General features: G+C 41.9%; 1 protein-coding gene across 1 annotated transcript; it reads left to right on the top strand.

The window, feature by feature from the left end:
• Positions 1-31763: 31763 nt before the first annotated feature.
• Positions 31764-69151, top strand: LOC124142630. Its single transcript, XM_046511201.2, has 5 exons — positions 31764-32892; positions 58995-59483; positions 62448-62623; positions 66595-66849; positions 67870-69151. The coding sequence occupies exons 1-5, from the start codon at positions 32433-32435 to the stop codon at positions 68134-68136; spliced, it is 1647 nt and encodes a 548-aa protein (XP_046367157.2). The 5' UTR covers positions 31764-32432; the 3' UTR covers positions 68137-69151.
• Positions 69152-70683: the final 1532 nt, after the last annotated feature.

Raw genomic sequence — 70683 nt, 5'->3', positions numbered from 1 at the left:
TTCTCTATAGAATGAAAACATCGTGATTACCAATAACCTGAATACCCCAAATTCTTTATAACACCATGAAGGCTAAAAATGAACAAATGATTTGCAAAACCCCCTCTTTATAGAAAATCAAAACGCCACAATGGCATAAACGCCACAGCCAAACACCCACTCGGTCCAGCACAACCAGACCGTTGAGAATTAGAGAGAGCCAACGCAACGACGCCGTGATGAGAATCAGGTTTCCGATGGGCCCTCAATACATTATAGGGAGATCATTCCATACCACTAGCTATTATTACACTACAGTGCGATTAGACATCAGTTTCAGCCATTACTAGTTTAAGGTATTCAATAATTGGCTATAGCTGATGAAGCATGGCTTAAAAAGCCATTGACGGCATCTTTCATCTTGAAGTCTTTTAAGCCACATTAAATATGTTTGTTGTTATAAAGAGGGTCAAACATGAGAACACTTTTCCATTATAACATATTTGAAGTATATCATGAGCATCGATCCACGCAATTGGGACCGATGACCTGCATCAACCAAGTCAGCGAGCCTGACCACCCGATCCCGTTAGTCTCTTTTTACGACAAGCATAGTCGCCTTTTACGGCAAGCATGGGTTGCTGAAAACCTATTCTACCCCGGATATTCACGGGTCAGTTTGAACAGAAAGCGCAAATGGACATACAGCCTTACAAATACCATATAAACTGAAAGCCCAACAATTATGAAACGCATGATTCTCTCAGCACCGTTTTCTTTCCTGGAATAAGTTATTGGGTAACTCTCGCCACCATATGGCTGAAATATTGCCGATGTGACGTAACGCATCAACTCGCTCACTATTGGGCTGCACAGGCTTGAGCTACACAGAATTCACACAATACATCAACAACATTTACACAATACATCAACAACATTTACACAATACATCAACAACATTTACACAATACATCAACAACATTTACAAAATACATCAACAACATTTACACAATACATCAACAACAATTACACAATACATCAACAACATTTACACAATACATCAACAACATTTACAAAATACATCAACAACATTTACACAATACCGAAAACTTCACACAATACATCACACAACCTTCACACAATACATAAACATTAACACAATACATCAACATATACACAATACATCACCGAGCCTTCACACAATACATCACCCAACCTTCACACAACACATCAACATTTACACAATACATCAACATATACACAATACAACACACAACCTTCACACAATACATCAACATTTACACAATACATCACACAACCTTCACACAATACATCACCCAACCTTCACGCAACACATCAACATTTACACAATACATCCACATTTACACAATACATCACCCAACCTTCACACAACACATCAACATTTACACAATACATCTCACAACCTTCACACAATACATCAACATTTACACAATACATCACACAATCTTCACACAATACATCACACAATCTTCACACAATACATCATTCTCGAACTTGGGTTGGGATGCAGCGTTAAAATTGGTTCCCAGCAGCCTATGAGACTTATACAAAGGATGGCCCGGCTCGGTGACGACGTAGGTGATGGACAGGCTTGGTGACGACGTAGTTGATGGCGTGGCATCGCGCCCTGACGACGTGGATCGTCGCTCACGTTATCAATCACTGGATTGTCTGGTCCAGACTCGGATATTTACAGGCTGTCGCCATATAGCCAGAAGATTGCAGAGTGCGACATTAAACAACAAACAAACAAACAAAACACCAACATTCACGAAGTCCATCACAAACATTTACAACATACATCACAAATACTTACCCAAAACACCAACATTCACATAATACACATTCAAACAATCCGCTAACATTCGCCCAATTCATAACACATAGTTAAACAATACACCAAAATTCAAAAAATACCTCAAAGTTAACGAAATACAACAAACATATTGAAACAACACACTAGTATTCACACAATACATCACATATAGCCACTCCCACAAATTTCACACCGAACATCATTCATGCTGTCTTCCAACCACTATTCCTTTCATCATCAATCAGGTAAGCGTCTGCAGATGAACATTTAGCTTGATTTGCTGTACACTCAAAATAACATACGTTTTACGCCACCTGTTAACAAGAATCATCCAACAATAATTGGGTTGTCTCGCTAACCCCCCGCAAGTGCATCAAACCCCGGCGGACACGTGTTAGTCAAGTCAAAGCTTTCAGATGATAACTGAAAATTTAATTATGGTTTGAAAGGTTGTTACACCAATGTGAGGGGTACCTTGCATCAGGTACAAAGTATGGAACATGTTGGTACCTCAAGCAAAGGGAACTTAGTCGAAGCCGTTTGAAGTCCGTCTACTCAATTGAAGATAATAGGTTTTCTGGTGAATAGTGTCGTTGTAAAGCCTTTAGCGCACTGCTGAAAAAAGACGTGTTTCAAGACGTTAGATATTAACCCAGTGCATAACGTGTTTGTATGTGCACGTTCAGAGAAAGTTGGCGCGAATCTCTCTGGTAATACTTCAAATATGTTATAATGGAAAAGTGTTCTCATGTTTGACCCTCTTTATAACAACAAACATATTTAATGTGGCTTAAAAGACTTTAAGATGAAAGATGCCGTCAATGGCTTTTTAAGCCATGCTTCATCAGCTATGGCCAATTATTGAATACCCTCAACTAGTAATGGCTGAAACTGATGTCTAATCGCACTGTAGTGTAATAATAGCTAGTGGTATGGAATGATCTCCCTATAAAGTATTGAGGGCCCATCGGAAACCTGATTCTCATTACGGCGTCGTTGCGTTGGCTCTCATTAATTCCCAACGGTCTGGTTGTGCTGGACCGAGTGGGTGTTTGGCTGTGGCGTTTTTGCCATTGTGGCGTTTTGATTTTCTATAAAGTAGGGGTGTTATTGCAAATTATTTGTTCATTTTTAGCCTTCACGGTGTTATAAAGAATTTGGGGTATTCAGGTTATTGGTAATCACGATGTTTTCATTCTATAGAGGACCGCCTCCGTGGTCTAGTGGTAGAGCGTCCGCCCGGAGAACGGAAGGTCCGGGATTCGATCCCCGATCGCGTCATAAAAGACGTTAATAGATGGTATTTGTTGTTACCCTGTCTGGCGCTCGGCATTAAGGGGCTAAAACAAGGACTGGTCGGCTCGGAGTCAGTATACTGTGTCTGAGTGGGGTATACATGTTAAACTGCGGCATGGTATCTCAGTGAGCTAGCACTTTAAATCGGCATCAGTCCGGACTAGTACAAGCAGCCACACAAACACACACACGTACATGCACGTCGCTATATAAGTGCAATAATCTTGGACGCGACGTTAAACCCCATTTCACCTCACATCACCTCATTCTATAGAGTGAGTGAGTGAGTGGGGTTTAACGCCGCTTTGAACACTATTTCCAAGTATATCATGACGTGTCAGCTTAATGTAGGAGGAAAGCTGAAGTGATGCAGGTCTCAGACCACCCTGGTGAAACCCATGGGTATGGTGCTGACAAACCCAGAAACATAAAATCGGGGCGAACCGGAATTGGAATCCATTATCTGGCGTGCCCAAGGGACGCAACTCTGCACAAAGAATTGCGGAAAGGCAATTGCAAATTCCTTGTGATTCTTCGCCGTTTTACAATGAATTTGATTAATGTACCCTAGGTTGCCCATACTCAAACCTCAACACCTTGTCGTGGTGGGCTGAGGCCATGTTTTCTGTTTACAATATAGGAGGTGAGGTGAAATGGGGTTTAACTTCGCGTTCGTGATTATTGCACTTATATAGCGACTCGCATGCATATTTGTGTGGCTGCTTGTACTAGTCCAGATTTATGCCGGTCTTATAGTGCTAGCCAACTAAGATACCATGCCGCAGTTTAACTTGAATATCCCACTCAGACACAGTATACTGACTCCGAGCTGACCATCCCTTGTTTCATCACCTTAATAGGCGTTGGTCATAGCGTTCGCTCGTCAGGCCATACATATACATTATAGCATAATACTATATACTACTGCTACAAACGTTTTGTTTGTTGTTTAACGCCGCACTATGCAAAATTCCAACTTTATGACGGCGGTCTGTATATAAACGAGTCTGGACCAGACAATCCAGTAATTGACACCATGAACATTAATCCAAGCAATTGGGATACGATGACGCACCAACCAAGTCAGCGAGCCTGACCACCCGATCCCGTGTATTCGTATGAGTATGTGATGTGACACCGCTTTTGGGGCGCCGCAGTGGATGAGTAAATGAATAGGTGAGTTGATGAGACATCCTAGCTATATCACGGCGACCTGTAAACAATCGAACCATCGGCCAGTCAAACCAGTAACTGGAACATACATAACGACCCACGCCATCGGGGCACCTGTCTGTCTGTCTTTCCAGCTATCAGTTCATCCATCTGTCTGTCGGTCTATCTAGCTATCAGTTCATCCATCTGTTTGTCGGTCTGTCTACCTATCAGTTCAGCCATCTGTCTGTCGGTTTTTCTACCTATCAGTTCATCCATATGTTTGTCGGTCTATCTAGCTATCAGTTCATCCATCTGTCTGCCGGTCTATCTAGCTATCAGTTTATCCATCTGTCTGTCGGTCTTTTTAGCTATCAGTTCATCATCTGTCTTTCGGTCTATCTAGCTATCAGTTCATCCATCTGTCTGTCGGTCTATCTAGCTATCAGTTCATCCATCTGTTTGTCGGTCTGTCTACCTATCAGTTCAGCCATCTGTCTGTCGGTTTTTCTACCTATCAGTTCATCCATATGTTTGTCGGTCTATCTAGCTATCAGTTCATCCATCTGTCTGCCGGTCTATCTAGCTATCAGTTTATCCATCTGTCTGTCGGTCTTTTTAGCTATCAGTTCATCATCTGTCTTTCGGTCTATCTAGCTATCAGTTCATCCATCTGTCTGTCTATCTATCTACCTATCAGTTCATCCATCTGTATGTCTAGCTATCAGTTCATCCATCTGTCTGTCGGTCTATCTAGCTATCAGTTCATCCATCTGTGTGTCGGTCTATCTAGCTATCAGTTCATCCATCTGTGTGTCGGTCTATCTACCTATCAGTTCATCAATCTGTTTGTCGGTCTGTCTAGCTATCAGTTCATCCATCTGTGTGTCGGTCTATCTAGCTATCAGTTCATCCATCTGTTTGTCGGTCTGTCTAGCTATCAGTTCATCCATCTGTGTGTCGGTCTATCTAGCTATCAGTTCATCCATCTGTCTGTCGGTCTATCTAGCTATCAGTTCATCCATCTGTTTGTCGGTCTGTCTACCTTTCAGTTCATCCATCTGTCTGTCTAGCTATCAGTTCATCCATCTGTTTGTCGGTCTATCTAGCTATCAGTTCATCCATCTGTTTGTCGGTCTGTCTACCTATCAGTTCATCCATCTGTCTGTCTAGCTATCAGTTCATCCATCTGTTTGTCGGTCTATCCAGCTATCAGTTCATCCATCTGTTTGTCGGTCTGTCTAGCTATCAGTTCAGCCATCTGTCTGTCGGTATATCTAGCTGTCAGTTCATCAATCTGTGTGTTGGTCTATCTAGCTATCAGTTCATCCATCTGTCTGTCGGTCTGTCTAGCTATCTAGTTACCCATCTGTCTGTCTGTCTATCTAGCTAGCAGTTCATCCATCTGTGTGTCGGTCTATCTAGCTATCCGTTCATCCATCTGTCTGTCGGTCTATCTACCTATCAGTTCATCCATCTGTCTTTCGGTCTATCTAGCTATCAGTTCATCCATCTGTTTGTCCGTCTATCTAGCTATCAGTTCATCCATCTGTCCGTCGGTCTATCTAGCTATCAGTTCATCCATCTGTCTGTCGGTCTATCTAGCTATCTAGTTACCCATATGTCTGTTTGTCTGTCTAGCTAGCTATCAGTTCATTCATCTGAGTGTTTAGCTAGCTAACGACCCATGAAGATCCGGGGTAGAATAGGTCTTCAGCAACCCTTCAGCAGCCCATGCTCTAAATATCTTTTAGTTCATCCATATGTTTGTCGGTCTGTCTAGCTATCACTTCATCCTTCTGTCTGTTGGTATATCTAGTTACTCGTCTTTCTGTTTGTCTGTCTAGCTTTTTATCAGTTCATCCATCTGACTGTGTGTTTAGTATCTATCAGGTCATCATCTGTCTGTCTGTTTAGTATCTATCAGTTCATCCATCTGTCGGTCAGTTCATTCATCCATCTGTCTGCCAATCTGTCAATCTACCCATCAGTTCATCTATCTGTCTGACTGTTCAGTATCTATCAGTTCATCCATCTGTCTGTCACTCATTGTATCTGACTACACGTATGACATACGTCTCTATAAGTATGCATACAACAATTGCCCCAGCCCCAGTCTCGACACACTGTGGCTCCTTTCCTCAGTCAAGACAAGATGACCTATCTGTTCTACAACTCTCGATTCATCTCCACTCTATGTTTCGACACGATATTACAACTGGTCATATGCATGTACTCAAATCTCCATCCATGAGTTTGTACCGCGCTGCAGGCCTACAGTAATACGAGGTTTCGGCGATATCCTATCCCGCACTCTTTAACCGAAATCCGACAAGTGTGTTTGTTTTAACAAGTTCATCGCGTGACAGACTTTACAACATCACCACGGCATGTGTATGTGGAAGATAAAACGAAATTTAGACAAAAACCGAGAATTTGTTCACCTCGTACTAAGAAACACAGTGATTATGCCCCGGAATATCTCGACAGATATATACAGATGAAACCAAGCAGGGGGTGTCTCACCACAGTGCGGCAAAATATGCTACTCAACATTTAAACAGACCGCTTCCAGAACAAAACTCCTTGCCAGTTGTCAGACATATCTCTTTGAAGTAGCCGCTCCTTCCCTTTGATGTTTGCCGACTTCAAAGTCAAGTACGGTGGAGGGGGATAACGGAAACGAGTTTGCTGGGCCGATTTGGTGTCGGAATCTGGAATATACGACGAAATAAGGAACTTCAAAACAACGTGCAACAGATCACTTACGGGACTTTTTCTTGAAATTACTCAACAGGACGCGCCGACCAGATATACTCTGAGGTTCCGGGTTCAAGACGATGCAGTTTTATATGGGGTTAGTGTGTACTCTCGGAGTCATATTTTGCCTATACATCACCTATATTTTACCATTCGTTGATGACTACAGTTTGACAGACAGAACTTTTCATGCTGTTATCGGTTTCTGTACAAACGGTATGGTGAGTATGGTTTAACGCCGTTTTTAGCAATATTCCAGCAATATCACGGCGGGGGAGACCAGAAATGGGCTTCACGCATTGTACCCATGTCGGTAATCGAACCCGGGTCTTCGGCGTGACGAGCGAACGCTTTAACCACTAGGCTACCCGACCGCCCACAAACGGTATGGAGTTCGTTGTGGGACTGGATACACTCAACATTTCGCGAACACCTGGTGTCATCACTATTTGATAGTTATTCATAAACTCTTTCTTTACAACGAACAAAGGACTCAATGGAGATTTCTTGTGATTATGGAAATTGTTTTGTCGGTTTTATTTACATTTTCCTCTTACAACCATGGAGTAAAGTTGGGGAAGACATTTGTAAGTTTATGATGTATTTACTGAGCTATACTACTCAAAAGAAGTGAATGAACGCCCGTTATTTTCATATGTTCTTTTACGTCTTCTGAACAGTATATTTGAACGATCGCCAGTATTTGAACATTACAGGGGGCTTAGGCGAGGACCAACTGACAGTCCTTGCAAGTTTGATATAAATCTTTGAAACGCTTTTGACAGTTGCAATTCTGATTTCTGCGACTTTTAAGATCTTAAATCATGAAAATGGGAAATATCCATCTGTGCTATACCCTCAGTCTGCTGCATTAGCCCCATACTGGTTTTATTATTATTATTATTATTATTTTTATTATTATTATTATTATTATTATTATTAATAGAAGCGTTAACTAGGGGCTGATGAATATCTGCAGTTTGTTAAAAAGTTCTTATGGCTATATGGACAAATACCTGTTTTCAGCAAAAACATGTGTACAGTGCACAATAAGAAGTAGAATAAATAATCTCAGTATAACCGCTACATCGCTACATATACAACTATATGGTTCTCATGTTGTGGTGAAATGTATGCATGTATATACATAACATAATGTGACATTATGATGATGTTAAGAAAATGTACTGAATGATGATGTACTGAAAATTGTATCGGACAATCTGAGACACATGTGAATGTATATACATATTTTGTTGGGGAAATAAAAACATAAATAAAACAAATAAAAAATCTTTGAAACTTAACTAATTATCGTCATAACCCAATTACATAAACATTTTCTCATGTCTTGCACACAGCACAAGCTAACATGCCTACAATAACGTCAGACTTGAGAAAAGTCCATGTTCAAAGAGGAAAGTACGATTTGGGGCTTTAAGATTAATTCGTGTCACCCATATTTAAAGTGGGTGAGTGAATATGGGTTTACGCCGCTTTCAGCAATATTCCAGCAGCATCGCGGCAGGGGACACCAGAAACTGGCTCCACAAATTGTATCAATGTGGGGAATCGAACCCGGGTTTTTAACCCTTTAACCGTTAGGCTGCACAGCCCAATTAAAGTGGAATTAATAGTGAGATGAATATAAGTTTGTTTAATTATTCCACCATGGTTTTAACCTACTGTCAAATCAGCTTCCGGTAACGCCATGGACCGTTCTTCAAAATATTGAATATAATTACTGTAATACAAATTTTATAAGGAGCACATTAATGAAACACACAGGCAGGGATAAACCAAGGATCATAATCCGGGCGTTTATATGAGTATGTGATTTGATTCTTCGGAGCCTGGCCTACCTAGGGGACACAACTCTGCAGAGGGAATTGCGGCGTATCAGGTAATGGGGCCAACCATTTTAGAAAATCACAATTAAAGAAGCATAAATTGTAAAGGATACCCATTTTTTACAACATAGAGAAATAATCAATCAAAAACATAAACAAAAAATGGACGGCGAGTTAGCCTTGTGGTTAAAACGTTCGCTCGTCACGGTGAAGACCCGGGTTTGATTCCCCACATGGGTACAATGTGTGAAGCTCATTTCCGGTGTCCCCCTCCCCGATATTGCTTGAATATTGCTAAAAGCAGCGTAAAACTAAACTCACTCACTCAAAACATACAAAAGAACCCTATCCTAAGTTCAGCAACACAAATTAATATCGTGTTGGGTCCTTGTCGAAAAACTGTTGTTTTTTACTGAGACCTTTATAATTTCGAGCTTTCATCTCACATTAAGCTCACGCGCCATGACGCCAACCACCCGACCACCATACAACCTCATAGCAGCTCTGGAATATGTGGATAACACGCAGCGTTAACAACTTGAGATAAATGGATCTTCGACGTCATGATACCGGAAGTGATGTCCACGCACCTCGTTAATAATACAAACATAACAGCAATTCATGTTTTTTGCTCCATTACAAAATCCCCCCCAATCTACAAGGAATACTTTCATGAACAATTCGAAACCAAAATAGAACGACACTTGAAATTCCCTTCATGAATATGTTCCAAGAATTTCATTTTAATACCCAAGATATGATAAGCTGCATGTACTTAACACCCAACTAAACATCTTGCCAAAGTCATTAACGCGAATCCCCGTCCGTCCAACCTCAGGAGCTCGTCAGTCATAGCTAAACAGGCAGCGTGAAGCAGAGTCGTCCTTAAGGTGAATACGTTCATCACACAAATCGGTGTCTCCCGGAGATATTCGATAAATGTTTGTTATCTGTTTCAAAGACATGATAGACTGCTGGTACGTAAACATTTTAACTCTCCGGACCCCCGCCCCCTCAATCGGTGGAATGGTGCTACCTGTTATGCGATTCCTGCTATCTTGATGTGCCCTTTCACCCGACTAATGAGTCTGGGACGTGGCGATATCATTTGTTATCTTAAGCCGCGCGTTGCGCTGTTCCCTGTTGAAGAACGCTGCTTGAAATCACAACGTTAAAATGTTTTGTCTCTGGCTTGTTACAAGCCATCTTCTGAGCAGGGCGCGCGTGCGATCTGGTTTTAGTCCAGCAAGTCCATTAATGTTGCTTGTTTCAAACACCCAGCGTCTGGTGTTAAAGGGCTTGGGGATTATTTGATATGCTTCTGACTTCAGATAGGGGGTCAGTTTGAGCGCCGCCATAATTAGGGTTATACTGTCAAGGTGGACAGACTATGACGGCGGTAGGGTAGGAGGGGGCTTCGAGCGACACTGCTCGAACAGTGTCATATTGAATGAGCGATGAAGATTTACTGTTCTGCAATTTCTGGGGTATTTTTTTCTTTTTTGATGCGCAACTTTAATTTTTTATCGTATAATTATGAGCTGTCCCTGTCTGCTTGTAGAGGCATTTTGTGGGGAAACTGATGCCTGCATGTATCCCTCTCGTACGCACACAAACACGCACACTACACACACACTCACATACTCACTTACACACACTCACATACACACATACTCATTCACACACACATATACTCACATACATACATCCACATACTCACTCACACACATACTCATTCACACACTCACACACAGATACTCGCATACACACACTCACATACATACTTACACACATACACACACTTACACACATACTCATATACACACTCACATACACACGCTCACATACTCACACACACACACACTCACATACACACACTCACATACACACACTCACATACACACGCTCACATACTCACACACACACTCACATACACACACTCACATACACACACTTACACACATACTCACATACACACTCACTCACTCACACACATACTCACTCACATACACACACTCGCATACTCATTCACACATATTCTCAAACACATACATACTCACACACACGTGCACTCACACAAACACACACACACATACATTCACACTCATGCAGACATACACACTCATATACACGAACACACACGTAGTCACACTCATACACGCAAACACGTACACTCACAAAAACACGCATACTCACTCACACACATACTCATTCACACACTCACACACAGATACTCGCATACACACACTCACATACATACTTACACACACACTCACATACACACACTTACACACATACTCACATACACACTCACATACTTACTCACATACACACACTCACATACTCACTCACATACTTACACACACACTCACATACACACACTTACACACATACTCACACACATACTCACATACACACTCACTCACTCACACACATACTCACTCACATACACACACTCGCATACTCATTCACACATACTCTCAAACACATACATACTCAAACACACGTGCACTCACACAAACACACACACACATACATTCACACTCATGCAGACATACACACACTCACATACACACGAACACACACACGTAGTCCCACTCATACACGCAAACACGTACACACACACGTACACTTACACACATTCACACTCACACGTACACTCACACAGACATGCACTCACACTCACATACTCACTTACACACACTCACATACACACATACTCATTTACACACACATAAACTCATATACATACACCCACATACTCACTCACACACATACTCATTCACACACTCACAAACACATACTCGGATACACACAATCACATACTCACACACATACTTACACACACACACTCACATACACACACTTACACACATACTCACATACACACTCACATACTCACTCACATACACACACTCACATACTCACACACATACTTACACACCCACTCACATACACACACTTACACATACCCACACACATACTCACATACACACTCACTCACTCACACACATACTCACTCACATACACACACTCGCATACTCATTCACACATATTCTCAAACACATACATACTCACACACACGTGCACTCACACAAACACACACACACACATACATTCACACTCATGCAGACATACACACACTCACATACACACGAACACACACGTAGTCACACTCATACACGCAAACACGTACACACACACGTACACTCACATACACGTACACTTACACACATACACGTACACTCACACAGACATGCACTCACACACACATACACACACATACACTCACACAGACATGCACTATCACACACATACACATACACTCACACACACACGTACACTCACACAGACATACACTCACACACACACGTACACTCACACAGACATACACTCACACACACACGTACACACACTCACACTTACACTCACACACACACGTACACTCACACAGACATGCACTCACACACACACGTACACACACTCACACTTACACTCACACACACTTACACTCACACACACACGTACACTCACTCACACTTACACTCACACACACTCACACTTACCACGCACACATATACACGCACACACACACACACTAACAATCATACACACACGTACACTCACACACACATACTCACCACCCTCACACTCATACACACACAAACACACAAATGCGCCTTTTCACATGAACCTGAACTTTGCATAACGTTACAACACCTTTTATCTACGCCATATATTCTTGGTCACATGTGGATAGCATTGGATAATATTGTCCGAATGGTCATTGAGGTGTTCAGCTTTCAAAGTTGGACAGCTTGATGACGGGAGTGTGATCATTTTACCTTTACCTCTTTCAAAACAAGTCGAGTTTTCCACGTGTATATTTTGTGTACAATAGGAAGCTGAATTGTTACACACACTGGCCAAACAGACGACCAGTCCTTGTTTTAGCCCCTTGATGCCGAGCGCCAGACAGGGTCAGAACCATCTTTTAACGTCCTTTGTTAAGACGCGACCGGGGATCGAACCCCAGATCTTTCGCTCCCCGGGCGGACGATCTCCCACTAGACCACGGAGGTGGTCGACTTGTGTTAAAACAAAGACAGGCAGGGTAAAGGACGGGTGAAATAGTACGGGTTGTGTCAGGGAGGTTCCTGGGATTTGTTCGGAGCGTGGGTGGTTCAGTTGTCTGATCTGGAGCAACTCAGTGATCTCCGTTCCTTTGGCCGAGCTGGATCCTATGATCGTGGGTTCGAATCCCAAGTTGTGATCCTTGGTATGTCAGCACCATATCCGTGTTCGTTGGTTTCACCAAGAGATGCCAATATCTAAGAGCTGTTTCACTTTACTCTTACACCATTGTAATATGACAAGCTGTGATATACTGAAATACTGTCCAAAGTGGGATGAAACCTCACTTACTCACCATTCCGAACACACACACACACAATCACTTACTCACCCACCCACGGAAACCCCCACCCACTCACTCACACATCCTTCTAAACTCCCACCCACTCACTCACTCATCCACCAACCCACTACAAAACTCCCACCTACTCGCTCACTCATCCACCCACCCACTACAAAACTCCCACCCACTCACTCACTCATCCACCCACCAACTACAAAACTCCCACCCACTCACTCACTCATCCACCCACCAACTACAAAACTCCCACCCACTCACTCACTCATCCACCCACCAACTACAAAACTCCCACCCACTCACTCACTCATCCACCCACCAACTACAAAACTCCCACCCACTCACTAACTCATCCACCCACCCACTACAAAACTCAAACCCACTCGCTCACTCATCCACCCACCCACTACAAAACTCCAACCCACTCACTAACTCATCCACCCACCCACTACAAAACTCAAACCCACTCATCCACCCACCCACTACAAAACTCCCACCCACTCGCTCACTCACCCACCCAAACCCACATCCAGTCTCTCACTCACTCATCCACCCACCCACCCAAACCCTTCTCCACCCACCCCTCACCTACCCACATAAACACTCACCCACTCACTCAATCACCCACCTTCCCAAACACCCACTCACTCACCCTGCCATGCAAACTCCCACACGCTCACCTAAACAACCGCCCACTCGCTCACCTTAACACCCACCCACTTACTCACCTAAACATCCACCCACTCACTCACCTAAACATCCACCCACTCACTCCCTTAAACACCCACCCACTTACCTAAACATCCACCCACTCGCTCACCTAAACACCCATCCACTTACTCACCTAAACACCCACCCACTCACTCACCTGAACACCCACCCACTCACTCACCTAAACACCCACCCACTCGCTCACCTAAACACCCACCCACTCGCTCACCTAAATACCCACCCACTCGCTCACCTAAACACCCACCCACTTACTCACCTAAACATCCACCCACTCGCTCACCTAAACACCCACCCACTTACTCACCTAAACACCCACCCACTCGCTCACCTGAACACCCACCCACTCACTCACCTAAACATCCACCCACTCGCTCACCTAAACACCCACCCACTTACTCACCTAAACACCCAAGCACTCACTCACCTGAACACCCACCCACTCACTCACCTAAACACCCACCCATTCGCTCACCTAAACACCCACCCACCCACTCGCTCACCTAAACACCCACCCCACACTCATATAAACACCCACCCACTCGCTCACCTAAACACTCACCTACTCACTCACCAAAACACCCACCCACTCGTTCACCTAAACACCTACCCACTCACTCACCTAAACACCCACCCACTCGCTCACCTAAACACCCACCCACTCACTCACCTAAACACCCACCCCTCACTCATCTAAACACCCACCCACCCACTCACGTAATCCAGCCATTCGCTCACCTAAACACCCACCCACTCGCTCACCTAAACACCCACCCATTCACTCACCTAAACACCCACCCACTCGCTCACCTAAACACCCATCCACTCACTCACCTAAACACCCACCCCTCACTCACCTAAACACCCACCCACCCACTCACTTAAACACCCACTCACTCACTTAAACACCCACCCACTCACTCAACTAAACACCAACCCACTCACTCACCTAAACACCCACCCACTCGCTAACCTAAACGCCCTCCCACTCACTCACCTAAACACCCACCCACTCACTCACCTAAACACCCACCCACTCGCTCACCTAAACACCCACCCATTCACTCACCTAAACACCCACCCACTCGCTCACCTAAACACCCACCCACTCACTCACCTAAACACCCACCCCTCACTCACCTAAACACCCACCCACCCACTCACTTAAACACCCACTCACTCACTTAAACACCCACCCACTCATTCAACTAAACACCAACCCACTCACTCACCTAAACACCCACCCACTCGCTCACCTAAACACCCTCCCACTCACTCACCTAAACACCCACCCACTCACTCACCTAAACACCCACCCACTCACTCACCTAAACACCCACCCACTCACTCACGCACTCCAGCCATTCGCTTAACAAAACAACCTTCAAGAACAACCCACTGACCTTGATTCCCACGTGTATGTGAATCGCGAGAATGGATCGTCACAAAAAAGTAACAATTATTGTGTTATTTGTGTCACATTTGCCATTCTGCATTCGAAAGTATAACCAATAGATTACATTAAACAGTGTTATAACATTGTAAATCTAAACCCGCATGAACAAAGTCCAAGTAGGTCGCTTCTGCTCAAATCTCTTTAGAGTTATTGTGAGTTTAATTTAATTGACGCCAGCTGTTCACCTGTGGGTCTGCATCTAGTCCCGTGCCAATAACATTTACATCCCCATGTTCTTACAGGGCTGAGTCTCTATAAAACGCAATTGATTTACACCAACTGATCTTTATCAAGAGGCCGTCATATTAGTCAAAATAGATGTCAGACCCGGTCCGCAGAGGCAATTAAACAACCAGCATTCTCCTGCGTCGAGAAATTAAAACGGCTGTGGTTGGCAACTGTTCTGTTAGATCGACAGACTTTTCTTGGCTTCATTTTAATATATGCCAAAGTGTTGCTGGTCTTATACGTTTACCACTTTCGTGAAACCAATTAGCAGGGAGTTGGTTCTGTTGTTCCAAGGATGATAATCGGGCAGAAAATGGGACTCGAACCTACACCTAGAGATTGAATTACGACCTTCAAAGGATGTCACCCTCTGTCAAGAAGATTTTAGTAGACTGGGGCTGCATTACTGACGGCACAGATTGTTCTACAGATTGAGAGTACATTGTGTCACAGACTCGTCTACAGACTAAAGAGCACATTGTGTCACAGACTGGTCTGCAGACTAAAGAGCATATTGTGTCACAGACTCGTCTGCAGACTAAAGAGCACTTTGTGTCACAAACTCTGCTACAGATTAAGAGTATATGGTGTCACTGACTCGTCTACAGACTAAAGAGCACATTGTGTCACAGACTGGTCTGCAGACTAAAGAGCATATTGTGTCACAGACTCGTCTGCAGACTAAAGAGCACTTTGTGTCACAAACTCTGCTACAGATTAAGAGTATATGGTGTCACTGACTCGTCTACAGACTAAAGAGCACATTGTGTCACAGACTGGTCTGCAGACTAAAGAGCATATTGTGTCACAGACTCGTCTGCAGACTAAAGAGCACTTTGTGTCACAAACTCTGCTACAGATTAAGAGTATATGGTGTCACTGACTCGTCTACAGACTAAAGAGCACATTGTGTCACAGACTGGTCTGCAGACTAAAGAGCATATTGTGTCACAGACTCGTCTGCAGACTAAAGAGCACTTTGTGTCACAAACTCTGCTACAGATTAAGAGTATATGTTGTCACTGACTCGTCTACAGACTAAAAAGCACATTGTGTCACAGACTGGTCTGCAGACTAAAGAGCATATTGTGTCACAAACTCTGCTACAGACTAAAGAGCACATTGTGTCACAGACTCGTCTGCAGACTAAAGAGCACATTGTGTCACAGACTCGTCTGCAGACTAAAGAACACTTTGTGTCACAGACTCCTCTACAGACTAAAGAGCATATTGTGTCACAGACTCGTCTGCAGACTAAAGAGCACATTGTGTCACAGACTTGTCTGCAGACTAAAGAGTACATTGTGTCACAGATTGGTCTGTAGACTAAAGAGCACATTTCGTCACAGACTGGTCTGCAGACTAAAGAGCACATTGTGTCACAGACTGGTCTGCAGGGTGAGAGCATATGGTGTCAAGGACTCGTCTGCTGATTAAGAGCATATGGTTGCAAAGACTCATCTGGAGACTGAAGATCCTACTGTATTATAACCACAACACCTGCTGACTACCGTGCACTTTTTGCATGTCATAGACACGGTGACTGCAGACCAAGATCTACTCTGTGTCACGGATACAGACACCAGGTCTGCAGGCTAAACTGCACATTATTTGACAGTTTCCAGTTACAACAGAATTTATTTCCCTAGCAACATTTAACTTCTTTTTAACTGTCTGCGGTTCCACATAATTTGCAAGCAACACTAAATACTCTGCAGGAACAGTTGTCCGTCACGTGATTCTCACAGAACCCTCATCTGTTCGTGGTGCCATGTAAACAACTGGTGTGTGTCTAGGATGGTCCAGGTAGCTCGTGCACCGGCAACAAGATGGAGAACAGCATCGTTAGAGGTCGATATAGAGAGTGGCTGCCGACTTGGTCCGTTACCTAGCTTCATTTCGGAAATTGAAAGATAAACATCGACTTCATCTTAATTATGTAATTACATCCGGGTCAAATGCCCGGATGAAAACCACCAGCACTCACGGCTGGAAGGATGTGAAGGAATAAACAGCTTATGTCCTGGCAGCAGGAGTATGTAGAGTAAGGAAACGCGCAGGGCTAGCGTGGGTGGAACGGTTGTTACGTAGATGTTACGCCTGTCACGTATACAGCGCATGACTTTTGCCTCACACATGACGTAAAGTGTTACTTTTACGGCGTCTGTTGTCTAACACACGACGTTAAGTTTTACTTGTTCGGCGTCTATTGTTCTTCACATGACGATAGGTGTAACTTGTACGGCGTCTTTTGTCCTTTACATTACGTTAAGTGTTACTTGTACGGCGGGTTTTTTTGTCGTTCACATTACCTTAATGTTACTTGAACGGCATCTAGTGTTTCACGCATGACGTTAAGTGTTACTTTTACGGCGCCTATTGCCTCACACGTGACGTTAAGTGTTACTTTTACGGCATCTATTGCCTCACACATTACGTTTAGTGTTACTTTTAAGGCGTCTATTGTCTTACACATGACGTTAAAAGTTGCTTTACAGCGACCATTGTCTCACGCTTGACGTTAAGCGTTACTTTTGCGGTAACGAAAATGACTTGATATGACGGTATCAAATTCATGTCTCACGCAGGATGTTATGTATGACGTTTAATGTATGATTTCTAGTGCCATACAAATATGACGTCTACTTCTTTTCCTCTGACGTGTATCGGAATGGCCAGCCTTCAAAACAGAACTTAACAACGTACATTACATTTAAGGGGAGTTGAGGTGAAATAGGGTTTAACGTCGCGACCAACATTATTGCACATATATATCGACGTGTGTATGGCTGCTTGTACTTGTCCGGTCTGATGCCGATTTTATAGTGTGCTAACACACTGAGATACCAATTACATGAATAATCCACTCAGACACAGTATACTGACTCTGAGCCGACGAGTCCTTGTTTAAGCCCCTTAATGCCGAGCGTCGGACAGGGTAACAACAAGTTCCAACTTTTATGTCTTTTGGTATGACGCGGACGGGGATCGAACCCCGGACCTTCCGCTCTCCGGGCGGACGCTCTACCGCTAGACTATGGAGGCGGTCTTACATTTAAATGATATTTGAAGTATACATATAGGAGGATGACATGATAACAGGTAACGTTCTCGTGGATTTTTCCCGGAACAACAGATTTGCGGATTTCGGAGTGATCATCACTTTATAGGTAAACGTTTCAGTCGATCTCCATTTAATCTCCAGAGTACGATGTTTCGCTGTTTAAAGAAAACACAGATTTATATAAGTCGTATCTCTATAGTTCTGCAAGAAGGTGATTGTTATCCATAACATGTGGATCCATAAGAAGAGTTTGTCAATATCTCCGGTGATGTTATCTGGTGTGGATCATAGACTGGTTTTGTTAATCTATATCACTTTGAGAAAGATAAACAGACGTATTTGTTCAGTGTTGGAGGCATACAGGATAAGAATGATGACGTTCATGTAGCGCAAGGTTAATTTTGTCTGGTTTGAACAGGTTTCTTTTAATCAAGGGTCCCTTTCCGGAAACCCCATCTGTCGGTTGTTTACTTTTATAATACAACTATTTGCATATACCACTTAATGATTGATTTGACTATTTCACACAGAATCACATAGTCCGGAATAACGAGGTTGCACTGTATGTGTGGCCTTGGGCGATTCCGGAGATGTATAAGCCGTCTAGTGAGTGAGTGAGTGAGTGAGTATGGTTTTACGCCGCTTTTAGCAATATTCCAGCAATATCACTATAAGCCGTCTAGTGAGGATTGGGTGGTCACAATGTGTGATCTGACTGATGATGTGTATTGGACATCGATTGCGTGGACTCATCACTGTTTGGTTGTTTGTTGTTTAACGCCGCACTCAGCAATATTCCCGCTATATGACGGCGGTCTGTATATAATCGAGTCTGGGCCAGACAGTCCAGTGATTAACAGTATAAGCATCGATCCACGCAGGTGGAATACGATGACCTGCATCAACCAAGTCAGCGAGCTTGACCATCCGATCCCGTTAGTCGCCTCTTACGACAAGCATCGGTTGGTGAAGACCAATCCTAACCCGGATCTTTACTGATCCTCTCAGGGAAGACTCGGGTATATACAAGACCCCGTGATGAAGATGAATTCACCCATTCATGTCTGATGTTATTGCTGGAATGTCTGGAGAAATGGTTATTCCATTGTGATGTATTTCATACAGGTATCATAGTTTTGTACCTTATGTTTTCAGTGCTTCGGCGAGTTTTCAGCCAAGTAACGTTTGGTTTCGTTTGTATTTTTTTGTCAAATCCAATTTTCAAGTGTATAGTTTCTTTTGCCCGCCAGTATATGTTCTGGTATATCCATACTTTTCTATCAAAATCATGTCGATTTCACTTTTCGAATAAGTAAATGTCAATCACCCATAGGGGTGCAGTTATATGCGAAATTGTTTTAATAATTTCTCAGTCAGCATTATATATTTGCTTTATGTTGATTGGCTAATTCCTTGTCAATATTTACTTTAATTGTTAGTGATGCAGCAATAGTTGAATTAGCAATTCATGCCCACTGCTGTCCATTGTTCATGACGTCACAGTTGACGTCATCCCATCAAGAGACTGTGTTGCCGCCCCCACAAGAGATAAGGAAAGTCACATTTTATAGGACAGATAACACTCATCTAGGCATTGAGGATTATTTTCCCAGTCGTCTAAGGCGCCGCAATTAGCTGTGCAGAGTTGCGTCCCTTGGGCACCCCAGAACTCTATGATCCTGGGTTCGAATCCCGGTTCGCTCCGATTATGTTTCAAGGTTTGTCATTCTCAAGATCGTGGGTTTCAGCAAAGTGGTAAGCGTCTGAGATCTGCATCACTTAGGGTTTTCTTCCCACATCAAGCTGACACGCCGTGATGTAGCTGGAATACTGTTCAAAGCAGCGTTAAGCCCAACTCACTCACTCACTCACTGCAGCAGGGACAGATAATCAGTGATTCCTTATAGGTCGTGCAGTAGTCTCTGAAAATTCATGATATTTCTCCCACAGATGTTATCAATGATATCTTGCATGACGTAATGATTTATTATTTATTTTACACTTAATATCAGTAACTATCAACTAAAAGCTGCATGACGTCGTCTATTGTTTGATGACGTCATAATATTGTTTGATGACGTCATTATATTGTTTGATGACGCCGTTGTATCTGTAGGGTAGAAGCCAAGACACTGAGATAAAAGTCGACTTGTTGCAGCGGCTGGACCAGTTTGTGTTGCGTAAACTTGATTGACACCGATACTTGGAAAGGCATTGAACTGGTTTCGGATTCATGTCTTGAGTAAATTTTAAACTTGGTTAACTAGTTGAACATTGAACTGGTGTTGGATTCGTGTTGCAGGTATATTTTAAACTTGGTGAACTGGTTGGACATTGGCTTAGATTCAGATTCGTGTTTTAAATAAACTCTAGACTTGATTAACTGGCTCTATCGTGCATCTGGCTTTACGTATATCAGGCAGACAGGTACCCAGTCAATAAACTTTATTCTCATTGATAACCAGTTTCATTTTGAGTTGAACCGGTTTCAGCCTCACGTTTATGACGAAGAGGCAACTTGATCCAAATTCGCGGTCCAAACCTAAACTGGATTGGAAGAATTAAGGGGAATATCTAAATCAAAGCTATGACAACACAGATATTTTTGGATAACATATTCAATGTTTCAAGATCCATTAACATGTTCGAAGATATTCAGTGCGTTTGGGGATAACGGTGTTTAAAAATGGCACCGGTTGCTTTTATGAACAGGTCGTTGAGTGAGTGAGTGAGTATGGTTTTACGCCGCTTTTAGACATATTCCAGCAATATCACGGCGGGGGACACCAGAGATTGGCTTCACACATTGTACCCACGTTGGACTCAAACCCCGGCCTTCGGCGTAAAGAGCGAACACTTTAACCACTAGGCTACAACTCCGCCCTGTTTTTAGTTTGGTCATTACCGCCGATCGTCATTTAATACCATTGCTCAGACAAAACATATAAATTGTTTTCCCTGTTTTTCGCTCACCTATAACAAAACACACCTATCAAGAAACCCCACCGAGTCGCCAGCAGGACACGCCAAGGAAAGAGTAAATCCTTTAATTTGATATCTTAATGTTTAAAACCGGATTGCCCTACTGCTCGTTCCAGCATTAATTGAGAGAATCCTGTCAAATGTGATACGTAGGTTCTTGTTTATAATGCCTGCTTAAACGTTCGGCTAATCCACAGCATACATACATCACTCCTCTTAACAACGCTGTGTGCGCCATACTGCTCTACACTGATACGTGAGAGGTATACGCAAGGTCAATCTGAACCTTCTTATATTTCCTCTGAATTAAAGCCTGGCATTGTCGGAATTCTTCCTTCCCGTGTGTTTGCCATGGCGCCGCCATTTGAGAAATAATTAGGTTCCAAATAATGCAAAATGTGTTTGTCTCGCTTGACCCAAGAGGCTTTTGTCCGCCAAATTGACATACGAGAACGTAAGCGGTTTCCGATTGCGTTATCAAATTACGGTACTTTCTTGTTATGTTTGCGCTGTGTTATGGGTACAGTTGTTTAAATTTCTTGTTTTGTTTTTGGCGTTGTTTTTTAATAATGCAACCTCATTTATAAGACTATAAATTCTTCGCTGTTTCGGTGATTGCGATAGGACTTTAAGCATACGGGTTCAGACAAGGTGACGCATTGCAGAATGATTAATCTGATATTTGATCTGCAGTTTGGTTTTATTAACACCTGACAAATCACAGAAATTATTGAATGAGACTATCATGATGGAAATAGCACAATGATTGCAATAAATCGTTAGGCATATTTGCCGACATTTTCTGTTTATTGGTTTAGGTCAGTTCTAGGTCTGACAATAGTCCCGTGACGAAGACGTGTTTTTTAAAGTTTTATCTGAAACTACTTTGGGGGCGTTCGGGCTGAGGGTTTTGTATAGACAGTTTCCGTTTAGTCAAAGGATGATGTTCCTGTACAGTTTTTTTTTTTTTGGTTAGGTTTGTTGTTTGACGCCCCACTCAGCAATATTCCAGCTATATGACGGCGGTCTGTAAATAATCGAGTCTGACCAAACAATCCAGTGATTGATATCATAAGCATCGATACACGCAATTGGGATCGATGACATGCATCAACCAAGTCAGCGAGCCTGACCACCCGATCCCGTTAGTCGCCTTTTACGACAAGCATAGTCACCTCTTACGGCAAGCATGGGTTGCTGAAGACCTATTCTACCCCGGAATCTTCACGGGTTTCCTGTACAGTGAGTTTCCGTTTGTCTGGAACTCTTGTATTCCAGAACAACCCCTGTTGTCCCTTGTAAATATCAAATACATCTTTATGACATCTTTATTGCATCATTTGTCTCTCGATAACACCTAGGACTTAAGGAAAGTGCTAATGTCTCTGGATAATATACCGTAGTGTCTCCAGAAAACTTCCAGAATGTCAGAATAACATTCTATTTGGAAAACCTAAAGTGTGTCATTGTGTCAAAGGCACACACACAAAAGTATCAAAATGTATGAATTTTATATACTCAACAACAAAAGTTCCTGTTACACCAATATTTTAGTGTATTTTTCAAAGAAGTAAAGTTTGGTTTTCAATATTGTAGTACATGTATGGAATCAAGTCACAAAAACGCAACTGCTACAGAAAAGTATGCATTCCATGCAAAAGTTGACTTTTATGCAAGCCCCATGCATTTCACTACCCAAGAATGGGTATAAAAACATGTGCGTTAACGGGATTCCATATGCAATGTTTAGCATCGTGCTGACAACAACCACTCTGAAAAACAACAAAATTACGCAATTATTCAACATTACGAATGGCTACGCCTGTCCGAAAATGAGCGTCTGCTGGTATGCTTGAATCAGGATCGAGTCAACGTGATGTTGCAAGACAATTTAACGTCCACAGAAACACCATTTGGTGTTTATGGCAACGTTGGCAACAGACGAATGCAATCAGAGACCATCCTCGGAGTGGCAGGCCATGCGTAACCAATAATCGACAAGACAACTGGATTCGAAGAACACACTTACGAAATCGATTCCAGCCAGCAACAGTGACTGCAAGAAGCATCCCTGGCCTTCGACGAATATCTTCACAAACCGTACGTCGTCGCCTCGGATGTGCAGGGATTGTCGCCAGAAGACCCGCCAGACATCCCATTTTGACAGGAAACCACCGTCAAGCACGTCTACAGTGGTGCAGACAGCGTCTACGCTGGACGGCCATGCAGTGGGGACAAGTTCTATTCACTGACGAGTCTCATTTTCACCTCTGCCACAGCGATGGCCGGATTCGAGTGTACCAACGTCGAGGTGAACGTTACGTCAATCATTGAGTCATGGAAGAAGATCGGTTCGGGGGCGGCAGCGTTATGGTATGGTGGGATTACAGCAAGACAGAGGACCCGTTCATCATCGAGATAATCGGCCCTGTTGTTCTACCGTTTTTGCGTCGTCATGGCCCAGGCATTACCTTTCAACATGACAACGCCCGGCCTCATATTGCTCGACTTGTTCAGGATTCTCTTCAACAAAACAACGTGAATGTCATCCCCTGGCCGGCTCGCTCCCCTGATCTCTCACCAATCGAGCGCATGTGGTATGAGATGGATCGGCGCCTTCGACGTCAAAAACGTGTTCCACAGACACTCCAGGAACTTCGAAACATGCTCCAGCAGATATGGACAGATATCCCACAGGACTTTGTGCGACGCCTGTTCCATTCCATGAGACGAAGATATGTTGCTTGCATCGCAACAAGAGTTGGACACACACGCTATTGATTTGCATGTTCATGTTTTTTATGAAATCACGCATTTTCTGAAGTCAGTATGGCAAATTAAACCATTTGAACACTTACAGGAGTCTTTTATCTGTTGCAAACCGAAATTGTTTCAGATTTGGTAAAATACATAACTTTGCATTAAATCTTATTCAATGTCACAGGAACTTTTGTTGTTCAGTATATAAAAAATGAGTCAAGTATTCATTCAAGGTGCATTGCATTAAAGGTGAGTACAGATTTTAGTATTTGGCAATTCCACGACAACTCGGCATGAGAGCCGTACCCTGCATTGCGTCCAAGAGGAATATTGAGCCTATATTTCAGTGAGTGAGTATGGTTTTACGCCGCTTTTAGGAATATTCCAGCAATATCACGGTGCCCACAATATCCCCTGAAATGGGCTTCACACATTGTACCCTTTAGGAAATTGAAATCAGGCCTTCGACGTAAAGAGCGATCACCCTAACCATAGGATACCCTTAACATCTGATGTTTCTTTGAAATATCCAATGCTCTTGACAAAATACATTCAGAGCGTCCCCAAAGCATCAAGTTCTTTTCAAACATGAATAAAGTGTGTCTTGGAAACACACATTGCTCTTGAAAGAATACACCCACATAATGCTCGTGTAAACATACATCCAGTGCTCTTGTAAACGTCGAGTGTGTCTTGTAAACATCCAGTGCTATTGAAAACATCAAATGTGCCTTGTAAACACCCAGAGCGTCTGGAAAACACACAGTGTGTCTTGTAAACATCTAGTGCTCTTGAAAACATCCAGTGTGCCTTGTAAAGATCCAGTGTGTCTTGTGAACATCACGTGTGTCTTGTAAATACCCCGTGCCTCTTGAAAATATCCAGTTATTCATGTAAACATCCAATGTGTCTTGTAAACACCCAGTGCTCTTGAAAACATCCAGTGTGCCTTGTAAAGATCCAGTGTGTCTTGTGAACATCACGTGTGTCTTGTAAATACCCCGTGCCTCTTGAAAATATCCAGTTATTCATGTAAACATCCAGTGTGTCTTGTAAACATCCAGTGTGTCTTGTAAACATCCAGTGTGTCTTGTAAACATCCAGTGTGTCTTGTAAAGATCCAGTGTTTATAGTAAATATCCAGTGTGTCTTGTAAAGATGCAGTGTGTCGTGAAGAGATCCAGTGTGTCTTGTAAACATCCAGTGTGTCTTGTAAACATCCAGTGTGCCTTGTAAACTTCCGGTGTGTCTCGTAAACGTCCAATGTATCTTGTAAACATCCTACGTGTCTTTAAACACCCCGTATGTCTTGTGAACGTCAAATGTGTCTTGTAAAAATGCAGTGTGTCTTGTAAACATCCAGTGTACCTTTAAACACCCGTGTGTCTTGTAAACGTCCAGTGCATCTTGTAAACATCCACTGTACCTTTAAACACCCCGTGTGTCTTGTAAACGTCCATTGCATCTTGTAAACATCCACCGTACCTTTAAACACACCGTGTGTCATGTAAACGTCCAGTGCATCTTGTAAACATCCACTGTACCTTTAAACACCCGTGTGTCTTGTAAACGTCCAGTGCATCTTGTAAACATCCACTGTACCTTTAAACACCCCGTGTGTCATGTAAACGTCCAGTGCATCTTGTAAACATCCACTGTACCTTTACACACCCCGTGTGTCTTGTAAACGTCAAGTGCATCTTGTAAACATCCACTGTACCTTTAAACACCCGTGTGTCTTGTAAACGTCCAGTGCATCTTGTAAACATCCACTGTACCTTTAAACACCCCGTGTGTCTTGTAAACGTCCAGTGCATCTTGTAAACATCCACTGTACCTTTAAACACCCGTGTGTCTTGTAAACGTCCAGTGCATCTTGTAAACATCCACTGTACCTTTAAACACCCGTGTGTCTTGTAAACGTCCAGTGCATCTTGTAAACATCCACTGTACCTTTAAACACCCGTGTGTCATGTAAACGTCCAGTGTATCTTGTAAACATCCGCTGTACCTTTAAACACCCCGTGTGTCTTGTAAAAATGCAGTGTGTCTTGTAAACATCCAGTGTACCTTTAAACACCCGTGTGTCTTGTAAACGTCCAGTGCATCTTGTAAACATCCGCTGTACCTTTAAACACCCCGTGTGTCTTGTAAAAATGCAGTGTGTCTTGTAAACATCCAGTGTACCTTTAAACACCCCGTGTGTCTTGTAAACGTCCATTGCATCTTGTAAACATCCACTGTACCTTTAAACACCCCGTGTGTCTTGTAAACGTCCAGTGCATCTTGTAAACATCCACTGTACCTTTAAACACCCCGTGTGTCTTGTAAACGTCCAGTGCATCTTGTAAACATCCACTCTACCTTTAAACACCCCGTGTGTCTTGTAAACGTCCATTGCATCTTGTAAACATCCACTGTACCTTTAAACACCCCGTGTGTCTTGTAAACGTCCATTGCATCTTGTAAACATCCACTGTACCTTTAAACACCCCGTGTGTCTTGTAAACGTCCAGTGCATCTTGTAAACATCCACTGTACCTTTAAACACCCCGTGTGTCTTGTAAACGTCCATTGCATCTTGTAAACATCCACTGTACCTTTAAACACCCCGTGTGTCTTGTAAACGTCCAGTGTGTCTTGTAAACATCCACTGTACCTTTAAACACCCCGTGTGTCTTGTAAACGTCCATTGCATCTTGTAAACATCCACTGTACCTTTAAACACCCCGTGTGTCTTGTAAACGTCCATTGCATCTTGTAAACATCCACTGTACCTTTAAACACCCCGTGTGTCTTGTAAACGTCCATTGCATCTTGTAAACATCCACTGTACCTTTAAACACCCCGTGTGTCTTGTAAACGTCCATTGCATCTTGTAAACATCCACTGTACCTTTAAACACCCCGTGTGTCTTGTAAACATCCACTGTACCTTTAAACACCCCGTGTGTCTTGTAAACATCCACTGTACCTTTAAACACCCAGTGTATCTTGTAAACATCCAGGGCTCTTGAAAACACCCTCTGTCTTGAAGACATCCAGTGTGTCTTACACACATCTAATCTTCTTGAAACCACCCAGTGTGTCTTGAAAACACCCTCTGTCTTGAAGACATCCAGTGTGTCTTACACACATCTAATCTTCTTGAAACCACCCCGTGTGTCTTGAAAACATCAAGTATGTCTTGATAACATCCACTAAACCTTGTAAGCACGCCGTGTGTCTTGTGAATACCCAGTGTGTCTTGTAAACATCCAGTGCTCTTGAAAACACCCTCTGTCTTGAAGACATCCAGTGTATCTTACACACATCTAATTGTCTTGAAACCACCCAGTGTGTCTTGAAAACACCGATTGTCTTGAAAATACCCAGTGTGTCTTACAAACATCGATTGTCTTGAAACCGCCCAGATTGTGTTGAAAACATCGATTGTCTTGAAGACATCCAGTGTGTCTTACACACATCTAATCTTCTTGAAACCACCCAGTGTGTCTTGAAAACACCCTCTGTCTTGAAGACATCCAGTGTGTCTTACACACATCTAATCTTCTTGAAACCACCCCGTGTGTCTTGAAAACATCAAGTATGTCTTGATAACATCCACTAAACCTTGTAAGCACGCCGTGTGTCTTGTGAATACCCAGTGTGTCTTGTAAACATCCAGTGCTCTTGAAAACACCCTCTGTCTTGAAGACATCCAGTGTATCTTACACACATCTAATTGTCTTGAAACCACCCAGTGTGTCTTGAAAACACCGATTGTCTTGAAAATACCCAGTGTGTCTTACAAACATCGATTGTCTTGAAACCGCCCAGATTGTGTTGAAAACATCGATTGTCTTGAAGACATCCAGTGTGTCTTACACACATCTAATCTTCTTGAAACCACCCAGTGTGTCTTGAAAACATCGATTGTCTTGAAGACATCCAGTGTGTCTTACACACATCTAATCTTCTTGAAACCACCCAGTGTGTCTTGAAAACATCGATTGTCTTGAAGACATCCAGTGTGTCTTACACACATCTAATCTTCTTGAAACCACCCAGTGTGTCTTGAAAACATCGATTGTCTTAAACACATCAAGTGTGTCTTGAAAACATCAAGTGCTTACTGAAACCATAAGGTATTTCAGGATGAAATTCTGAATCTGCGTCTTTTCACTGAGTTAAATTCCTATTCTCAGCAATATCATAGCTATATCACAACGGTCTGTATATACTCAACCGGTTGATGATAACACGATCAACGAATCGCACACAATTCGCTTCATTATAACCACCCGGTCTTCATTTCAATCGGTTTTTAGTGTCAGGTACCGGGTACCCAGAATCCCAGACGTGTCTGGACAACTTAATAAAAATACTCAATATTCTTGTATAAATATCAGAAATATTTATACGTATGGGGGCGTTTCGGTAGATTCTGTCAAATAGATTGAATTTAAAACCTGGCATTATCGGAATTCTTCCTTCTGTGTTTGCCGTGACGCCACCATTTGAGAAATAAATAGGTTTTAAATTATGCACAATGTGTTTGTTTCGCTTGACCCAAGAGGCTTTCGTCGCACAAATTGACATACGAGAACGTAAGCGGTTTCTGATTGCGTTATCCAATTATGTTACTTTCTTGTGTTATGTTTGCGTTGTGTTATGGGTACAGTTAGGGGTTGTTTTAATGTGTAAAGACCTAGGTCACGTTCTCGGTTTCTTACTGTTTATAAATAGATAGAACCTTCCGTGTATTTGAGTACTATGCATTAATAACCTGGGACGATATCAGCTTTAACAAACAAGAACAATAACGGTCACCGCGCCCTGCCTTAAACTAATTATTCAACTTCAAGGAAATACAAAGACAACACATTTATATACTTGTCTCCTATGGTCTTCTCTTTGTTAATAATTCTTGACATTACTTTAATAAATTAAGCTACCGTCTCATTGAAATCAAAATTGAATTAAATTTTTTTTTTGTAAGAAAACATGACGTCGTATACTCAATTTCCATTTACTTGGGAAAAAATGGTTAATTTCGCAGAAGTAATTAACATTTCACAAACATGTTTGTAATTTTGTGAGTTTGATTATTGATTCTGTTATTTGATAGCGACTGTGTCGATGTTGAGATGAAAGGAAGGACAGGATGAACGCTATTCAACTGACAACAATCATGAACTCGAATATCAAAGGTAAGATGACTCAAAACTAGGAAGAGTTTCGTTGATGACAAACTCCACCATTTTATTCCGACTTTATAACTTTCTTTATTACCATAACTGCCAGCATCACAACACAGCGTCTTCTTATTGTGTTTCTATTTGTGAGTCTATTCTCTTTATGTAATGTAGACGACACAACTTAGCTATTGGTTTTCGGTTTTTTATATAATTATGTAGCCGATTTTATATGAAGCCAGATGAGAAAAACAGTTTTCAGACTAGACTAACATCTTGTCTCTGAAATGAACACATTTAACAGGAAAAAAACAATCGTTGAATTATAGTTATAAAATATAATATAAAAGAGCTCATTTTCAGAAATACTGCAGTAATCTAGATTTGCACAACATTATAGACTTGCATGGGCTGTATTGGATATATTTGTTTCAGGGTCTGTATGACAGACTATTTTCAGACCGGAGATGATTGTAAGATGAGTGTAAGATGGTTGTAAGAGGATTGTAAGATGATAGTAAGATGAGTGTAAGATGGTTGTAAAATGGGTGTAGGATGGTTGTAAGAGGGTTGTAAGATGATTGTAAGAGGGTTGTAGGATGATTGTAAGAGGGTTGTAGGATGATTGTAAGAGGGTTGTAGGATGATTGTAAGAGGGTTGTAGGATGATTGTAAAAGGGTTGTAGGGTGATTGTAAGATGGATGTAGGATGATTATAAAAGGGTTGTAGGATGATTGTAAGATGGATGTAGGATGATTATAAGAGGGTTGTAGGATGATTATAAGAGGGTTGTAGGGTGATTGTAAGATGGATGTAGGGTGATTGTAAGAGAGTAGTACGATGATTATAAGAGGGTTGTAGGATGACTGTAAGTTGTTGCAAAATGGTTGTAAGATGATTGTAAGATGATTGTTAGATGAAAGTAAGATGTAAGATGAGTATAGGATTTTTGTAAGGTGATTGGCTTCTGGTCATAAGGAATGATGAATCCTCGATACTGCGAATCACGTCAATCCGGATGCCCCACTCTTCTGGTATTAAATCGACAAAAATACATGCCCATTATCATAAGAAATATATGCTTAAAGCAGTGTCCATTGTACGAGTCCGACTATATTTTAAGCCTGTGGAGGCCGTCCCAAACACATGCAAAGGCAATTCCATATTACGGAAATGTGTTATTCACGACGATTCTTCGTGGAACGATTCTGACGGGATTAACATAGATCATAGTTTATGTGGCCGTAGACAGTATATACGTGTAAGTCGAATCTAGGTTGAATTACCAGTATTAAACCAGAAATGTGTGAAAAGCTCTCTTTATCTAGCTCTTCACATGTGAGTGGCATTTCATGTATATATTTTTTTCAAACGCTCTGTGTATCGATCTTGGGTTTATATGTATAATGCCTACATATATCTGATATGTCTTGTATTTCCGTGTAATATATCCTATATGTATCCCGACATATGTATTGTGTATGCTCAGCATGCATAATTCGACATGTGTTATATAATCTATATCATTTATTTAGACGGGCGTAAATCATCCGAAAACTTGTGTCTCTCTGAGTCTTATCAGCAATCCTTGACTTGCGTGCAATCACAATATATCTTTCTTAATTGCAAGCAAAATAAACTGCGTTAGCATCTGATCATTACACCAAGGAAACACTTTCTAAATTCTGGAAATCTTAATTACATCAGATTTCTTCTCCTGCCAACAATTTTCAGTTTCCAAGACGACAGTACAATTTATCACGCACAGTATCTACGTAAACATTCACACAGCCTTATAGATAGTAGTCCCCCCTCCTTCACACACACACACACCGGTATACTCGATTCTCCTCACAGTCAAATATTATACTTTAACCAACCTCCCAGAATCCCCAACACACACTGAATGAAACCCATGCGCCGAACTCTCACCGCGCGGCTTTCGTGTCGAAACTCATGAATGGGCACCCCCCACACTACACGCCTAGAATTACTCGCATATTGTTCCTCCAACGGTGTTGAGCGTTGCGCGTAGGGAGAACGAAGACAGTCTTAACATAAACCCACTCATGTTTACTTCACGGAAGTATTCATGGCGACAAATCACCTGTTGGCCGTCAAGCAGGTGAATTCGCGACGAAACCCTCACTGCAGCGAGCCGCTTGTGTATTGTGGAGGTACGTGCGTTATGATTGAAAACCCCGCTGACCAATCATACTGACGTGTCCTGACCAGCGCGTGGTATGCTAAGTACCCTCGACCAATGAAAAGGCGTTAAGCTTTCTGCATGGGATTAATTCGTTTTAGGTACCGTGACTACGATGACCGCACGATACAGTAGACGAGTATTTCTGCATTCATCGGGTTCGGAATTAACTCGTGTGTAGTTTGTTTGTGGGCCTTGTGACAAGGAACCTCGATCGGAGCCGTGCGGGTTGTTTCAGCGGGAACAAGACATTACAAGACACACGCTTGTGTTATAGTCAAGATTACAGGCGGTATTGGGAGGAATATTTACACTAGAAGAAAACAAATCCTGGAAAAATCTCCTAATTGATTCCGTTTTTCTCGGAGTGAGTGCACGCGGGGAAAATGGTGTCGTATGGTGTTAGCTGAACGGCTGGGTTATTTGAGAAAAGAAAACGAATTAATAACCTCGTTTCACTGAAAGTTCTTCCTCACACAAGCCTTTTAACATTTCATCCAAAAATGTGTTTCGAAAGGTTGAGAAAGAGAACGTTTCTACATATATGTCTACAAGTGGCGCTTCATTTTCATCTTGTGTCGTCTGTGTTCAATAAGGACAAATACACGCTGGGAGCAGACGACAATCACGACTTTCGACTCAAGCGCTGGGCGGATGCTGCTTATCATTATATTCACAATCTAAACTGTGCCGTGGTCTTCTTCACGACTGCAAGAGAATGTCGTCAGTTAGTAGCTATCCCCAAATCTGCTATGAACGTGTATGTGGCTGCCCCAACACCATACGGCAAATACCGCGCCAACTTGCCAGACGAAAGTTTAACAAGGTCCTCTTCCCACGAAGCCGTGCTGGTTGTCGACCCATACCCAGCCGCAAACTTTGGACACCTTGTGGTGGCATTCTATGTGGATGGGGGGATTTCTAGAAACCTTTGTGAAAAATCCGGTGGAACATATCTCCATGGTAGGTATCAAAATCAAGTTTTCTATTTCTTTAAGAATACTCAAGCGATGTATGTGTTGTATGATATTGCAAGGCGCGTTTGTTGAAACTGTTTAAAAGGATATGATTTGTTGTGTCACGTATGATTTGTCCATTCAGCCTATGGTATGTGTGGGTATATGATGGATCGACACGACTACTGGCCCAATAGTCCGCGACTAGTGAAAATCTAGGGGGACCAGTCGATTTCTCTCTCTCTCTCTCTCTCTCTCTCTCTCTCTCTTTCTCTCTCTCTCTCTCTCTCTCTCTCTCTCTTTGTGTGTGTCTCTCTCTCTTCTCTCTCTCTTCTCTCTCTCTTCTCTCTCTCTCTCTCTCTTTGTGTGTGTGTGTGTCTCTCTCTCACTCTCTCTCTGAAAATCAACCAACCACAATAGTGTTTTTAATAATTCAGACATTTCACCGGGGTCGCGGACCATCTCTACGCCGTATGATCATTATTCCTATTATTCCAGGAATGCATAAATTGTCTATGTTTCTCAGGCTCATAATTAATACCAGGAATTCGCATTTAGATTTACGCAAACCGCACGAGATGTATGCTAATGATTAAACGCACACCTAAGCAAGATTTTATCACGGCTGCACGAGCACGGGGAGTGTGATTTGCGAGGCGCTCGTTAAAAGATGAAAAACTGTGGAGCATTGTCATAAACATTAACACCACCTAAATCTACTCTAAAACAATTGCTTCGTTATTCTAAATCATTCTGTTTACGCTTGCAGAGCATGTGAGTGGAGTATGTACGTTTAAGCCTTAAAGGCAGTATGCGAGACTGACTTATGTTACGTGTCGATTCCCAAATTGAAACAATATGTTAACCCAGAAATCTGTACGAAAAGTTTTGTGCGAAACCAACAAATGGTATATAATCAACAATTGTATTACAAAATTCACTAGGTATACAACTCAATACAAATTACTGCAGAGCATTCACAATGGCAGTACATTTGGTTGGCTGGTTTGTTGTTTTAAGCCGCACTCAGCAATATTCCAGCTATATAACGGTGGTTTGTAAATAATCGACCCTGGACCAGACAATCCAGTGATTAATATCATGAGCATCGGTCCACACAATTGGGATTGATGACATGCACCAAACAAGTCAGCGAGCCTGACCACTCGATCCCGTTAGTCGGGCAGTACATAATATAGTGGTAGTACAATATTCAATGGCGGTATAAAATGTGAGAGAAGTGGAAATGACAATGACAGGAATAAAAATCACCTCGACGCAACAGTTGGCAAGCATCCGAAACAGGCCTCGGGTGGGAATCAGGGGTTATAAGTGATCTTAACACGAAAGCTGGTCTTGAAGTAATGTCAGATGAAATGTGAGATGAGGCAGGGACGCGCCCGCTCCATTTGTACAGTCTAACCGCCTTTTCAGTGCCAGACCGGTCGAGTGTCACGTGAACATCACAGAATATTCCACGTTTCTATAACGCTTGACACCCATCAATGTTTAATGATAATTCGAGCGTCTAAATATAATAACTTCCTCACCACTGCTTACATTAAATAGTACTACATTCCTGACAACTAATCATAATCCAAATACAATGCAATGAACTTCTACTGAATCTCATCAGAAACAATGTAATACAGTCACAATCATTGTTCAACGTATGGATATTACTTACGTGATATTCAAGTTCAGTTCTGGCTGAGCTTGTGTGACGTCTTACTCGTGTATCAGAGTTGCGTCCCTTAGGCTTACCAGGATCATAGGTTCGAATCCCAGCTTCTCCCTGAATATGATATTTTGTTTGTCAGCATCGTAACCTTTCTCATGGGTTTCATTTACGTCACTTAGGCTTGTCAAGATCATGGGTTCAAATCCCAGATTCTCCCTGAATATGATCTTTTGTTTGTCAGCATCGTAACCTTTCTCATGGGTTTCATTTACGTCACTTAGGCTTGTCAAGATCATGGGTTCAAATCCCAGATTCTCCCTGAATATGATCCTTGGTTTATCAAAATTGTAACCCTTTTCATGGGTTACACGAAAATTGTAAACATCTAAGACTTATGTCACTTCGGGTTTTCCTTCCACATCAAGCTAGCTGTGTTGCCGTGATGTTACTGAAAAAACTGTTTAAAGCGGCGTTAAATCCAACCCACTCACTAACTTTGGCTGCTGGCGATCTGTAGCCCGTTTTTATAATGTATTGTTGAATAATAGGTTATTCTTTTAATTGTTCTAAACTAGTTTTACTTATAAACTGTGATATGCTAGTTGTTTTACTGCCCGTCGATGACAGGTTTTTTATTCTAATGTCAGTATCATAAATGTTCTCGTCACCATATGGCTGAAATATTGCCGATGTGACGTAAAGCTTTAACTCACTCACTCACTCTGAGCGAAGCCACACAGCGCTAAAAAGGCGAAGCACTCCCTCACTCAATTTAGCCCACACTGCACCTTTAAGAGCTTATTCCGTTTTGTCGACCATAACAGCTGTATTGTAACGCACATACCGTGGTTTACGAGTAAGTGTTCTCAACACGATATAAATCCATTTATTTAATGTTACGTTATAGTCAGGTTTGCCCCTGGTAGATGCAAGCAAAACGGGTCAAATGTAAGGTCAACTTAGTACTAGTGATTGCGGAATGCATGGAGGTAGCAAACAACCGTTGGTGTATAATACTCGTCCGGGGCTGGTGATGCATAAGGAGGACTTCAGATCGAGCACTTTATGTCAATAGTAATGCAGAATCAAAGTCGGTCAAGAGCAGTTCAAGCTTTTAAAGGGTCATGGTTGTATCTGAGTTTTTAACAAGTGGAACAATGATCGCAACAATTATTTTAGGTATTTGGTATTGGGGTTTTTTCGTGGTCTAGTGAGTGAGTGAGTGAGTGAGTATGGTTTTACGCAGCCTTTAGCAATTTTCCAGCAATAACACAGCGATGGACACCATGAATGGGATTCACACGTTGTATTCATGTTTGGAATCGAATCCGGACCTTCGGTGTGACGAGCGAACGCTTTAACCACTAGGCTACTCCACCCCTTCATTATACAGAGACACTATAGAGAGGAATGCATGTTTTAAGGTGTTGTTCCTAACGCGACTCAATGCAACGTTACCACATTTTATCCACAGAGTTCTGGTTACCGTGTCTGGGTCAAAGAGTTTCCGAACTAACACTAAACTGAGTACCAAGCCATTAGGTTTCTCCAAGCTCTGCCGGATTGCAGGGTGTACGATGGAGATGTGGTATAATACAGTATTTTAACAAGATGGTTTCATCATTCTGACTTGGAGGCATGATAAGGATAATTAGGAGCTAAATTTAACATTTGAAACCTCACGCTGAGCGTTCGGTTCCAAATTCAATTTAGCGCGGTTAAATATACTGGTAACCTAGCTCTACATTGAAAACACAGTATGTTTATCTCAATTCTACCATGACTAAATAAAACGCGAACTCTTTGGTGTTAGCAAATATACTGAGTGAAGCGGCATGGGTTGAGTCCAGTGTTTTGAGTGGGTTATCGATCTGAATTACGGAATCACCGAACAAAATATTGTGCTGTATATACTCAAGCAGTTTGTTTACATCCTAATACTTCACTCGAACATATGACAGGCATTGAAAGCATATAAGCACGGCAACTTGGTAGGCTGACATGAGGTGGGCATCCCTAAAGAAAACAAAGCAAGCTTTGCAAGGCTTTCGCTCTACATCTCACGTCACCATTATGACGTCATATCGCTCATTGTGACGCAAAAGATATGACGTCACAGCTAGTCGTATATATAGAAAAGCGCTAAAATTCCAAGTTCCGTAGAAACATTTCCTTTGTAGATATCTATGGTGTTTTCTGCACGTGTTTTCTGTATTGCCACACATCCTTTGAATATTGTAGTAACCGCATCTGTGCATTTTGTAACCTGTAATTGTAGATATAATTATTTAAATATGGCTACCGACAATGACTGAAAAAAGTACTATTCTATGATTAGCTTCCTCGGTGATGCGGCCGTCAAACCAGCTGTTTCAATCAGAGGGGGTCTATTGTGATTCAAACCTCTGATTGACCAATCAGAATCGAGTAAATTCCAAATTTCATGGTAGAATTTAGTTTATTTTCATTCCGAAACTTGATCAGGTATGTGTCTGTCTGTCTGTCTGTCTGTCTGTCTGTTCGTGTACTCCAGACTAATGCCGATACTAACTTCGAGCGACCAGTGAGATATGCAAACGAGAGAGTGAGTTTTGATCAGCCCCGCTTTCAATGGTACTTCAGGACGTATGTGTGATTCGAGCAACATAAGCCAAGGCTTAGATCACATTCCCGTGGGCCTCCCACCGCCCGTAGTGTTGTCGAACAAACAAAAATAAAAGGTGTGTGTGTGGGGGGGGGGGGGGGGCATAGTTTAAGATGCAGCCACACCTAACTTGACTATATTCCTGTCTCCACGTACAATATGCTTTATGATGAAACTGTTGCCGATTTTTTTTTTTAACGCCGCAATATTTCATATATGACGGCGGTCTGTAACTATTCGCGTCTGGACCAGACAATCCATTGATTGACATCATGAATTGGAATGCAATGACATGCATCAACCAAGTCGGCGAGCCTGACCACCCGATCCCGTTTGTCGCCTCTTATGACAAGCATTGTCGCTTTTTACGGCAAGCATGGGTTGGTGAAGACCTATTCTACCCCGGAACTTCACGGGTCGCCGATGCCATGTGAACACAACAAACGAGCACCTCCTGTTTCGTTGTATACTTATTCATGTTTCACCGTGACTGCGTAGGGAATCGACCTTTTTAGACAAAATGATATATAAGTAAACGTGATTTCTATGTACCACGTGGCCTCTTTGTGAGGTGACGGGCGCGACCCCCGGAGACTAATACAAGGCTGCTCCACGACCCTGATACACTGTAAGGAATGGCAAAACAGTTGGAATCCAGTACAAAAACGAAATTTGACTTGAAAAAGTTGTTAAACAGCGTAAAAACTAATATTAGGACAGGGCAGGTCATGCGACACATGGAATTTAGCGGATTGAACGCTTACCTCAAAGTAGCAATGAATGATCAGTAATGAATGATATATGTGGGTAATAAGTCCCCGCTTTGAAATGTGAATAAAATTGGATTAAGATGCGTACGATTTGCTGTCTACGTATAAGGGGATGTTTTCAGGTTGTTAACAATTCGAGACTCCTCTTTTGCTGAGTCATGACTTTCTTACTCTTAATGGGTATCGGTTGGTTAACATGGGTGGCGGTTGTGTGTAGAGTAGGATCGTACCGCAGCCGTGTAGAACACATAATAGACTGACTCCTTATCCCATTACAGTGTCTTTGTTGTTTCACGCAGCACTCAGCAATTTCCAGCAATATGACGGCGGCTGTAAATACAGTAAACTACGTTTATAACAAACACGCTTATAACGAACTGACGGATATAACGAACTAACTTTATTGTCCCGACTATTTGTGGTAGTTATGCTGTATATATGCTTATAACGAACTACGGTTATTACGAACTAAAATTAGTGGTCCCTTTGAGTTCGTTATAACCGTAGTTTACTGTAATAATGTTTGGACCAGACAATACAGTGATCAATAGTGTGAACAATGACACGATCAGCCAAGTCGCCGAGCCTGACCACCCGATTCCTTTCTCGACGCTCACGACCAAAATAGGTTACTGGAGACCCCTTCTAATCCGGAATCCCCAGGGGTAAAACTGACAACAATGCTGAATAGGACGACAAACCATACAGGACCTGTAAAGATCCATCCATTTTTCCATATGATGAATATGTCTTGTATATAGTATATACATGTAGTATTTAGGGGGGGGGGGGGGGGTAACAACAAAGATAACAGTTACAAATCACCAAGCACTTACGAAGGTAAATCTGAACGCATTCTATTGCCGACGTCAACGACTCAATGTAAGAGTCTGAAATAGACGCAACTGCGATGAAATATACATCAAACAGATGTCACAGACTTGATACTCTATTCTTTAATTCAACTCGGTATACGTGTCCTGATATCTACAAGATAACACAGCATTAATTAAAGTTATGTAATCCAATAATGTACTGGATAGCACGCAGATTGTATCTGAAAACTAACTGACATTTTTCGCGAAGTGAAATTGACAACGCGATGACTGCAATAGACAAGGTTTGTAAAGTAATGAATTGCATCCCTCTTAACGGCAACACCTGTTTTACATCTGTGTGTCCGGGGGCTACCGGACTGATATACATGTAGATTTACCGCAGTAGATGCAATCTTCCACTTTATTGTTCAACCACACAAGACGCCGGTTTGAAACTCACGTCCAGGGGCCATCTCAAAGGTAGTCGTGAAGCGTGTGACGCGAAATTGCGTCAGATTGTTTGTTTGCTTGTGTGTTGTTTAACGACGCACCCAGCAATATCCCAGCTATATGGCGGTGGTCTGTAAACAATAGACAGATAAACTGAAACTAGCGTTTTGGAGAAGGGATAGGTGAATAAATACCTATGATGATCACATTTCAAACAGTTCCAAGAATTTGTCTTTGGTCATAAGTTTTTGGAAACCTGTGCACTAGATCCAAGCCTATCGCGTAGAATCCAGAACATGTGCTATTTCTTGAAAGAGTAATTCTTTGTCGATATACCCGTGAAGATCCGGGGTAGAATAGCACTTCAGCAACCCATGCTTGTCGTAAAAGGTGACTATGCTTGTCGTAAGAAGCGACTAACGGGATCGGGTGGTCAGGCTCGATGACTCGGTTGATGCATGTCATCGTATCCCAATTGTGTAGATCGATGCTCGTTATGTCAATCACTGGATTGTCTGGCCCAAACTCGATTATTTACAGGCCACCGTCATTTAGCTGGAATATTGCTTAGGGGCATTAAACAACAAACAATCATATATTACACATTTCCACATTTTGGTCTTGTTTTGTGGTCATTGGTTCAAATAACCATTAAACTTTCATTTTTCATTTTTTAAAGTTCATTTATTTCATACAGGTACATTTGTTTACAGCCTATGATAGAATTGATGATTGTGTGTTCGGGATCAGTGTCATCTATTTAGAAGAGATGTAACTTCAGGTTACATTGTAAATAAATTTAATTACTGTGCACACAACATGCACAGTTTTTTTTCAAATAGTGTTTCATAAAACATGGAATTAATTACTCTGCTTGTGTAAGTCGCTAACAGTTGGTAGATTGCCCAATGAAAAGGGAAAGCGGGATCTGTGTCAAGTCTCTATTTTAACACGATACACGTCACTCATTTATTCGTTGTTGTCGCTTGTTACAATTACATATCCTGACAGAAATGTATAAATATTACAAGTGAGTGAGTGAGTACGGTTTTACACCGTTTTAACAATATTCCAGCAATATTACGGCGGGGGACACCAGAAATCGGCTTCACACAATGTACCCATTGGAATCGAACCCGGGTCTTCATGCGAACACTTTAACCACTAGGCTACCCACCGCCCCATGTATCAAGTTATCAAACAGGAAATTTATACATAATGACATTCATTTATGAAACTACCAAATATGTGTGTGCTATTATAACAAATAATTTATATATACTTCTAAGGAAGGTTTAGCCCAATACAACATAATAGGTAACTGCATCGGGTTGACAACAGGGAGTGTTAACGTGGTTGTTATGGCGAGTTAGGTCACCATCAGCATCCCAGTAGAATGACCTCCATATTGTTCCCGTGTGGGAGACGAACCCATTCCCAGCTCGACCGAACATGTGATCGCTTTTACCGCAAGGCCAGCCTCGTTCTCTTTATTTTATAAATGTTTGTTGTTTAACGCCGCATTCAGATCAATCCCTTTATGACTGCGGCTGTAAATAACCGAGTCTGAAGCAAACAAGCCAGTGATTGATATTATGAACAACGACCTACGGGATACGATGACAGGCAACAATCCTCTAAATCGCCTCTAACGAGTACAGCTTGTTGGGTAATAATCATAGCCGGGAATTTTCAAGGTGTTTTATTATTATTAGGTGAGGTGAGATTGGGTTTAACGTCGCGTCCAAGATTGTTGCACTTATATAGCGACGTGCATGTACGTGTGTGTGTTTGTGTGGCTGCTTGTACTAGTCCTGACTGATGCCGATTTATAGTGCTAGCCCACTGAGAGACCATGCCGCAGTTTAGCATGAATAGGCGGTCTATTATGATTAGAGGTGAGGGGATGTTAGGTGAAATGGGGCCGCGTTCAAGAGTCCGAACTTATGCCGCTTTTATAGTGCTAGCAGTTTAACATTGCTAGAGCCCCTTAATGCCGAGCGCGAGGCAGGGTAACAAAAAGGACTATCTTTTGAAAACTTTTGGTATGGCACGGTCGGGGATCGAACCCCCGTCCTTCCGCTTTCCGTGAAGACACTCTTTCCACTACACCACGGGGGCGGACTATTTGTATTTGAAGTATCTAAAGCCTCCTCCGTGTAGATGTGAAATAACACAACTACGTATCAAAGATATAACTGTTTGTCAAACAAAACATAACCAAGACAGACGTGTATACGAAAATCCTAGTTTGTATGTTACTATTATGATATTTAAGTGGTCGGTGGGGGAATCTAGTGGTTAAAGCGTTCGCGAAAAGTCCGTGTTCGATTCCCCTCTTGGGTGTCCCCCTCAGTGATATTGCTGGAATATTGATGAAAGCGGTGTAAAACCATACTCGCTCACCCACTCATTATTTGAAGCATTTTGATATACTTTAGCGAATGGAATGATATTGAAATCATGTAAATGAAATACAAAGGAGCAATTCATAATTTTATATATGGTGTCGGCCAGAACGGGCAGGAATTTATTTTGGAACTATTTCAGTCACGTGATTGCACGTCACGTGACTATCACATGATTGCAGCTTATCTCATTGGGTAATAGCGTTTCGTCGAATGTAAGTCTATTTAAAATTCCCCTTCAGCGTTAATAGTTTCCAACATAGTCAAAAATATCCGGTAAACTCTATGCGGCGTATGCGGCAGTTCTACATGTGTTCATATCACTACGCCAGTTCGGCGCGAGATCAGTAACGGAGTTATCCGAGTGATTCCGCTTGGTAAACATAGTGCAGACCTCAAAGTACAACAGGGGATACAGACATCATAAAAGCTGCACTGTTAGTATCCAAAGATACACACGCTAGATTATTTTCAGATCATCAGTCATCATATTGGCTGAGGTGTCTAACACGAACCTACGTGCGAACTAACGAGCACCTTGTCATCATGGCACTAACCAATCAGCTGTCCTCTTACAAACATCCCTCTGATAGATCTACGATGACGTCACGGTATCGGTTGCCTTAGCAACAAAGACATAAAACCAAGACACCTTGTGTAAATACGTTTTTGCAAATATTTTTTCGACTCACCTTTCCACTGAAGTATCAGATTGTTTTCATTGTATCAAACTACAAATGCATTCGACGTCTGGTGTCTTGTGTTGTTCCTGGCAGAGATGCTGCTGATTGTGTTAACACAATACTGGTCGTTGTGTTACTGAAGACTCGGCATAAAACATGAGCCGGGTTTAATGAGGAGTCTCATTCTTCTGTGAAGCCCTGTACTTTGAAGCTTGGATGGCATGTTTGGAAATATTTGATGAATTTGCCGACAAGGAATCATGTTTGTATGAAGGTCACCCAACACTAACTAATGCACGCCTATCTCATAGGACACATTAGACAGGTCGTGCCGGGCTGCAATGTAGACTATTAGTACATAATATCAAATTATTTGAAAATGTATATCTAAATAGAAAAGGAGAAAAAGATTAAATAAAACCCAGAACAATCCTTACTTTCAGAGAAATCTAGACTTGCCGAATCATTCTAGACTTGAGTTGGGCTGCTTTTTAATTTATTCTCTAATGTCTAGGAGACAGACAAGTGCAGCGTAATTTTAGAATTTTGGACATGTTTTGTTACAAGTCATGTCCGCCTTAAGTCATTCTGTTAGCAGTTTTTGGTATAAAGGAAGTTTTTTTAGGTTCATTGTAAATCAATTCTTGAGCATCGAATAGCTGTTTCGAATTCTGCGGATTAAATTGTTGTCACTATCGTATTCCTATCTGATCTGTCCATGCTACATATGCCAATAATATCACACTAAATCCATGCATATGTATGATATTGAAATGTAAAATATTATGGAAAAGGAAAAGAATTAATTCAAAATATTTTTAAAATATGATATTCCAGTTGCGTACAATGCTCGGCAAGGAGATCTTTAACAGTATACAAGTCACACAGGCGCAATTCGCTGTGCAGAGTTGCGTCCCTTGGGCACGCAAGGAACCTATGATTGTGGGTTCGAATCCCGGTTCGCCCCGATTATGTTTCCAGGTTTGTCAGCACTATACCCGTACTCGTGGGTTTCATCAAAGTGGTAAACGTCTGATACTGCATCACTTCGGGTTTTCCTCCCACATTAAGCTGATACGCCATGATATAACTGGAATACTGTTAACTGCGGCGTTAAACACAACTCACTCACTCACTCACTTTATGTTGAACTGAGATATTTTTAATAACTGGTTGTCATATCGATATCGTGTTGACATGCCAAGCGTTATGATCGATCCATGAATACGACTGGTGAAGATCTATGAATTCCAGTTAGACAAACTTTGGGACCTTTAAAGTCACGACGTTATGACCTTCTATACTCAAAGTGATATCTTTAGTGATTATAACAGGAAACGAATTATCTGCCCGTGTTGCGTCATGTGCTGGTAACAGTACGTTTACGTAGATAGCAAGTTGAGTAGGTCATTTTTATTTATAATATGTTTAATATTGCAACTAAAGAGCTCCATGTCAACGTCTCTCACAATAGCTTGTGTATATGGATTGTGTATATGGTTTGTGTATATGGTTTGTGTGTGTATATCTTATATATCATTGCCACATTTATCTTATTCGTTATCACTCTCATACGTTACCATGGAAATATATATAAACATTTACAAGTTACAAGTCACGAATCGTATTTAATTATTAACATATGTGGCTGTTGAGGTTAGTTTTGACGTCTCGTGGACCCTTTCTGGGAATCGATTTGGCAAAGTTTTAGTTTCAACTGAAATACTTGATAAAGTACTGGTCATCATATTTTAACCTTGAACCTAAAACCGTCGAACACTTCCCCCCAAAACTCGACTCCAAAATCAGCTAAAGGTGATGATTTCATTAAATTCGACCTGATTATCTCTAAGATAATTAAGTAATAAATGAAACCGTAGTTACTCTGTTGATCAGTTTTATCCATTCTTAGAATATTTCTGTACATTATATATCCTATTTGGCGCACTGTGTACAAAGAAGGTCCAAAAAGCTGTAACACGCATGCGTGACCGGCAGTTGTGGTGGTAAGTACGTGGGATCACGAGATTCACGTGCTTGGTCATGCGCATTCCGATATCGTTTAAACGTATTCTTATCATACCGCAACTCATTCAAAGATGTAACCCAAGTCAAGCCGTCATCTAATCGCCTCCATTCGGAGACAGTCTGACCAGAAAATACGAATACCCTCGAATACCATTCATGCGGTCATGTGACCACCACCCTGTCATGTGATACGGTCACTGTCATGTGATCCGTCGGAATTTCAAACCAGGTAACCGGGATATATTTCACGATCACCGCGTATGACCAACGTACCAATTCACCGTCTGGATTTAGTGTATATAACAGTTCCGTTTTGTTTCGGTTTTTGTTACACACCGTCCAGTAGCGGTAATGTGGGTGTAATTACACTCCAGAAAACCCCTGCTATGCCGTTCTAATTGACGTTGCTCAAAACGCCATAAAAAGTTAATCGGGCGAACTAACGTGGGTTATCTGACGAGACTATGCGAGATCGGTGGCTGATTATGCGAATGATAATGCTTTTGTTATAGCGTGGTTTGGGGAGTTAGTGTTGGGTGATTCATAGATAGGGGTGGGCTTGAGGGGTGGGGGCGGTAAGAGGGTGGGGGAGAGCAAGGATGGCTCTTTTTAAGGATGATGATTTGTAGTGTCTGACGCGTTCACTCTAGACCACCAAGCATTAAAATTGTCAGGATGGTCACCGCTGTAGTGGACACAGATCGCGATTTTAGAGGATCCAAGAGTGAGTATGGTTTTACTCCGCATTTAGTAATATTCCAGCAATATCAAGGCGGGGAACACCAGATATGGGCTTCACACATTGAACCCATTTGGGGAAGCGAACTCGGGACTTCTGCATGAATAGCGAACGCTTTAACAACTAGGCTACCCCACCGCCCTTATATTAAGAGGAGCAATGATTTAGTTAACATATTATTTCGGTTTTCGTCAACCATGAATATTCCTTATTCCTGGTTGTCTGTGGTTTAGAGGAAGCCATCGAGCGATATCCAAAGGCTGGAGGACGTAAGTAACATGTGTCGTAAACACGTCATTCTGAAATTCCCCTAGTGTACACGACACCGGTTGTTTAACTACCAGTTATTAGTGAACTTACAAATGGCGCCCTATGTATTCCTCGTTTGGGGACTAAGCAGCTCTTGGCTACTCTTGATCGCAATGTTTGACACCGAAATATCCCAAGGAAATGGCAGTGGCGTGTACATAATCAAGTTTGGACTAGACAAACCAGTGATAAACATTATGAGTACAACGACACGCAATTATCCAGGGCCCCGTATCACAAAGTGATCTTTGTGCTAAGTCGATCGTAACTCCCATTCTTTAACACTGACTTACGACAATCGTAGCGCTAAGATCGCTTTGTGGAACGGGGCCCAGGCCTAACCACCCAATCCACTTATTAGCCTCATGCGACAAACATAGGCTGATGGGGACTTATTTATCCTCACGGAGTGAGTGAGTGAGTATGATATGAGTCTACGCCTCTTTTGGCAATATTCCAGTAATATCACGGCGGGGACACCATGAAACGGCATCAAACGTTGTACCCATGTTGGGAATCAAACCCGGGTCTTCAGTGTGACGAGCAAACACTTTAACCAAACGGAGGTCCTCATTGATAATAAAAGTAGAGCCTTTATTGACGAAGATGATAGTGCTTGTTAATATGGTATTTGTTCCGTGATTGTCACGGATATTTCATATCTATTAAGTCATCTTTTTATTGTATGTTTGTTTGTTGTTGTTGTTTTTTTGTCTTTATATGGCATGTGTTTGGTTGATGTTTGTCATAGTTGTTAGCCGTGTTTTGTTCTGAACGCCTCCGGGGCGATCGGGTAGCCTAGTGGTTAAAGCGTTCACTCGTCACGCCGAAGACCCGGGTTCGAATTCCGACATGGGTACAATGTGTGAAGCCCATTTCTGGTGTCCCCCGCCGAGATATTGCTGGAATATTGCTAAAAGCGGCGTAAAACCAAACTCACTCACTCACACTCTGACCGCCTCCGTGGTCTAGTGAAGCGTTTGCCAAAAGACGTCATACTGAAGACGTTAAAAGATAGTAGTTGGTACCCTGTCTGGCGACCGGTATTAAGGAACTAAAATAAGGTCGGCTTGGAGTCAGTATACTGTGTCTGAGTTGAGTATTCATGTTAAACTGTGGCATTGTATCACAGTTGGCTAGCACTATAGAACAGGCAAAAGTCCGGACTAGAACAAGCAGCCACACACACGCGTGCATGCACGTCGCTATATAAGAACAATAATCTTGAACGCGACGATAAACCCCACTTCACCTCACCTCTTGCGTTATTTGTGTTGTTTTTGTGGGGTTTTTTTGTGTCGTGTTAATTTCTATTTTCGTGGGGAGGAGATGTTTGGGGGTCCATTAACGTAATGAAAATATACTTCACTTCATCTCCGCAGGACCCCAGTGATTGTTGACTGACCCTCTCACGATTTCCTTGCACTCCTTTATAACAACACTTGGAAATTGACGCAGCACCTTTATAAGTGCAGCTAGGAGATTTATCTAAACATAGACAAATCCAGGACGACATTTGAAAATTGGCAGCAATAACATTGCTAATTCAGAGTTTCTGTGGACTATTTTGATCAATCGACCACCGGTCAGCGTGTCTAATTGCCACACGGGCATCAGATGACTGGTCCTTGACCATTAGATGTCCTCTTGTCATGGTGGTCATCTCGGCCACTCAACCCCAACAGTGACCATTAATCAAGAACGCTGGCCCTTAATTTGGTGTTGACCACCTGTCTGGGTAACGGCGGATGTAGACGACTAAGGTGTAATTATCCTGACGGGGCTGTCTACACATGATGTATCACTACGCGCTGGCTTCGTCACAGCGTGTTTCATATGACAGGGTCTTCTCAAGGAATGTCTTGCAGACGTTGGTAGCTTTCACGGGGGATACCTGTCTATTAAGATTATCCTTTTTTTCGGAATAAGATACGCATAGTTCCAAGATTTACGAAGCCTCGTACGTCCAGGGTGTAGTCTGTCTCCCAGATTCTAGAGAATAAATTGAAAAATATAATCCAACTCAAGTCTAGAAGGATTTAGCAAGTCTAGAATAATTAATCTGAGTTTAACCATTGTTCTGGGCTCCATTCCGAATTTATATTTTTATATGAGAGGTCAACGCCAGAGAATAACCATTTTCCGAATAAACCTATTCCATTAAATAAACTTTTCGGTTAAAGCGTTGGCTTGTCACGCCGAAGACCCGGGTTGGATTCCCAACATGGGCACAATGTGTGAAGCCCATTTCTGGTGTCCCCCGAATATGGAATATTGCTAAAAAAGGCGTAAAACCAAACTCACTCACTCACCCATTGGGCGTAAAGGGCAAACGGCGGTGAAAACTAGGTGAATGGATCGCTGAAAATCAGTGATGACACCAGGTGTTCGCGAAGTCATAATGCGAATTATTTTCCCGAGGTCTGGGATATGCTAGAAATTTGATGACATCGTAACCTTTGTTAAGATTGGTGTGGGGGCGGTGGACAGCGGAGGGGTGTTATTTACACTCGACTGGACATATCAAAGTGAGATATCGGGAATAACCCAGTGTTATAAACATAATTATAAAATCGATCCATGCAGAGGTTACAAATGTTTAATAACAAATTGGCGTTAACTTTCCATTTCACTTCTCTGACTTCGGAAATCCTAGTTTTGTATACAGCCGCACGTGATTTCACTTCAAGAAGCGCAAATGGTAGATATGGCGGAAAACCGGAAATATTGGAAGAGCTTTAACTTGACGCCATCTTCTAACTATAATCTAATGCCTAGATACAAATACAGTAGAAACATATTTCTTAGCTTTTGGTAAAATGCCAAGTAGCGTTTCCCGATCATCACTAGTCATGTGCATGTAATGATCCATATACAAAGCACCCCCTTTAATCCGAACAATAGCGTTTCCATTGAAATAGGCCAGATAAACAATTTCCGGATTATAGAGTTCGTATTGTGTCGTTTTGTAATCAGGTTTTCCCAGCAGTAATCGTAACGGGGTCCGGATAAACGAGGTTTCACTGTACATATGTTTCTCTCCACGGTCCTCCTAACGTTACTGCAACAGCAAATGGTTATTAATTTCTTTTTGAAAGTCACCGGATATGTGTCCTTCCCGTGCCTTTACGACCATTCCCGATTTAATAAGGTACTTGCCCCCAGCAACTGACCCATATCGATGTTCGTAATTGTTAGTGCACTGGCGGTTTTCTTTTTTTATACTTTTTTATATTTTTTCTTGGTGGATTTCGTTTGTTTGTTGCCGTTTTGGGTTTGGGTTTTAAACACGACTGTTGACCTTCATATGCACTTTGTGACCTTGCACTGAACACAGGTACACACTCAGAGGTCGCCCATCGACACGCGCTCTCAAGGGGGTAAACACAGGGGTGTTTTGTTATTGGCGTGGCCTCTTCAAATATACTGACACAATGTGAGAATGAAAAAAGACGCATTTCGGTTTCCGCTATGTCATAGTCACAGAATGAAATAAGTTTAATTCCCCGGCAGGATTCAAGGTCAGTAAAGGTCACCCGTGTTATACCCGACTGATGAGGATCGGGTGGCGACAATGGCCGCTTGTGAGTCATCGTGACACGACGACACGGATCTATGGTCATGCTATCAACCTCCGGTTTGTCTTGGTCCGATCTTAGCTGTCAAGATCCGATGGACGAGAGTTCGAATCCCAGAGTAAATGAGAGAGTGAGTTTGGTTTAACGCCGCTTTTAACAGTATTCCAGTTGTATTAGGGCGTGTCAGCTTAAAGTGGGAGGAAAGCCCGAAGTGATGCAGGTCTCAGACGTTTACCACTTCGGTGAAACCCACGAGCACGGGTATGGTGCTGACAAACCTAGAAACTTAATCGGGGCGAACCGGGATTCGAACCAACAATCATAGGTTTCTGGCGTGCCAAGGGGACGCAACTCTGCACAGCGAATCGCGGCGCCTTAGATGACTGGACCACCCGTGCCCCCTCGAATCCCAGAGGGTCAGTGGGGTAGCCTACTGGTTGAAGCGTTCTTCATGGCCAGGGTTTGATTCAAAACAATGTGGGAACTTTATTTCTAATTCCCCTGTCGTGATGTTGCATGAATATTATCAAGGGCGGAGTAAAACCAAACACACTCACTCACTCACTCACTCACCCAGAGTCATCTCCAGCCTATTCCTGGTTTGTCAGTACCCCGCCCAGGGTCGTGGGTTTCATCTAATTGGTAAACGTCTAAGACCTGCATCACTTCAGGCTTTCCGCCATTATTAGCGGACACACGGCGGCGTTAAAAACAACTCACTCACTTTCGCGTCTTCAAGAGCGCTACGTCGGCTCCTATTCGATAAAATGTCGAATGTTCAACGTCTACAGATAATGATGCAGATATAGACGTTATATATCAGCTGATGACATTTCGCCCATTTTCGATCCATATGAGACATTCCTTTGGCAGTGATAAATCTAAATATCAACCTAGGTTCTTGGTGTTGTGCTTAGTCATGGAGGCAGCTTCATGAGAGAAATCAACACAGTCCCGGCATTGTCAGGGATCTGTTGTCATAAGCACATAGTGAGGTCATGTAGACTAAGATATCGTGCATGAAATCCTAAAAAAAAAGACCTGATGCCGATTTGCTTCAATACTTGCTCTTTGTAATCTAGATTGGTTTTTGCATTATAAAATACATATATTCCACAGTCTTGGAGCAGGACTTTTATTACGTGTACAGAAACAAACCTGAGGAGGGACAATGTATTGTTATTTTCATATGGAGCCACAAACCAATGAAGATCCATGTTAGAATCGGTCTTCAGCAACCCATGCTTATCGTAAGAGGCGACTAACGGGATCGGGTGGTCAGGCTCGCTGACTTGGTTTATGCATATCATCGTATCCCAATCACGAAGATAGATACGCATGATGTTAATCACTGGATTGTCTGGCCATGACGCGATTATTTACAGACCGCCGTCATATAGCTGGAATATATCTGAGTGTGGCTTTAAACAACAAACAAAGACACTGAAACACAAATATCTCGTGCAAATGTACTACGGTTATAACGAACTAAAATTAGTGGTCTTTTTATTTCGTTATAACCGTAGTTTACTCTTTACTAGTTTGGCATGTCTATGTTTCTTTAGTGTCTTACAATGAGTCTGTTAGACCCTTTTTATGAATAAATTATCTTCAAATATTTTCATTTCAGAGAATAAAGAGTTGATATATCAGATCACAAATTGGCGATTTTAGTTACAAACTGTTACGTCTTTCATAAATTTAAACGTTATTAAGATTGTAACCATTCCAAACGGAACAATTGGAGCCAACAATTCCATGGGAGATTGTTTAAATATGTACTCGGTATTAGCAATAATGTTAAAGTTATTAATGGAAAACAGACATTCACAGAACAGAGTTACCCTGTTGAGAACTGCTACATCGTCGATCTAAATAAATACATGGCGAATGGGTGTAGACGAACATATTGTCTGTGAAATCCTTTGTTGCACGATAATTTATTTTTCTAATGCTGAATTTGTCAATATAGCTAGCGAGACCTGTTATTTTTGTCTTCTGGGCCCGTTTTGATTAAGTTAAATATTTCACAGTCATGATATGGGACTAGAAGAGGTAGTGTACATCGACAAATATCATTTGTCAGCTGAACATCATTAAAGTTGGTTGGTTGGTTGGTTTGTTGTTTTACGCCGCACAATATTCCAGCTATATGACGGCGGTCTGTAAATAATCGAGTCTGGACCAGACAATCCAGTGATTGATATCATGAGCATCGATCCACGTAATGGGGATCGATGACATGCTTCAACCAAGTCAGCGAGCCTGACCACCCGATCATGTTAGTCGCCTTTTACGGCATGCATGGGTTGCTGAAGACCTATTCTATCCCGGATCTTCACGGGGGGAGACAAGCATGGGTTGCCTTAAGACCTTTTCTACCCCGGATCTTCACGGGGGGAGACAAGCATGGGTTGCTGAAGACCTATTCTACCCCGGATCTTCACGGGTCCATTGAAGATAAACGTCATCGCCCTCATTATCATTGAAATTCACATCAGATATACCTTATATACCCTTTCCCATGTTAACTCACGAACACATTACAATTTTGCTTGGTATGTTAAAGATGCCATGAGTCTACGTTCCACCTACGTCAAACATTTAAGGTGAGGTGAAATTGGGTTTCACGTCGCGTCCAAGATTATTACACTTATATAGCGACGTGCATGCACGTATACGCGTGTGTGTGTGTGTGTGGCTGCTTGTACTAGTCCGGACTGATGCCGATTTATAGTGCTAGCTCACTGAGATACCATGCCGCAGTTTAACATGAATACCCCACGCAGACACAGTATACTGACTCCGAGCCGATCAGTCCTTGTTTTAGCCCCTTAATGCCGAGCGTCAGACAGGGTAACAACAAGTACAATCTTTTGACGTCTTTTTGTATGACGCGGTCGGGGATCGAACCCCGGACCTTCCGCTCTCGGACGGGCGCTCTACCACAAGACCACGGAGGAGTTCCAACATTTAAGGGGCGATGTGGTAGCCTAGAGGCTAAACCGTTCGCTCGTCACGCCGATGACCCGGGTTCGATTCCCCACATGGGTACAATGTGTGAAGCCCATTTCCGGTGTCCCCCGCTGTGAGATTGCTGGAATATTGCTAAAAGCTAAAGTAAGACCATACTCACTCACTTCCAATATTTAGATGCAGCCTAATCCTGTTAATCGGACACCGTTAATCCGAAAGCCCTGTCCCGGACAACAACTGACGTGACGTCCATTTATAAAAAAGGCATTACCTGGTATCCATGATTCGTTTATCCGGGTGATTTCGTTAGGAAATACAGTAAACTACGTTTAAAACGAACACGCTTATAGCGAACTGACGGATATAACGAACATATTTTTAGTCCCGGCCATTTGCTGTAAATATGCTGTATATATGCTTATAACGAACTACGGTTATATCGAACTAAAATTAGTTTACTGTAGCACATGCCGGATTAATGAGGTTCCATGGTCGTTGTGAATTCATTATTGTCACTGTGTATGTTCTTTTGTTTTTTTAGACGCGACCCAGGAACGTTTCTCAGAAAAAACGTGATTAATAGCGCGATACGTGTAATTGGGGAATCTCTTTATTAAAATATTAAAACAATTTCCATAATCAGACATCTCCATAGAACGAACATGCTCGATTGTATTTCAAAAGTTGCGAAATATAGACACCAAAGGTTGGAGATGATGGCACATTACGCGACCCAAAGGGAAAAATTGACTATTTGAATATTCAATTCAATTCGGTTTATTTTCGTTAGTGTAGGCCATCGGACCATAGTTACATTTGTATTACAATGGACGTGATGTACACAGCTGTTATTGTTGTGACAATAATGTACTACGAAGTGACACCGCTTGATAGATATAGATAGCTAGACGTTCAATTAATTTACAATCAGTTGTAGACATAATGATATTAAATTTTTGTTTGGTCGGATATTCACAATTTTTTTGTGGTAAATGATCCACGCGTAGCTTGTTATAACCGGAGCAAACTAACAAGAAATGATGCTCGTCCTCCACATACCCAGCATTACAAGCACAACATAGTCTTCTGTTACGTGGGATATCAGCGTATCTCCCAGTTTCAACACACAGCTGATGCGAAAAACATCTAACTTTGTAAGTTGAAGTCATCTGTATTGTAGAGTCTTCCGGCCAAATTTTATGTCTCTCTGAACTTTTATGCATATATCTAAATATGAAATACCTTACGTAAATCAAAAGAAAATCGCAAAAAAAATATTTAAAAAAGAATGCCAGAGGAGTATCAGGTTCGAGCATCTGAATAAATAGTTCGGGTATCGGACATACATTTTCCACGTACCAAATAATAACATCAGAAAGGGGTCGTCACTGCGATCTGTGATCTGTGAGTGGTCACACCTACTAATCGGCTTTACAGCATGCAAGCCTATATTGTTGTTGGAAGTTGTTTTGTTCTCGAAAGGCCCCTTTAACACATTAGCAAAAACACTTTAAAGATTGTATATTACACCATCACATCCGAAAATACCTAAGCGTTCAACGCGATTTTATTGATAATACAGGTTAAAAATCACCTAGATTCTTTACCAGCCCGAATCGAGCACAAGTAAACAAGTAGGTTGATAGTGCACATTGTCATTTGGATTACACAGGAGCAGGGTTATGTTGGTTCTTATTCCAGCCCGGATCGAGCAAGCGTAATGTAACGACCCTGAAGCAGGAAACGCTCTGTTGAAACGGGACTCATTACAAATCGCGCATGCGCAATGAAGCGTTGTGAAGAGGTACGCGAACCAATAATAAATATTTATACAAGATTAATACAAAATCCGTCTCCTTGTCGGTGTTACCGAGTCCTCCTATGGGCATGCTTGGTAAGCGTAAAGGCCCACGGCTAGGCTTGCGTTAAAGTGGGTGATGTGTTTGGAATGGCTGTTTGTCTTCAAAGCATAATTAAACTGTAAATTGAATCACTCAAATCAATCGAAAGATACTGTTCAATTACAAAAAAGTGTTTACATGGACATGGAAATGGTGTTATATTACAGTGTCGCCTTAGTGTAGAAGTGTAGCGCATACCGTTACAAATAACGCTCCTTTAGTACCTGTGTGGTCTATATTTTAGCGGTCTTTATTGTCTGAGTTTTTTAGTTATGCTGATTATTCTTTTTGAGAGCCCTTGATTGAGTTTGGACTGTCATGGACTGTTTTTTATGTCTTTTTTAAATTATTTTTCCGAGTGTTTTGTGGGCGGATGGTTCGTGCAACAGAATGTCAGATAGCTTTATATAGAAGGTACTTATATTAGATATGTCTATATTAATATTTACCTGTATATATAACAAAGAAATATTTCCTGCTATGTTTATTGTATAATGAAACAGACTCTTAAACAAGAACCTGGTCTACTGACATTAATATACAACGAAACAGATTGTGAAACAAGGGCCTGGTCGACTGACATTAATATACAACGAAACAGATTGTGAAACAAGGGCCTGGTCGACTGACATTTATGTACAACGAAACAGATTGTGAAACAAGGGCCTGGTCTACTGACATTAAAGCACAACGAAACAGATTGTGAAACAAGGGCCCGGTCTACTGACATTTATGTACAACGAAACAGCTTGTGAAACAAGGGCCTGGTCTACTGAGATCAATGTACAACGAAACAGCTTGTGAAACAAGGGCCTGGTCTACTGAGATCAATGTACAACGAAACAGATTGTGAAACAAGGGCCCGGTCTACTGACATTAAAGCACAACGAAACAGCTTGTGAAACAAGGGCCCGGTCTACTGACATTTATGTACAACGAAACAGCTTGTGAAACAAGGGCCTGGTCTACTGAGATCAATGTACAACGAAACAGATTGTGAAACAAGGGCCTGGTCTACTGACATTTATGTACAACGAAACAGCTTGTGAAACAAGGGCCTGGTCGACTGACATTTATGTACAACGAAACAGATTGTGAAACAAGGGCCTGGTCTACTGACATTAAAGCACAACGAAACAGATTGTGAAACAAGGGCCCGGTCTACTGACATTTATGTACAACGAAACAGCTTGTGAAACAAGGGCCTGGTCTACTGAGATCAATGTACAACGAAACAGCTTGTGAAACAAGGGCCTGGTCTACTGAGATCAATGTACAACGAAACAGATTGTGAAACAAGGGCCCGGTCTACTGACATTAAAGCACAACGAAACAGCTTGTGAAACAAGGGCCCGGTCTACTGACATTTATGTACAACGAAACAGCTTGTGAAACAAGGGCCTGGTCTACTGAGATCAATGTACAACGAAACAGATTGTGAAACAAGGGCCTGGTCTACTGACATTTATGTACAACGAAACAGCTTGTGAAACAAGGGCCTGGTCTACTGATATTAAAGCACAACGAACAGAATATCAAACGATAAAGGCTATGGTGTGTACTGGGGTGAGCTTATGGTTTTACGCCGCTTTTAGCAATATTCCAGCAAAATCACGGCGGGGGACACCAGAAATGGGCTTCACACGTTGTACCCACGTCGGGAATCGAACCTGGGTCTTCGGCGTGACGAGTGAACGCTTCACCACTAGGCTACCTGACCGCCTCGTACAGTGTGTACTGAAAAACATCAATCCTTACTGGATATAACCAACTATCAATTAGTTTGAAGTGACCACACCTTTTTTTCAAACTTGTCCATTTCGAAATAAGTTCATCCCTGTACCACACTCTAAAGGTACATGTTCTGTTTGTATGTTACACTCGACTAATCAACCGATACCAACGCAATGAAATACCAGTCATAAGAATTATTTTGTTACTTATTTGACAGTCATCCGATTTAAGTTTCCATTTAACAGTATGCTTTTGGAGAAATTCAACGGTCTCAAATTTGGTGTTTCTCAACGGATAAATTGTTGAAAAATATTTGAAGAGTAAAGCTCTGAGGTCGTTATTTTTTCAAATCGATCTGGCCAACATAAATGTTTTTGTTTTATTTATAAGTTCGTGTGTGATTCAACACGAATTACAACAGTATTATTCAACTGAAAGTTAAGAAATTAGATTATGAATATATGTTCTGACATAAAAATCGATTCCAACCATAATCCATGTCAATACAAGTTTGAGCGATTAAAACATTCGGCCGAGGAGTGTTAGACCCCACGCGTATCTCCGTGTACCCGCGGCTTAACGGCGATCGCCCATGTAGCAAATAAACACGCTTACACTGCTCCTGAAGAGGTTAACATAGACCACACACGCCAATACATTCACACTCAAAACGACGCTAAGTCACGGCAATCTCTCAACACACACGGCGCCGCCATTTTCTTTTGCTCAGGGCGAGATCTCGTTCTCGCGAGAATTAACAGTGGTATCTCGCGCCATCTTTTAATGACTGCAGGGAGGGTAACGTTAATGAAATGTCGAGAATTACCTGTATACGCTGTTTAATACCCTTGGTGTTAGAAAACGATGGGTTTATTCGCCTACGCATCTGACTGTTGTCACTGCCTTGAACACGTGTCGCCATTGGCGTTTAATTTGTATCGCTAATCCTCCGGATACAGTTCATTGTCAGACGCTAATCTCAGGAATATATGTCAGTATTGCGGAACTGTTTTTTTATGCACGGGAGTTAGAATTTCTGTTTGAATTGGCAAAATCAAACCGAGAGAATATGGCCAAGAAGTTTAACTTAAGCTTCAGGTATATCGATGATCTGAGATCTTTCATTAACTCCCTTTCTTTGACTGTTACTATAAGAGCTAGAAAAACAAGAGACATGTGAAACCGCCTCCCCTGTTTCATATTTAGATCTAAAATGGTATTCAGAAAACTGTATGACAAGAGGGGTGAAATCTTTGGTGTCTATATTTCACAACCTTTGAGGCACAATCGAGCATCCTCCTCATACAAAAAATTCATAAAGCGTCACATGACATTTGCTTAAAAGCTGCTTGTTCCGGGTAACAGCATTGAAGGCCTTCGTGAAACTTTCAGAACTTTTTATGATAGACATGTGGGGGACATTTCTAAATTTGACGCATCAGTGACAAACGTGATGTCCGGAATAATGCAATTCCCTGTTATCCCTCGCTTTTTCAGACGAACAGTTACATTGCCTTTGCATGTGTTTGTGACGGGGCTCCCTTTTTCACCAAAACCTGTTATCGTCAATATTTAATAGTTATTTATGAACACATGCTTATATAATAGTAGGAACCGTACACTGTTCTGCTTTTAGAAGAGATCTCTTATTACTGTGGACGGGGTTTTAACGCTTTACGCCTCACTGTTCAAAATATCACAACGCTGAACAACGGCATAGCTCAACACGAAGCCAATAAGACGCCAATAAAAATGGATCGCATGGCTCAGTTAACCAGGACATAAAGGGTTAAAAAAAGTCACGTGATGTATTGTCGCGGTTACAAGCTGAAAGAGGTAAACATATTCCCAACAAATAGATTCACAAATTGACAATTCTGAAAAAAGGTATTCTGAAAAAAAGTATTCTGTAAAAAGTAGACATAATTGAGTGATGATTCTTTGTCTCTCATCAAGTGCCCGTAAAGTATGTTTCCCTGGAATTAGGTCGTCACAAAATGATTTCAAACATTTCTGGATGAAAGGTGTTAAACTGTACTAATTTACACCTCTTATATGGCCAGTTGTCTTTAAACATTTGATAGTGATTCATTAACACATGCTAATGAGTGAGTGAGTGAGTATGGTTTTACGCCGCTTTTAGCAATATTCCAGCAATATCACGGCGGGGGACACCAGAAATGGGCTTCACACATTGTACCCATGGGGGAATCGAACCCGGGTCATCGGCGTGACGAGCCAACGGTTTAGCCACTAGGCTACCACATCGCCCCTTAAATGTTGGACGTAGGTGGAACGTAGATTCATAGCAACCTCTTAAATACCAAGCATAATTTCAATTAACCACTAGGCTACCCGACCGCCCCACATGCTAATGATGTAGTCAGAATCATACAATGGACTCTGATTGTGGAAAAGGTTTTGTCGAGTTTGTTTGCATGTGTTTACGTTTCTCGGCGTCAGGCAACAAGCATTAACCATTGTATGCATATTGTGCCAGCAACGCGTGCTACAGGAAGGACAGGACATGCTCACACTTTTCGCGAACGCAGGGTGTCATCACTGATTTTCAGTTCATAAAGTTGTCACCTCTATTTTGCTTTTTACGCCAAATGGAATCTGTTTGGACGGACATCTCCAACTGGTTATTATCTCACTTAGGCGTTTTGTATTTACTGTCCTAGGTGATGGATTTAACATACCGTATTCGACGTAACATAATTGTATTTTACCAATGCATAATATTATTGGACGTCAAATTGAGATACGAGATTTACGGCGAAGCAACGCTAACACTTAGTTCTGGGTATCATCGAATATTTGTCCAGTAAGGTCGACACAACCAATATTAGATCATAGCGCCACTAAGGCATGTGGCAGGAACAGTTACATCGATTTAATCGATATGTCGAGATACAAGAGATCGAGTTAACGAGGTTTTACTGTATATAACCAAGATGAAAGAATATTCCCGGCGAAGTCCAAGAAGAAATTACAGTAAACTACGTTTATAACGAACACGCTTGTAACGAACTGACCGATATGACGAATTTACGTTTAAGCCCCGGCCATTTGTTGCATATATGCTGTATGCTTATAACGAACTACGATTATTACGAACTAAAATTAGTGGTCCCTTTGAGTTCGTTATAACCGTAGTTTACTGTACCTCGCATCTGGTCGACACTTATATACTAATCAAAGTAAGTACAGGTACACCCGAATCTTTCATATTGTTAATCGGTCATGGCTGGTGGGTATTGCAACACACATCTTTCCAATTTTGGTGCTCCTTATTTAGTATTGTGTAGTATACTTTAACAAGCCCTTGATAATGTTAATTTTGAAAAATACTGATGTATTAGCCATGGATTCATATTTATGTTGCAGATAAAGGAGAGTGCATAAGATTAGCCTTAAGGCGGAGGTGCAAGAATGCCTTAGAAAGACGTTCAAGAAGACGCAACTTTGCAAGACGGTGTGAGATTAACTTCCTTCCCGTGGTGCATCGGGCCAATAACCAAGATGGCGGACATTACATGGCGACACGTCACAATCATTTAAGATGTTACTCTGGCCTTGCAGGCTTTGGTAGATGTCCAGAGTTGAGATTACTGAACGAGACCACGGGTTTAATCTGCAACCATATCCGTGACAATACCAGGAGATGTTCCACAACACATGAAACGGTGAAGAGCAGTTGTCGACCCTTGGAAATTTGTGACCAGGCGGTGATTTTGTCAGGGGGCTGGAATAGACAAAGCACCGGTAAAAGGCATAAAATGAACGTTGAACTGGTTTTTAAAATGCTCAGAAATAATGGATTTAAGAGAAGAAATATTAAAGTGTTTTTTGCCAATGGATCACCATCTTTACAAAGTAAGTACCGTAATTCAAAGTGGAGTTTCAATGTAACGTTTGAGGCAGGAGCAAGCTATTGCTCATTGAGTGTAGAAGTTGATCGATGCAAGAGTGGGTGAGTGAGTATTGTTTTACGCCGCTTTTAGCAATATTCCAGCAATATCACGGCGGGGGACACCAGAAATTGGCTTCACACATAGTACCCATCTCGGGAGTCGAACCCGGGTGACGATCGAACGCTTTAACCACCAGGCTACCCGACCGCCCCCAATGCAAGAAAATTTGGCATAATTTGCTGTCGTTCTTATTTCATATACGGAATTGCAATGAGTGAACACACTTCGGTATTGCGGAAAATACAATAAACATATTTTGAAACAAACCCTATTCACTACTCATCAACAGCGGTCAAGTTGTCCGCAAAACATAAGGTAGCCCCAAGGTCCATAAGGAGGCATTTTGATATTTTCCATTATATTGCAATCCGTCATATCACCGAAAGTAAAGGATATTTTAGTTTAAAAGTACAGAATAAGTTCTAGAATAATGAGATGAACAAATATCTAGCATTGATCTTGAATATATTTATGTATTTCATGAACTTGAGTCAAAGATCCATGCTTTTAACTCATTCGTTCTAATATACAAAGATACCTTATGCTACTCTGTATTAGAATGATGGCTATCAGTTGACACTTTACCATGACGCATTATTAAAACATGGAAACTTTGTATACCATTGGAGATTAAGACGCTGTAAGATAGTGTGCGTGGGTGGTATTTAATAACTCTTTCGCTCTGCGTTCGATTTTTCTCAATTCCATTTTACACCAGTTTATCTTTTACTAGAAAAGTATCTCAAACCTAGATAAGCATGCGTTCACTATTGAATGCCCCGCGGTTGCGATACATTCCACTCTAAATAAGTTAAAGAACACCCACAACTGGAAGGCTGTGTGTTGCAATTCCCACCAGCCACGACAGATGAAATATAGTCATACGATAAAAAGAATGTGTTCTTTAACTTTTGTTAGATGTATATGTTATGTCGTTTTCCGTTTTGTTACAAACACAGAAGGCCGAACTGCCTGATTATTTTGAATGTGTATTGTCTATCAAATACAAAACACGCATTTCCAAATATATTTGACATCATAAAACGAAATTCAGCTAAAAAATGTATCATATATTAATACATGTGTGCAGCCAAATATTCACGGAATCTCATATATCATACACTAATAAGCCATAATTCAGATTTTATGAGAAACATACCTCTTCACTGGCATGATTTATAGTGTAAAATTTCACAGACGGCTTGAAACTAACGAACGGCGAAGCCTAAACCCTTACTGCGAGATTCGCATACATATATATTTACCTATCTTATTTCCATGAACACTAAGTAGGTCAAGTCGATGCGTAATTGACAATGCGGCACATCAAAGAGATTTTCATTCAAATACCTGGTATTTCAGTCCAACATCTAAAGGTGAGTTCCCCGATCGGACAATGGGGAACGGCTAAATGATAACATCTGGCAGGGTACTATTGTTATGCTTCTTTGCGTTCGACATTTCTTACACAGGCTCCGAATCTCAAACCTTTTCCCAGGCAAGTTTTTTCAGACACTGAGTTTTTAGCAAGCCTGATTATATACGAACTTGTCAAAGTGATATTAATCTTGAAAAATGACTTCTCTTTGAAAGACAGAAATATGTAGGTGAGAGTGCCTGGGTCTTAGAGGACGCCATTCCAGGTGTGATGTTCAAACGGCTAGTTTCCTAAATATAGGTTTTTGGTTTACGTTTCTTTGAAAAAAGTGGTTTTGTGATAGGAATGACAGATTTTTGTTAGTTCTTGGATATCAAAATATATTCATCGTTTTTTTCTCATGGGAATAATATTTTCAAACACGAGAAGGATATCTTCTTTGATAGGCATTTAGAGGTTGGAGTACTAAGCAAGGAGAGAAGGATAGTTGTTATCTGAAAAAATGAAAAAAGGTGAAAATTGAACACAATTTGAAGTTTCGTGTTAATGAACAGAATGTAATTACAGTAAAGTACGGTTATAACGAACTCAAAGGGACTATGATTTTAGTTCGTTATAACCGTTGTTCGTTATAAGCATATATACAGCATAACTACAGCAAATAGTCGGGACCAAAAAAGTAAGTTCGTTATATCCGTAAGTTCGTTATAAGCGTGTTCGTTATAACCGTAGTTTACTGTAACACTAAGTCTTGATCAGGAACGTAAAAGCCATCGCAATGGAGCGTTGAAGGAAGGACAGTGTGTGTCAATCATATGTAATGCTTATTGAAAGAACTACTATCGGGTAGTCAAATGGCCGCTGACAAAGAATCTGGAAACTGTCGGTGAAATGTGTGTGAAGTATTTAGTCGGTAGGTTGAAATTCAAATTTCAAAATGAAAAAAATATGCTGCTATTGTTTTCCTATTTCTCTAAAACTGTGGATACACGAACCAGGTTTGTTGATTTATTGTTTAACGCCGAAATGTATTTGAACAAATGACAGAAACATGCAACCAATGAGTTTTATTTCACTAAATGTCTGAATACATAAAACAGTTTTGTTTGTTTGTATTAAACCTCGCATTGAGCAATATTCCAGCTGTGTGACGGCGGACTGTTAATAATTGAGTCTGGACCAGACACTCCAGTGAATGACATCATGTCACCGAGCCTGACTACCCGATCCCGTTAGTCGCTTCTTACGACAAACATGGCCTGCTGGAGACCAATTCTAACCCGGATCTTCACGGGTCTCAAAAAACAATAAACTTAACCATGTTGCATGTTGTTAAATACTCTTTTAGGGAGAAGAAAGCAATGAGATCAAACCAAAAGTTGTTAGGGGAATAGTTTATTCATACTGCCAAGTTGTTTAATTTTGCCGAGCCTTCTCCTTTCTCATCGTTATCCACTGTTTAAGTTTCTTTTTACATCTTACCCACAGTTCCTGGTGACCCCCCGCAACGGGTACATCCGGCGGCCATGAAACACGCCTTCCGCTACCACATTCGCAAGATGTGCATGTCTCGTCACTGCGTCGACTCTCTCGTCATCTACATGAACAACCCAGCACGGAACGATGGCACGTCGTATCTGTGGGACGTCAACAACGATGGTTTGGTAAGCTTCATCGCTGCAATTGCGGACCCCCCTCACCGAAACATTAAAATACTGCTTGCGCTCGTTTCAAACCCCAGGACGACCCACGTTAACCCTGCTTAACCAATGGTAGCGCTTGCCGTAAAAGGCGTCTATGCTTGTTGTAAAAGGCGACTAACGGGATCGGGTGGTGAGACTCGCTGACTTGGTTGATGCATGTCATCGATCCAAATTGCGTGGATCGATGCTCATGATGTCAATCACTGGATAGTCTGGTCCAGATTCGATGATTTACAGACGGCCGTCATATAGCTGGAATATTGCTGAGTGCGGCGTTCAACAACAAACAAATAATCAATTTTAGCACGTGTTAACTGATGAACGTCATACGTCACGACCTAAGTTGCCCGTACCTACTGAACCCCTGGGGCGGTACTCCGATCAGCAGCCTCCAAGTGACATCATCGTTAAAGCTATTTTATTTCATTTATTTATTCAATCATGGATATAAGCATCATTGAATATTATTAACAAGGTATCGATAATGTATATGTATTCTGATTTGCGTCAGGGAAATTTGACTTTCGATTGTTGATACTTTTAATGGAGTCAATAATACAACTTTGAAAATGATAATGCAGCCTGTCTGATGTTCTCCGCGTTATTTTGAACTTTCTTGTTTTACACGCATCCAAATAGAAAAGGTACAATTGCAGCTTTGTCACGAAATGTAATACTTGTTCACCTCTCCTAGTTGTGTGATAAAGCAATACACATGTCCGTTGTGCTTCTGCTTCTCCTGGCCGACTTTTGTATAATCTAAGGTTGCATTTTATGCGTTCTATTTAGGGTACTGCCCCTGGTTATGCTTTGATAACACTGGTTAACTCAGCAAGGCCGTAGTTAACTTTTTTTGACAGGGGGTGGGGGTGTGGGGCAAGTATTTGTTCAAGTATCACTTGTCCCCAACTTGATTCAAATAAAACTGTTTTCTGTAAAAACAAAACTACAGCATTTGGTTTTGTCAGGTCGGAAGATGTCGCATCATTCCCATATTCCACACCTGCGTCAGGCAACAAAGCAACACGGCAACAACAAAAATAGTATATAAAAAATACATAATTTGTCTTCAGGTTTTGCCCAATAAATAAATAGTTCCCAAGATATGCTTGATGTCATGAAAAAAATAATATATGTAAATCAATTGTCTTGCTCCAACTTTCGCGGAAAATATAAGTGTTTTGAAGCGACGACTGCAAAATATATCCTGTCTCCAACGCCAAAAAGGTCATTGGGTTTGGCAGACATTCCTAATGGAGCCATCTTACGCTCAAAATTCTACACGGTTGTTAATTTATTGAGAAATTATCAGATAAAAGAATTTCGCTTTTGCGGAGTCGGCGTACTATTAAAAGACATTCAAGGAATACTGTTTCATTTGAATTTAATGGTGATTATCGTTGTGGTTTGATTTGCCTTGCCTGACTGTACTAGTCAGACGGCGTCTCGTCAGTCACTCAAAGGGCTTTAGACTGAGAGAGTTATAGTTTTCGGAGGTTCTTAAGTTCAAAGGATAATTAAGTTAAACAAAATAGTATCGTACTGCTGTAAAACTATGAGATAGAGGTCAGTGCGTTTGGCAATGAAAATGTTTGCACTAAAATATGGTGGAGTTTGGATAAAAACCTTGGAAAAAGGTAAAGTGCCCTCTGAAGAGGTTCATCACTGTCGCGAATGTAATTTGTAAAATGGTTTTGGTAATGGTCATCCATAGCTATGATGCGCGGTTCTGACTTTCATTCGGCGCCAATTCCAAGCACAATTATTCTGAACGACAGTCTTAATTCTTGTAGTCATGGCTCGTCGGAGATTATCTGACGACAGAAGGTGTCGAATATTAGGCATGATTAATGCAGGAATGTCCTACAAACCTGTTCGTCGTCAGCTCGGTTGTACCATTCGGTTATAAGCAGACTGGCACAGAAACATCGGCAAAGTAATGAGGTAAAAGGCCGTCCAAGGTCTGGACGGCCTCGCGTGACGTCAGCAGGCAAAGATCGCGACCTGTTTCTTAACCCTTTACCACAAGCACCTGTAAGCCGCACAGACAATATGGTCATCACGGACATTGAGAAATCGACAGGTATGAGGTCAAGGAGGGTGACCAAGCGTCCTATGCTGTCAGATCGTCATCACAGGGACCGTTTGGCGCGGTGTTTGGCAAGGTGGTTTACGGGGTGTTTGGCGCGGTGTTTGACGAGCCGTGGCTCGAACCCGAGGACATGGAGGAAGATCCAAAGGTCGGATGAGAGCAGATTCTTGTTCCGTGTCTCAGACGGGCGCTTCTGGGTCCGGCGGCAAGGGAACACGGCATACATGCCCAGGGACGTCAGTCTACCAGTCCCACTTGGTGGAGGATCAGCTGAGATGTGGGGTTGCCAGGCCCATGACTGGAAGTTGTTGACAGGCGTGAAATCCTGGATCAGAGGGTTGTACCACATTTTGTACCACCCTCCGGCTACCAGACCCGTCACCATGGACAACAACACGAATACACATCGTCCTCGATAAGTAACTGAGTTTCCTCAGGGGATCGCCATCACGACCATATCTCACCAGGCTGGAACTCTTCTGGAACATCATGGGGTGCAAGATGCAGAGGCTGGACCCAACTGTCCAGGGTATCCTCCAGCTCCATACTTAAGCCACGTACCAATTCCGTCAACATTACACACATTGAAATGTCCACCAACATACTTTCTAAAATGCCATGCTTGTTGTCCGTATTTATCGACCAAATTTGTTTGTTTGTTTGTAGTCTAACGCCGAACTCAGCAATATTTCAGCTATATGACGGCGGTCTGTGAATAATCGAGTCTGGACCAGACAATCCAGTGATTGACATCATAAAAATCGATCCACGCAATTTGGATACGATGACATGCATCAACCAAGTCAGCGAGCCTGACCACCCGATCCCATTAATCGCCTCTTATGACAAGCATAGTTGCCTTTTATGGCAGGCATGGGTCGCAGAAGACCTATTGTACCCCGGATCTTCACGAGTATATCGACAAAGAATTACTCTTTCGTGACACAGCTCATCTGGTTTCTACGCAATAGGTTTAGGGCCAGCGCAAAGGTTTCCAAACGTTATGACCAAAATATTATACATATATTATATAAGTTATATGAACCATGATAACAAAGTTACTTGTTTACGTTAACTTATGTAACTTTACCTATATAAGGACACACCATTTTCTAGTGGGTATGAGAATACGAATATAAAAAAACCTTAATAAGCATAAAGTGTTCATACAGTTCTGTAGGCAGGTCGTTTTTTTCAATGTGGGTGCAATATTGTAACTTTGTTAACATTGTTAATTTAAAAACAGATTTCATAGGGCGTAAAAGGAAGAATAGTGATGAACATCATACGAATTAATCACTGAAATTCAAACTCTCATGATTTACCTGCAGCACCCCCCACTCACCAGTTCCAGTGCAAATGTAGTGCTTGTGTGAAAAGAGGTGTGAAAGTTCCATGTGAAGGTCATAGTATGGAAAGCATCGCGCATCTTGTTGACGTGTAATATTTAGTATATTCCTATGAATGTCTGTCATAATATCTTTGGATTTATTTAACCAGGCCTTTGATGATGAAACTTTGATTGAGGGTTGGTGTGTCGGGGGGGGGGGGGGGGGGGGGGGGGGGGGGGGGGGTAGCTTGGTTGTGATTTTATATTTTTACAGCTACAATTGCAAAACCAGATATCTTTTAAGTTAAAACTGAGCCAAAATAGTATGGAGTATAAAATCCTAGCAACCCCAAGCGAAATGTTTCTTTATCCGTGTAATTTCAATATATTATACCTGCTATTATACAATCACCCAAACTCGTTTCTTCGTTTGGAAATATGAAAAGATCGGCTGGGTTGTTTTCTGTATCAGTTTTTTGAAGTTTGACGCAAGTTTCCATGTTCTTCCAGGCTGACGGCAACGAGCGGTACACAGTCGGCGAACTGAAGGAAGATCTGGCCGACTGTGCAGCAAAGAGCGTGCATCTCATCGTCGATCAAAGCTACTCGGGAGAAATCGCCTACGCGCTTCGTAAATCTCCGGAACACCGAAACGTAATCGTATTCACCAGTGGGCGTGGTAATGAATATTCATTTGATGACGAATATACCAGGCACTGGACCGGAAGTAATCACACCCGGATGTGCACAGCTGATGTCCACCAGGTTAGTTGTATGTGTGTATGTGTGGGCGCGCGTGCGTGCGTGCGCGGGGGAGGGGGTATGTGCAGACATCACTTACACCACAAAATGCCTCTACGGGCAAATTGGGATAGCCCATAGTTGTACGATAAAACTGTTAAAGTAGCGTATCCCAAAAACAAAAAAGACTAGAAAATGCAATAGGGTGAATCTTCGTCGCTTTTTAAATATGAGTGAGTGAGTATGATTTTACGCCGCTTTTAGCAATATTCAAGCAATATCAATTACACATTGTACCCATGTCGGGAATCGAACCCGGGTCTTCGGCGTGACGAGCGAACGCTTTAACCACATGTAAGAGTGGGGTCAAACCTGAGATCAGCGGCTAAGGGACGCAACTCTGCACTACAAATTATGACGCTAGGGCCATCCAATGCGACCTGGAGGTACGCTCTGAATTACACTTAATATACTGCACCGCCTCTGTGGTCTAGTGGTAGAGCGTCCGCCCGGAGAGCGGATGGTTCGGGGTTCGATCCCCGGCCGCGTCATACCAAAAGACGTTAAAAGATGGTAACTTGGTGTTACCCTGTCTGGCGCGCGGCATTAAGGGGCTAAAACAACGACTGGTCGGCTCGGAGACAGTATACTGTGTCTGAGTGGAGTATTCTTGTTAAACTGCGGCATGGTATCTCAGTTAGCTAGCACTATAAATCGGCATCAGTCCGGTTTAGCACTGGCAGCCACACACACTGTGCAATAATCTTGGACGCGACGTAACCCAATTTCACCTCACCTCACCTCACTAAATATATTTCGTGTTAGTAGTATTTACTTTTCTCTTCGGTTCGCCCCGATTATGTTTCTAGGTTTGTCGGCACCATACCCGTGCTCGTGGGTTTCACCGAACTGGTAAACGTCTGAGACCTGCATCACTTCGAGCTTTCCTCCCACATTAAGCTGACACGCCGTGATATAACTGGAATACTCTTCAAAGCGGCGTTAAACCCAACTCACTCACTCACTACTTTTCTCTTCTTGCAGCAAAGCCGTAACGCTGTCAAACACTCGTCCCCTCAACTCGGCGAGGGACGCCACAATCAGGTCCGGACCACAATCTTTGGTGCCCCCTGCAACGTCAGGCCGCCATTTACGCCACGCGAACTACGCCGAGATTTCTATGGATGCCAGAACGTGCCAACAGCAGTTTGGCTCATGCAGGTTTTACGTGCTGGAAATGACGACTCCAAGAATGATTATGACTATGATGATGATTATGATGAACACGGTGGATTTAACAGGATGGGCTGAGAAGAAATGATTGGAGATAATTGAATGTCTCGCTTCGTTGAATGGTGGTCAGCGGGTGACGATCAGAATAGATAGATTTGAGAATTGCGAGAACGAGAAAGAACGGTTGAGTCTTGTGCTCGGGGTAAAGCCTTTGTTTTCCAAAAGATGACATGGGAACTTCCTACCCGACCAAGCGGTTTACGTTTGTAAGAATAAGATTATCTGGAGACGTTTTGTGTGGGTTACTTCTTATAAACCTTGCACTGATACTGAATATCGTTAAACACTTCGTTTTGCGATCAAGTTCGTTAACCACACAACGATTTCGAATATTTCAATGATAACATTCGTCACCCGATAGGATGCGCATGTGGTGAAGTGGTGCAAGGAGGACTGCGGTGTGAAGAGTTCAGTGTTCAGGGGAGATTACCCCAACAAGTTTGATTTTGTCCTATATCATACATGGGTCATTTTATAAAACGAGAGCTTGTTCAGTGGCGATCAACGGAGTTGTTGATTTGTGCTGTTTTTTATTGGGGATTCTCCCGACTTGTCTCCAGGTTTACTCCTCTGTGACGTCATCAGGTCACGGGTCACTGTCTCGGTATAATCCGGATCACGAGGAAAATAAATATTCATTCAAATTGGTGTACATGTATATGATTTTACTCTTCTATGAGAACTGTTTCTGGATTGCGACGATTGTTTTCGTGGTCTGTTCACGTCCAACGTGTGTCATGTTTCGTTTCTCCACTTTGGTTATAATGGTTGCCTCTTCGCTGATTCAAGGTCAAGCTTCACTGGACTTTTTCCACAAAGCGATCTTACGACGATCGTATCTCCCATACCTAAACATAGATTTACGACAAAATTAGCACTAAGGTCGCTTTGTGGAACGGGGACGTGCACGTTACACGATGGCTGCTGTACTTAAACGCTTGTAAAATGTCCAAGGATCAGTTTTACAAAGCGATAATAATGTATTATTTAAAAGTATGAAACTTAAGACCGTCTTACCGCTAAGATCGCTTTGGGCAGCATTTCACAACGCGATGCTCACGTCGAAGAATACTTTAACTTGCAGAGTTACAACTATCATACGTATATTTTAAGGAATGGGAGCTACGACAATCGTCCGTATATGTCAAGGTTTTGGAGCTACGACAATCGTACGTATATGTCAAGGTTTGGAGTTACGTTAACCGAACGTATATGTTGAGGTATGGAAATTACGAAAATCGTACGTATATGATGAGGTATGGGAGGTACGAAAATCGTACGTATATGCTGAGGTATGGAAGTTACGAAAACCGCACGTATATGATGAGGTATGGGAGGTACGATAACCGTATTTGTATATTGAATGGGTTAGATCCTGGTTCCAAGAAGCGTTTAATCGTAATCGTTAAAGTATTGTATTGAAAAGGTTGATGTGGTCGTTTTGGTGCACGGGTACCCCACCGCTAAGATTATCAACATCGTGGATTCGTATTTGTGTACAGCACGTGCAAGATTTTACTCACGACAAATATTGATGTTGTGAATCTCGTTAAACCGGATTCTGTTAATCAGGACACCCTACCTTTCTTACGATTCCTGTTGGCAACACAATCTTTATGGTAGACATGTGGAGGACATTTCCAAATCTGACGCATCACTGACAAGAAGCATGTCCGATGCAATTTCCTATTTTGAAGTTTACCATATGTTCCCGTGATTTTGGGGGTGTACAATTGACTTGTCTTTGCATGTGTTTGTGAAGGGGACCACCATTGGGACAGGATACGCTCGCCTGTTCGCGAACACCAGGTAACATCCCTATTTGATAGTGATTCAGAAACACATGTATATGATGTAGCCGGAGTCGTACAATCGACTGTCTTTAGCAGAGGTTTCTAATGAATATGGAAAAGGTTTTTGCGCGTTTATTTATAATAATACAAAAAAAATCACTCCGTGCCAATGATTTGATAATCTGGATTATTGTAATTCCGACGGTGTCAGCAGAAACGTCACGGGGTGGACTGACGAGATTTCACTGTGTATTATTTTGATGCGGGAACGCGCGTGAACCCCGTTCCGCGACACGACTGTAGAACGTGTACGTGTAACTATGGGAGAAACGCAGACATGCGGTTACGATCCCTCAGTGGGCGGCAGCCATTATAAACACTGGTATGATTGATCGTTACAGCAGAATATTGAAGAACGTTTTCCCATGTTGTTTACGATAATGACATGATTTATCGTCTGTGTTGTGTTATTAAGGTGGTGTTATATGTTGAGCTTCCAAATTTAGACGTGGACACAAGCGCGTGTCCATTTGGCATACACGCCATCATGGATCTAGGTGCAAGATCAGATATACATTTTTCAGTACTATTAATATCGGAATATAAATTCTAAAAATGTAAATGATTTTTTTTCTCGGATTTTTAACCAAGTGCTTGTTACACTTATTTGTCAACCCGAAAACGAACCTGTAACATGGATTCTTTAAAGATTTTTTTTCCAACTACCCAAAACGGACACATAGCGCTTTCTTACGTATTCACTCTCGCCGCC

This window comes from Haliotis rufescens, unplaced genomic scaffold (assembly GCF_023055435.1).
Source record: "Haliotis rufescens isolate VD_foot unplaced genomic scaffold, xgHalRufe1.0.p SCAF_10, whole genome shotgun sequence".
Classification (NCBI taxonomy): domain Eukaryota; kingdom Metazoa; phylum Mollusca; class Gastropoda; order Lepetellida; family Haliotidae; genus Haliotis; species Haliotis rufescens.
This window is presented reverse-complemented; position numbering and strand designations above follow the sequence as displayed.

Coding starts and splice junctions, on each gene's coding strand:
- LOC124142630 (XM_046511201.2), top strand. CDS start 32,433: ATGTGTTTCGAAAGGTTGAGAAAGAGAACGTTTCTACATATATGTCTA. Junction 32,893..58,994: donor CGGTGGAACATATCTCCATG/GTAGGTATCAAA, acceptor TTTATGTTGCAG/ATAAAGGAGAGTGCATAAGA. Junction 62,624..66,594: donor ACGTCAACAACGATGGTTTG/GTAAGCTTCATC, acceptor ATGTTCTTCCAG/GCTGACGGCAACGAGCGGTA.